Source organism: Limanda limanda, chromosome 23 (genome assembly GCF_963576545.1).
Source record: "Limanda limanda chromosome 23, fLimLim1.1, whole genome shotgun sequence".
Classification (NCBI taxonomy): domain Eukaryota; kingdom Metazoa; phylum Chordata; class Actinopteri; order Pleuronectiformes; family Pleuronectidae; genus Limanda; species Limanda limanda.
Window position 1 is genome coordinate 11686438 of NC_083658.1, and position 72089 is coordinate 11758526.

Genomic DNA, 72089 nt, shown 5'->3' on the forward strand with positions numbered 1-72089 from the left:
TTTATTAAGGATATATTCAGACTTGATGTGAAGCAAATTTTCACCTCAACAAGGATGTTTTTTTGAAAAGTCTTTAGTTTGGTTCTTGAAAAGATTCCTACACACTCATTATGTGTTGTCCCTTTGTGTGAAGCTTGTACAGGTCTCTGCTCAGGTTTAAATTTCTTTAACCTGAACAGATGTGGCCACGGTAAGGATTCATAAAATTAAGTCAGCTCTTCCCTAGGAAAAATTGCCTTAACCTTACAATCACATATGTTGCCGTAGTCTATCAAGGATGTGTTTGATTTTGGGCCACATGTACGACTTTTGCGTAACCACAAGCAAGGCTAGAAAGGAACAAAAATGTGAATTTAATCAAATTAAACTCATAGCGTGTGTCTAGAATAGGGTTTGAACAACGGCGACATTTAACTAGCAATGTCACAGATGCTAATGTGGCCTTAGCGATATCTTTTTAACATTTAACAGCCTTTAGCCTGTAGCAGTAGCTAACAGCATCCCTCAAAGCACTGTCTGCTGAATGAGCGGATAATTGAATTGATACCTAAACCAGATCTGGCTGGAAAATAGCCATAATTTAGTGTTTGGTTGAAGCCTGTTGAAAATAATGACTTTGTGCAAGACGTTGCTCAAATGAAGAACCTTTGCTATAAAGGCATTGAGAAATGCAGGGAGGGGGGAGTCAGGAAATAATCAGGTCAACTTAAAAGCCACAAGTATTCACCCCCGCTATCAGCCAGTATTGTTCTGTATCCACATTAAGTCAGGCCAGCACGATCCACTCTGCACTAACAACGTTAACTCCTGCAATTCCAGTAAGAGACCTCTGCAGTGTTTGGGTGGACGCCAGCCATCAAACTGGCTTTTTATATGATTGAGTTTTAGTAGTTAAACACAGGTCATATAAAAGCAATGAAGTTGGCGTCTGTTGAGAGACGCTTTTCTCTGAACAAGTAAGTGGAGGCACCGTTGCGTTTGGTTATATCACTCCACACAGGGGACGTCAAAAAGATTCCCCCTCTCAAAGATTTGTGTGGAATCAGCTTTTAGATTTCTCAGGTTCTACTCCATCAAGAGAGAAGAAAGCAGGAATCGGATGCACAGGGCCCGGAGAGAAAGGCCACTCTAGAGTTACCCTGGAGGAACTGGAAAAAAAAATAACCAGGATGTTTCTGAAAGTCCGTCCAGACTCTCAGACAAAAGTCCAATGCTCTGAGGAGACGCTGTGAGGGAAAAGTTAAGAGTGGAAGAACATTGAGAGATAGATGCAACCATGTGAGAGGAGTTAAGATTAAAGTAGTTCTTGTTGTAGCAGTCCCTGTGAATGTCCGTGTTGAATTTGAATCAATTCATCCACTTTCAAAGTATTCCTTTGGATCTGTCACGGATGTTTCATAGCACTGAAATTTCATTTATAATGGTTTAAAAAGTTTTAAATTCAAGTTGTCGCAAACGGCAGAAACTACATATTATGTTGCTTCAAATATGGAGAAAGTATTTGTTAAAGACCAGAAAATAAGATATATTTTTATTGTTTTTTTAATAAAAAAGAAACACCCTAGCATGGCTCTAGTTTAAAACAATAAAGTTTGAAAAAAAGATTATTATTATTTTTGGTTATAACGAAATACACAAATCACATAAAAACACATGTGCTCCCTGGGAAATGCCCATTTCTGTATGTTACTCTGACTCAATAGTGGACAGTTGGAAATAAAAAAGACTAATCTACTCAAAGTAACGAATTGAAGCCAGCTTTGTAATGATCCTTTTGATCATTTTAATTTTGTATCCCATCAAATAACAAATTGACGATGTTCGAATAACTTCATCCCAATGAAGCCCTTTGGCTTTGACAGAGTAAAATCTGATTTCATGCAGGAGTCAAGCTCATTCCTGAAATCTGAAAAATGTAAAATTATTCACCAGGAGAAAGCTGCTGTCACCAACAGCTTTTAAAAATCTGTTTACATCACTGTCAGAGAAAGATGTCTGAAACTGCTCAACAGTAAGCCAGCATGCAAACTCTGTCAGTCTGCTAAATACTGCATGTACCATCTTCTTATGATTTTATTTTATTCATACCATTTCCCTTCTTTATGAATTGTGCTAGATTTCACTGTTTACCCTGCAACGGGCAATATTTGCAAATAAAATGTCGGTTCCTGCCTAAAAACGTAAATAAAGCATAATCACACACAATACCTTATTCATTGCAGATTCAGACTAAATTGTTCATTGTATTTTATCCCCTTCATGCTTATTCTCACAACTAACACAATACGTCAGGAGTAAACAAGAAGAAGCAGGAGAAAAAAGCTGTGAGAAACCAAAAAAAACTCAAATAGCAGAATCAAATCTGCGATATAAAGAAGTTATTCCAATGTCGGAAATGTTGAAACATGAGGACTCAAACCTACCGAGGCGGCACGACTGCAGAACACGCGATTAGAGACGGGTCGGAGGTCAGCACATTTCTCAACTCTACCAGCGCTGAATGTGAATTGAAAGTTCAATACAAATACTCCAACAATGGCAGAGCCTTTTAGTTTCAGTAATTCTCCTTTTCAGGATTAAGAGTTCTGTAAGAGCCTTTTTTTTGGGAGCTAAATCCATTTTTTTCTCTCGCATAATTGAATTGGAAGGGGAAATGTAAGGTCCTGTAATAAGCGGTCCTCACAGCAAAGTCTGTCATTCTTGGCGAGAGCGTTCTTCAATCCCTTCGACTTCACAGTTCGAGCATCAAGGCGTTTGTATGACGCAACCGAATACCTTAAATAGGTAAATTCATCGTAAGCTCCTTAATGTTGATACAGGTGACATCACTGCAGACTTTTTGTTTTTGTTTTTAGTCTTGCAGTCTTGGAGTTTTGAACAATCGCAAGTCACCAAACTTGTTTTTAATGAGGGCTCGCTTGACTCAATATGTAGCCACGCAATTAGAGCCCCGGCAGCCGAGAACCGAGGGCTCTAATTGGCTGCTGCGCGATCTGTGGTGTTGTTTCTTGTGGCATCGCAGATCACACAAACTCCCTAAAGAAACAGGGATCAAAAACACAATCCGGCTCTGTCGTGCCGTAGCTTTCATGAGGACCAGAAAGTTCTCCTTGTACTGCGGCTGTAAAAATAGTCATGGAAAAAAAAGGGCAACGTTCTGACGACGTTGTTTGTGGTGCATTTTCCACTTTGACAATAAATGCTGTGCGGAAGCTAGTTAAGGAAATAAACAAGAGAGATACTAGGGGTGCTCATTGGTCCATTCCAAGCCTCAGCAGTGTGCTGTGCCTCTGGTCAGAGCTATTGTGATTCCACTGCTATCTGGAGCAGCAGACACATTATCAAGAGACTGCAATATTAATTAACTTATCACAACGCATCACTGTCATCATCCTGAAATGCCGAGGCCACTCAGAGGGCGGCTGGCGTTCTGCTTTTCACTTGAATTCTACCGACGTAAAACATGTAAATAAGTCAAATTGGGAGAAAGCACAGTGATTAAGCATTAAAAGGAAAGGTCAGCACTGCAGCCTGCGCAAACTTGTTGTCCTCTCGTATGAATCCATAACCAGAAAAGCATGTGTCCTAATAGAAATAAAACAAACAGAAGTTTAACGCTCAATATGAGCAATTATTTCGAGACGGCTCTTGGAATAAAAAGAGCCATAATGTTTTGTTGGGGTTTATGCTTATTTTAAAATCTGCCTGTAACTGTTGATTTAGAATATCTGATATCAGCATTTTCTCTTCCCAAACACTCCATTAAAAACAAATGCAGGGAGCAATCTGTTTTCCAGCAAACACATTTTATGAATGATTTCATTTGGAGTCATCTCTCGCTTTTTGTTTTTCGAAGCAGCTCTCGCGCGTACGCCGTGTCCCTTCCACATTGTGTGAGCCGAATGAAACGTTGCTATTATCCCTGGCGGACAAGAGTTTATCGTGCGCCGCGCAATCCGACGGAATGAGCCGCCCAAGGTTGTCAAGTCACCTCCAACAAGTTCAACATTTTAAAAAGGCACCACACACTCGCTGGGGTTTAGGTCTGCTGACGGTGGGAGGAAATCCTTGCAAGTCAGCTCCTTCGGAAGACTTCAAATGGGCCCAGGACGTCTTTGATGCATGTTTAGGCTCACGGCGAAAACCACGGCAGAGCAGAGTTAAACTTCTCTATTGGTCACTGGGAAGGTTGATCCACGAGATGCGTTTCAATGCATAGGTCGGGGCTCAATATTTTCCCCTTTACATTTTTCCACCATGGCATTAACCTCCAATGAACCCTTCCTCATTTGCTTTTTGTTCAGGGTATGATCTCTTCTTAATTATCTCTCAAAGATTAAAAAAAAAAGAAGCTGAGTTGACGAAAGGGTAATTGTAGGGTCTCTCCTCTTGTTTCAGTCGTATCTAGATGCTACATTTGTTCTAGAAACTTTCTTTGGCATTTTCTAGAACATTGTTTCTAGAATTCACTCCATGGCCAGAATTTTACTCAAAGAAAAATATGATTTCTGTGAACTACGGTCTGAGTAATAGTGTTCGATACTAATATTGGGCAGTTAAAAAAAATACACACACAATGTGTCAGCTGATAATACAAGAGTACTTTCTTTGCGCTTACAAACTGGTTTATTAAGAAAATAAATTTGGCCTCATGCATAGTTTGTCATTTTATCTTTGCCAATCTTGAGCTGATAACATAATCATTTAATATTAGCACACTCAGCTTCCTTTATTTTCAATAAGATTCAGAAAGCTTGATGAACTTATTCATGACTCAATTCAATAATGAAAACTGAGAAACTTGCATTGGCAGGAAGTTCAAAGGGGTGTAGCACTGTCTGAAAGTCTGGGACCTTTTAACTCTGTGTTTCTAAAAATCAACCTTTCGATTATGTTGCTGTAGCAGGATATTAAATGTGACATTGAACCGAGTTCCCCTGCGATCCGTGCGGTGCCAAGTGTTCTCACAGCCACAGCTGGGAGAAGGGACAAATGCTTCCAGCGTTCAAGAGCCCAAGAAGAGACACTGACAGGAAGGACATTTTTTTTTTTTTTGTTCAATGTGGCTCACTTCCTCAAGAGTTGTTGAGTCCCAGCTCGGGAAAGTGTTTCATATGCAGCAAACGGGTTACCTTGCGTTATCTGGTGCTCGTGTCACCTTAGAGGCATGTCACTCGGCCCGTTGCCTCAGTTGCCTTGGTTACACCGATGATTTCAGGAGGTCACTGCAGGTCGACGTCTCCTCAGCAACGCCATAGGATCAATTCCAATAAAATGACATGGAAATCAACTGTATATTTATAGATTTCTGCATAAAACATTTTATGCAGTTACTTTGTTTCTTTAACATATTAAAGTGTGGACAGGTAATATTCAAAAAGGCCCTCCGGTTATTTTATTAATCAAGCCTGAGTATCATAAAGATTTCTTCACAATTGCTCCTGCCCAGAATAGAAATCGACCCTGATCAATAAATAGATATATGTTCTTTATAATAGAATAATTTAAACCAAGCCGAATAAGAGGAGATGTCAGTCAATGGTGTTAATTGAAGGAACTACAGTTTCTTGCAAGTAGAGATATAGTCTGGTTATAAATTGTTGGCCAGACATGTCACCTGGGATCGGAGGGAAAATTGGATGCAAATGTGTTTCTCAATGGTGATGTCATTGTTCGCAGACCCCTTCATTTTGATGCCAATGCTACGTTTTAAATCCCGATTTAAAGGAGGTGTTAGCCTGAAACTAAATAGGTTGGGTTCTGTTGTGAAATAGATTTGCTGCCACGTTTAGCGAGAAGCCAAGTGTGTTGACGTTATCCCGATGCTCTCCAGCAGGTGATTTCCCCGATTTGCATCAGGAGCTAATCTGGGAAATCTACCGGATGCAGCTTTTCTGCAGGACTGCAAACATGCACGCTCTCTGCATAAGACGGCAATCCATCCAGGATTCTGTAAAAAATAAAACACATCCATCAAAAAAAAAATGTGATTAAACCGAAGACGTGACAGCAAAACCTGTGTGAAATATTGTGTCTCAGTTCGGCTGCAGCACCAAGCAACAGGTTGGAAGCTGATCAATACTGCCTCGATGCCTCACCTAATATCTGGGGCCATATTGCTTGTCAGGGGATAATGTAGTGAGGATGACGTATGTTGCCGTTTCAGATTGGTTTCAAAACGCGCCGCACAATATTCCTTTCAGTCCTCTCCAAAGTGCTGCTGGTTGAGATCAGCCCTTCGACGTTTTCTGCATGGGTCGCCACGGACGTATAAATGAGGCATTTACTTAGAAACCCTCCTGGCTGAAGATAAAGTCGTACACCCGCAGTAATTTGACTTCTCGGGGTCAATGTGGTGTCAGCTTACCTTTAATTATCCAGGATAGCGATGCCTCTCCGCCATCATCCACTGCAGCTCCCTGCGGTCATAACTACCTCTCAACTTCCTTTCTCTTTTTCTAATCTCCTTCCAATTCCTGTGATTCACCTCATTGCCGCTCAATATTTCTCTCGCTTCATTACTTCCTCACCTGTCCACTAGCTGTCACTGCAGAGTTAACATTGTTAAACGTCGGCCTCACCCCGGACCTGTGCTCATAGCTGAGCCTTGATATTGAGTGGGCTTAAAATCTAGGTTTCTCGTTTTATTTGGTTCAACTGAAAGCCATTTTAGCTTTTTCACTCAACCAGCCTTGGTGGATACGCCTCAAAGTCCAAGTGAGCCCATTTGCTCTGTTCGGAGGATGTGTTTGTGCCACCATTTCACATGCACCGATCTCTGTAAAAGAAGACACATTGTCCTTTGCTAGGGATGTCACAATACCAAAAATGTAATAGCTAATAACGGTAGCATCAAATCTCAATGATGACAAATAGAAATGGAATAAAAACAAAGAGAATGCCCCCCACTGTCTTTTTTTACTTTGCATTAAAGCTGAATAACTTTCTCCTTTCAGTTGACACAATCTGACAGTTATTTTCCAAATATAAAGAGACATTGAATGTTTAATTTGAAACTGAAAACTTGTGGAACAATTAAAAGTTGGCACTGTCCCCGAGCCGTCGGAAAGAACACTATCTTCCGCCTCGTCCTCAATCAGCCGTCCTCCCTTAATGGCTTCCCGGGCCGCGTTGCTATTCATAGCGTGTGTGTCTTCGAAACTAAGTTCTCTGATCAATTATACTTGCCTCTCAAGATAACTACATTAATTATAATGTTGTTTGCACAATTCTTATTGCATTGCAGTGCACTTGAGACTTCAGGATATATGGGAGGCCAGATGGGAAGATTTTGCAGCATGGCTGAGATTCTGAGATAATCAGTATTCTTCAGATCAGTTAAGATTTGTAAAGTATTTAAAATCTGATCAAATACTTATCTAATGTAATTTTTTACTTCACTAAAGTCTTGATGTTGTCTTTACAGGCAGTGAGAAAGTCTTAAATAAGGGAAAAGTGCTGCAGGTTTTCCTACATGAATCGGAAGGAGAGATTTTGCAAATCCAAAGGAGGGGTCTCTGAACTGTGCACAGACTCAGCTTTGGGAAAAAAGGCCTCGGCCAAAACTGCTGACTCATGCACCAGTTGTACGTCCCTGCAGACACACACACTCAAACACACACACACACACGCACACAAACATTTGAGTCAGCGCTGCCCCGCAGTCGGCATCAGAAAGCCCCTCGAGTGATAAGCTTTGGCGAGAAGAACAAGGATTCCAATGCTAATCTCCTAAACATGATTTTTCATACTGCTTTGCACAACATGCGTCCGGATTAAAGACATCCTATTAAAGAGAAGGGGCTTAACATATAGAATGGGAAGAGAAGCCAGCTTTGCTCGGTCGGGTTGAGCCGTCTGAGCTATAGTTCAGCAAACCCCGTTTTTTTTCATGTGCCGTGGGATGATCCCGCCAAAACATTGCAGGGGAAAATATTTTTTTGAAGTTGACGTCAGTATTTACAAGGGTATCTAGGTGTCATCAAAAACTAGAGCATTTTAGCCAAAGTCTTTTTTTATGAAGAGGTTTAAATCTCTTAAAAAAAAGGTGATCTTAGCGACTCTTCTTCCCCTGTTTTGTCTTTTTTTTTAGACCTTGGAGTGGTGGTGCTATTTCTGAAAAATGGGACAGCCTAATTGCTCATCCTGAGAGTGTATCCTTGGCAGGAGTTTATATCCAGTAAATAAGGGATCAAGGAAAGCTTTGTGGTTATTATCTTCCCCTCGCAGGTCGGCACAAGTTGATTTGTTTCCCTCTGATGCAACCAGATGTTAAACGGGCTGCGGTCAATATCCTCCATTAGACTTCATCTGAGAGGTTCCTCTGTGCAGCATATGGCATCCAGATGATATTAATCTCTGTTTATAGGCCTTTCTGATGTGAACCTTTCTACCTATGCTGTAATATCAGTGCAAGGATTTGCATTAGCAACTGTTAGAAGACATGCAAATATATAATTTATAAAATGCCATACTTAACCTGCCCTTTAATTGAAAAACATGTTTAACCACTTTGGTTTTAGCTTACCGACTAAATTTCCCCAGGTAATTCCAAGGAGAGAAAATTGCGTGTTTGCTGATTTATTTAAAAATGAATGAAATAATAGACAAAACTTTATAATCTAGATGTAAGGAAGAGAATGCATACGGGAAAATGTCATTATCGGTGATCCCTAATAGTGTTTTGTAAGATCTAACTAAACTGAAAGAAAGAGAAATGAGGCAGAGTATAAGATGTAACATGTTGCACTCCGAGTAAAGACATTGCACAAGCTTGAATGTTCTTTACCGACAATAATGCGGCGTTGAGATAGGAGCTTGAAGGAGTATCCCATTACACCCACCTTTATACCTGCAGGCGAGGTATATATGTGACAGCATGCGATAAATGCGCTGCCCGTTCTCTTACAGTTTATAAACTACTACAACTGCTGCTACCCAGTAAATGCATACGTTTCTCCGAGGCAGCCTTTCACAGGAGGCGGTAATAATCTCCTGGCTGTTAAACCTCAAGGGGTAAAGCCACAAACGCACAGCTGGTCAATGTGTAAGATGGTTAACTGGGAATCTGAGCAGCCAGTGAGGGATAACAAAAGCCAATTTACACTGCTCATTTATTCATATTGTGGCAAGGGGAGAATGAGTTGAACCAGATTGTACTGTCTAGTGTACTCAGCCAGCAGAACTACGTAGAACCAAAGGGCTCTGTGTGTACCGGCACCTAACTTCCACCTTTGCCCCCGTCATAATCACTATCCCCACAAGATGTCTCCTAGGAAAAACCTGAATAGGCTTTGAGCTCATTTATTTTGTTGTTGTTTTAAAACTTTCACTTTAGACAGCCGCGACAGCAAATAGGGAACACCAGCCTCATTCAGTTTGCAGGAGGAGGAATAAATGCATACTCTTGTGTCCACTCTGCTGGGAAGAGTCGGTTTTCACTGTCAACCTTTCTAATTTTTGATAATTTCATACTTATCGTTGTATCTGCATCTATCTCTGTCTGCTTTCCTGCCTGAATGTCACGTTATATAGCAACATGCGCATTTAATTAAAAACTCCTTTGACTGACTAGTTTTTTGCTTCGCAGTCCAGATCGAAACCTCTCACAGTCTGGACTTGGATCTTTGCCAGCCGGGGACCCCTGATCTGCAGGCTAGTTTTTTGTGCATTGAGTATATAACATGTTCTATTAAATACGTGTTTAATGACATTGAAAGGCATTCACTGTATCTCTAATTTGCTGCTTCCAGATACTGATGTCCATTATCTTCATTGTCCACCCGAGTTAGAAATTTGTCTTGGTCGCTTTATCCATGCCTATAAACAGACATTTGAAAAAAAAAAGGATATATACCACTGCAGGAAAGTCTGAGCTTCTCATGATGTCAACATGGAATCGAATAATTATAAAAGCTGAAATTAGAATTTTCCGTACATTTTTGTAGTCACTACATTTTAATGTTCCCAATAAAGCTTGCTGGCCATGAGATTAAAATTGTCCAGAATCAAGACAACATTTTAGTGAGTTTTGACACTATATATCACCGCAGTATATGCAAGTATAGAACCGTGGCTCACACCTCAAAGTGGGAAAAGCATAAGGGATAAAGGTCTTAACTTAGTGACATTGACATCAATATTCTCTCTTGTAATAAAAGATAAAACCCTCTATTGTATTCTACTGTATTCCCCTAAATTCCAAAGTAGTTATTTATCAACGTGGAACTGGCTTGAAATATGACGGGGACATGGAGTAGATTCATATTCACAGAGCGAGCAGGTGGGGTGAAATATTAAAAAGCAGGGAATATCAAGTCGGTGCTGTCTCGGAGAGAATGATCCGTGCAAAGGATAACTTGCCTTAGTCATACTCAATGATCAGTTGCGACTCACAATGTGAACAGTGTGCCTGCCGGTGGTGCTTCTCCGGCTTCCGAGTGATGAGTCACCCTGCATGGAACTTTCTAAACTGCCCTACTTTATTTTACGACAAACAAAACATAAGAAGAGACAATGCAGAGAGAAAGAAAATAGATGCTCCAATATAATTTCCACTTCCAGAGACCTATACCTGGACTTTGCATATTGCCCAATGAGATACCAGCACATATACAAAAAAGCAAATAACGTTACATAGTTTAACAGCTGAATGCTACTCCTTGTAAAGAAGTCTGTATGGCTGTATGGAATCTTATTAATATGTGAAATGATGATTAATGACACTACAGTACCGGATATTCTTCACCGCTCTGAAAATATCCCTTGTTAGTGGCAGTACAGCGCAAATTTGTTGTTTTTAAGTGATTTATATGGCAGGTATCTGGATGAAAGTAAAATACTTTGCAGACATTTTATCAGATCAGTACATAGATCAGCGTAATCACCTATGAAGGAAGATCAGAGGCATGTCCGATGCTGGCCTCTGTATCGTAACATCTCTACCACAAAGCTTTACTTCAGGATTTAATTCAACAACGTAGCACATACGGTGCATATATTCACATTGTATGTAGTGTAAATATTTTGCCCAGGAGTCTCAGCAAAGACAGGCATGTTATCGCAGGGAGATGAATAAAGTGAGAAGCGTGTTCGAGTCACCGTTTAAGCAGCCTACAAGTATTTACTGACTATTAAGTAATGTGGCCCTTCAGAAATCCCTTTTTAGTGCGTTTGATTGACAGCAGCCCCGGCCCATTTCCCCTCCCACGACCACGACAAATAGCGCAGAAGCTTAAACTGTAATTGGCATCGCAAAAAAAGAGAAAGGGAGAGAGGGAGAGAGAGAGCATAATTTCCATGACAGATTAAGCAGGTTGCCTCTTACCTATATGACAAGCAATTACGGGATACAGTGCAGCGGCTATGAATTGCTTTTTCCCTAAACTTTCATAATTGGATTCTTATGCCTGTTTTATTTTAATTGGGACGTTGCTCCCCGTTCAAAGAGCGGAGTAATTATTTTCGCTTCCTGCCTATTTACGCCAAGTCATAGATTCCACTAAAAGTTGAAATTGCCTCTATTAACCTTATCAGACGTATATTTCCAATCCTTGTTACTGAAATGAGCTCATCAACTCAGTTTTTTGATCGCAGCTGTTCATTACTGACCATTTCGGCTTTTTTAGTGTATTATCCTCGTAACCTTGGAGGCTTTGGTAAAAACAACCCGACAGCCCCAGACCTCTTTCGCAATCGTAATGTTGTTTGAGACGTAACACAACATCGGAAGCAAATGAGCATAAAGTGTCTGCCTTTCAATACCAATGCCATTCGTGCGCTGGTACATCTTTACAAATGTGCAGCCACGAGCCAAGAACAGTTTTTTTTATTCCAAAGAAGCACTAAACAATCAATCAACACGAATCAATAACTTTGTCAGCATATAGGACAAATCAGTGGTAATACGGAAACCTGCATAAACTTGAGCCATAATGACTCACAGGTGATACATGCTTGTATTTAATTACCATTCTGACGCCTGGGTTATCTTTTCTATTAATTCAGTTTCTGGTTTCATTAAGTGGGAGACCTATGCAAAACTGGGAAAAAGAACATCCCGTAATAGATTGTAATAATATAGACCTGCAGTTCTTTTTAATTAATTTAAATAGGATTGATCTGGTACGTAATAAAAATGGGCTTACCGTGCGATAACCAAAGTTTGAAATAAATGTAGATGCTGCAAATTACGCCCTTTCTGAGTTTTTCTGTCACGTATGAGCTACGCAGCAGATGATTGTCAAGGTCGGATGTGGGAAAACGTCAGAGGAAAGGACACGACGTATACATTCGTCAAGGGCATCGGTCGTTATTGCCAAAAGGTCGGGAATCTTGTTGCCGTTTTAAGTGGAAGTCTTTGTCAAGGGCTTCTCAAGTGTGGCACCTCTCTTTCATCCAGAGGTATTGATACTCTGCTGCCAATTTTTCTGACATTTTAGGCCAGAGAAGTTGTAAAGTATGATATGTGAGAGAAAGAGAGAGAGAGCTGCCGGTAACTCTCACTCACAGGCTCCCACGGTGAGATGGATTTCTCTCCTCCCGTTTGGAAGATCACAGATGGATGTCTTAATCAGAAGTTGTGTGAGTTGGCGGGATAAAATATGCAAGATAACTTTTTTCTGCAACAGTAATAAAGGGGGAAATTGATTTCTCCAATACTTGAGAGCCGAACCAATAATGTTGGAGCAGGCTTAAATAATTAATAGGGACCAGCTTGATATTGGGCCATAACTAACAGTAAGGCCATCTTGACAGCGTCGTGCCAGTCAACATGACAACATTTGGCCTGTAGTTAATCGGGATATGACTATATAAGTATTAAGCTACTTGATAAAGTGTTGAACATAGCGGATTCAACATTTGTCCCAATGCATCTGAACAATATATATTATATTTATTCATATAAAGTTAATAATAACCAAGTCTGTGAAGATTATGCAGTTAAAGTATATAGATTTTCTGGGGAAATACTATCATTTTCTTCAGATTGAGTTTTAGTCACTCATCACTTGAGCAGGCCCAGAAACAAAGTGGATGACGAGTATCTCATTGAGTGGAATTGAGTGGAAGCTGTATTATGTCGGGAAACAAATAAACTATAATTATTTAAAGTGTTACAAGCAGGAATATAATTAATAAGGATGATAAATGTTAATAGGCAATTTTCTTCATAGATTATGAATAAGAAGATCCATGGCCCCTATGGAACCAGGACCTGTTAAGTAGGGCAAATGAATGTTTTAAGATTAGAATAAATTCCTGCCAATATGTGCATGAATTAACATAAATAAAAATAGCTTAATATGCAGCGTTTCTCTGATTCTCACGCAGCCAAATGAAATTCCTAGAAAGAGTTCCAAGTAGGGTACCAAGGGAGGCAAAAAAACCCTCCATCTCTATAATTTTCTCACCTTGAAATTGCATATCACACATTTAGATTTTCAAAATAAAACACTCAAGGCATTGGGAAACAATTCTGTGCACTTTTTCCTTAACTGGAGCAAAAACAATAATTACAGTATTTTTTTGAATCATCTTTAGGGTCTTCTTTACCATATTTCCATGCTGTGGGATAATCTGAGAGAGCACGGCGATGCTATGTCCCACCATATGTGTTTGTTTCTCTTTTTTTCCCCTCTCATTAAATCTTGGGTTGGGAGTAGAAGCCTGCAGTGTCTCATGTTTTATTGATGGCGAAAGATGTGTCGGCGCTGCTCGTCTTCAGCTCAGGCGTTTTGATCTTCTTTCATTAGAGGATGTTCAATATTTATCAGTGCGCTTTTCCCATTATTCTTCCCGTGGATAAGTCCAACTCTTTTACCACTTCAGAGTTGCGCAACCATCATTGCTCTCTGACAGAAAACGATACAGTTATCCTTCTGAAACAGTCACTGCGGTTACATGTGTCCGATTGAAACCCGATTTCTGGCGTTGTCCGGTTTCAATCGAAGATCCATTTCATGTAACTCCACAAATCTAGATTTCTTGTGTCCGACTGAAGTCGGATAACCACCCCCAGATAAGTAGATCGGATTTCTCTGTATATCGGACAACGCGCGCATGTAACTCTGGAAGCTAGACAACAAATGGAGAAGACGTCTTTGCGCATGCTTGAGATCCTGCCCCCCCTCCTCCCTCCCTCCCTCCCTCCCTGGCCGTGACCCGGAAGTCGACACGTAGATAAAATGTCGCTGCCCGGTGCCGGCCGGCACTCGCCATTACCATTCTAATCAAATGCGCCGTTCGCATTCGCAATACTCCTAGAGTAAACATGCACAACATCATGTAGAGGGATGTAGCTTCACCTTGCTCTCCGTTCGTCATCTTTCTCGCATGCTGAGTTGAAGGCTGTTGTTGTTTTTGTGTTGCTAGTGGTGACGAGGTCAAGCGGAAATGGCAGTATCACCACTAGCTGTAATGAAAACAGCGCCACCTATCGTAGCGGGGTATGAAATGCTTTCGGACAAGAGTCGGATTTCTCAGTGCCATGTACCCTGAGATAGAGCAGTTAACCCCCCATGGATAGAGAAACCCGATTTCGGCCGAAATCGGGTTTCTGCCATCATGTAAACGTAGTGACTCTCTCTGTTCGAAGAGAGGGGTTTTTAGTGATTGCAGGAGCATTTGACCGGATGGATGGAGTATCATTTGATATTCATTTCCATCTCTTTGGACTCTCTACACTCTGCGCCGCACAGAAACCTGCAAACTGCTGAGAGAATATCAAACGCCGGGCTCAATTTGACCAGCTCTAGATCTGTGAAAAGCGAAATCACATTATTTGAACTAGTTCTCAAGTGTCCAGTGTCCCTTTAAATTCTGCACCAAACCTATCATCATATTTTCCCCATAGCTCAAGTAACATTATGTACATATTCATTACATTGTATTAAATCTATTTATCTCTGCGATAACTTGTTTTGGGCAACGTCCCCCGTCTATACTATCTCTATTTCAATTCCTTGTATATACATAAGGCAAATTTATTTTTTGGAATTGGTATTTTTATCCAATTTAACAATTTTTACAACTTCTATTTTACGCTTAACCTTCACTTTACAGTCTCAAATTTTGTTTTCTCAACGATATTGACGATAAATACCATCCGTCCAGGTTTTGCGGAAAAGCAATCAGTAGCCTTTGTGTAATCCTGTTGACAAATACCTAAACCCACCAACCTACAAAATGACAAACAGGGACAGGGGTGAAAACCTTGTTTAACTATCATAGCAATTATCATGTGTCCTTAAAGTGTTTAAATCAGGGGTCTCCAACCTTTTTTCAACTGAGAGCTACTTAGAAAAAAATTAAGTGGCCAAGAGCTACTTGCATCACATCGCACATATTTATTAATCAACTGACTTAAGCTTCTGTTTGTACACGTGTGAAATTGCAATACACAATGCTTATCAAAAATAACTCAACTCTAATACAATAACTTAATAACTCAACATCAAAGGTCCAAGAAAACATTAGTACACTCACTCTTTTTAAAACTTAGTGAGATGACTGGCACTGCATGGAGTCCTTCTGTTTGTACACGTGTGAAATTGCAATACACAATGCTTATCAAAAATAACTCAACTCTAATACAATAACTTAATAACTCAACATCAAAGGTCCAAGAAAACATTAGTACACTCACTCTTTTTAAACTTAGTGAGATGACTGGCACTGCATGGAGTCCACCAAAGAGGTGTATGCTGGAGTGTATGCACTCAGGTTCACTCTAATACAGTCATTTAAATGTTCATCGGTCAGTCTTGTTCTGAATTTAGATTTGATGACATTCATGTCAGAAAAAGCAGCTTCACAAAGGTATGTCGAACCAAATAAAGCAGAAATTTTAAGTGCTGCTTGGTGAATGTTCTTGTAGTTTTCTGGGTCTACAAGGCTCCAGAAATGTTGTGAGTGTTGCTGAGACTTAAGCTGAACATGATTCTGGAGATTTATAACCTCCATCTCCATCTCCACAGGATTGACAGTGAACAGTTCAGCCATCTTTTCTGAAATCTCTGTGATGTCTACCTCCATGAATGGGTTGGCAATGAATGCCACACATGGCTCCAGCTTATCAAAATCATTGAACCTATCCTCAAACTCCTGGCCTAGCTTTGACATGAGGTCACAATATTTATTGACATCCAAAACAAAGTCAGCCCCTGCATGGCTATCTAACATCTTAACTACTGTTGGGAAGTGTTGCAGTCTTTTGTTTTTCAGTTGCTGGAGGTAGAATGACAGTTTTGCTTTAAAAGCCTTAACAGCACTGATCATGTCAGAAATTGTTCTGTCTTTACCTTGTAACTATGTGTTGAGCTGATTGAGTTTCTCTGTCATGTCTGTCAGGAACGCAAGATCAAGCAGCCACTCAGCATCAGACAAAAGTGTAGTGTCCTCCTCTCTTGACTCCATGAAAGCCTTGATTTCGTTCAGCAATGAGCAGAAGCGATGCAGTATTTTTCCTCGGCTCAGCCACCTCACCTCAGTGTGGAGAAGGAGATCACTGTGTTCAGCAGACAGTTCCTGGAGGAGCCGTTTGAAGCTTCTGTGCTGCTTGGCCTTTGCGCGAATGGAGTTGATGATCTTAATGACAGGTGTCATCACATGATCAAATCTCATGACTTTGGCGCATATAGCCTGCTGGTGAATGATGCAGTGATAGTTCACAATTTTAGGAAAGTCCGGGTCGGCCTTAGCCTGACGTTGTCAGACTCATTATTCTAGTCAGAATATGAGTCTGAGACCGCTCCATTGGGCTGTGATTATGGGGCGTGTTTCAACCGAACCAGGAAATCAAATGCCTCTTCGCTCAATTGGATAGACCTACAACCAATCAGAGCAACGTAGTATGTGACGTATGTCAAGCGACGCATAGTTGTTGTCAGTTGTCTGTTTCAGAAGTTTATTCACTCTAAATAAATCCATGGAAATGCTGCAAATGCCGCTCGTATCTCCACCGGAGGCAAAGCCCCCAGGAAGCAGCTGGAGACCAGGGCTGCTCGTGAGAGCCCCGGCCGCCCGCGACGGATCTCTCTCAGAGCCTCGCGACCGGCCCGGTACCGTTACCGGCCCGGGACCGAGGCTCTGAGAGAGATCTGTCGCTACCAGGAATCCACGGAGCTGCTTATCCGCTGCGCTGCAGAGCTCAGCTGTCATGGCTCTGCATCAGCGAGGAGGAGAAACGGCAGCTAATCGTTTTTTTCAAGCATTCACTTCCTTGTTGCTCCAACATTAACAGCGTCCCAACATGTGTCTTTTGTCTCATATGTGCTGAGGAGCGTAGCGCCCCCCCCCACTCTCTTTTTATTTATATGACTGCTTGTGTGGCTGCAGCATCGGGGCCAGCTGATACATTAAACTTTTTATGAATCCCGTAGGAGGACGGCAAAAACATCTTTTCGATCTACAAATGCCTTGATCGTGTTCCTCTTTCAAAATGAATGCGCTGTCGATGTCTCTGAAACAGACTCGATGGCAGCATCGACACATCTCAGCTCATAGATATATGTTTATATCTCAGCTCTCCAGCGGCAGGCAGCGCTCTTTGCTGACGTGGTTGATTACGTCACTGTAGATCATCTGTCAATCATCGTATAAAGCCCGCCCTGACGATTTGATTGGATCGAACCGCTTCGGTTTGGAGCATAGTTTCTCCCCAACGGAGCGACTCCAGACCGAACTTCCCGAACAACAAATGTTGTGGGCGGGGCTAAGTTCGTCTGGCACCCAGGCTAGGTCGGCCTTGCACAGTGCAATAAATCCTGAGTGGCGTCCTGTCATAGCTGGTGCGCCGTCTGTTGTAATAGACACCAGCTTTTCAATAGGCATGTTATTTTCAACGAAGTACTTTTTCACAACGTTGTAAATATCGACTCCTCTGGTTGTGGTTTTTAGTGGAAGCAACGTCAAAAACTCCTCTCTGGCGCATCCACCGACTCGTCACATTGAATTGAAAACCATTTGCATTTAATCATGTCCCGCTCCAACTGACCCACTGCATCGGCAGAGAGCGCAGACACTCGCCGTGCCACTGTGTTTGCGCCAAGCTGTACATCAGCGATAGCGGACATGATTTCAGTCTTACTTTTATGGTCCTTGAATAATGTGTCGGCCACCGCTGTCATTGCTTCCTTCACCATCCCGCCATCGGTGTATGGCATCTTGTGCTTTGTCAAAATGTGCGCCACTTTAAATGATGCCTTCGTGGCCGCGTTGGCTTTCTTCGTCGGTCCGATGAATAAACATTGCTGTTTTTTAAGGTTTGCTTTCAGCTGGTTCATTTTCTCAGTCCGTAGAGTGCTGCCTGCTGGAAAATCCCGTGCAAAGTTACCGTGGACTCTCGTGTGGTGGCGCTCCACGTTACCTCTTTTGCCGACCGAAACACTGCTCCCGCATATGAGGCACACACACTTGTCCTTCACGCTAGTAAAGAAGAACTCGCATTCCCACTCCAAATGGAAATTGTATGTTTTCTGCTTTTTCTTGACTTGGCCACCTTGGTTTTCCATCTTTGTTGTTTGTGTAAAGTTCTGCTAATACCACCAAACTCCTCACTTTAGCTTAGCGAGCGTACAACGTCACTCAACGTCACAACGTAACTTTGGCTACATTTACACCGGACACCAATGTGACATATATGTGAACGTAAGTGAGATGAGGTGCATTTACTGTCGTCGGAATATTTTTTTTATTTTTTTTTTTTATTATTATTATTTTTTTTTTTTTATTTTTTTTTTCGGGTCAACCTATCAGGCGAGCTACTGAAAACCTGCACGCGAGCTACCGGTAGCTCGCGATCGACGTGTTGGAGACCCCTGGCCTAGACCTTATGTGTGCCGTGCCGCTCTGCTTCGTACTTGTTTCGTCTTGGTTATCAGAGACAGCCAGCATCTGTGATTTCGTGCAAATAAACTCTTTTTGTTCTAAATTTACAGTCAGCGTCTGCTTTGGGGTCCAATCGAACAACAAATCCTAACTGGTCCACTGGACCCAAGGGTAAGAAAAGTGTGGACATTGTACATTTTAAGCACTTCTGCTCCCTCATTCCTGCACATTTTACCCTCTGTCTTGCGGAAAACATTCTAAATTATTTTCTCACACTATCCCAGCTGCAAATTGGGGGCTGGATACAAAAAATACATGGCTTTGAACGTGTGGCTCCTTATCACAATCAATGAACATGGTTAAAAGATTCTCTGCTCAGAGGGTCTTAGAAATTATTTTTGAAGAGAGAGAAGCTTTGGAAGACAATGAAGAGGAAGTGTTTTGAGAATATGAAGATCAAATTTCTGTCAATTCAGTCTGAAAGTGAGTTTGAAAAAAGAGGCTGAGAATGACAATGTGGAGAAATATGGACGTCAAAAGAAGTTGAATGATCTTTTGCCCAAAGAAATGAGCCACCCCGCATGGCTACCGATGTAATAAGGATGCAACCACTGCCAAGACTGATAACGGTCACTCATGTACAGGACATCTTTTTTTCAAGTCTTCTTTTGAACTTTTCATCGCAGATTCCATCCAGAAAGTCATTCTGGATGCACTAATTTGGAGGGACAGCATGTTTTTAGAGAGAGGTGGAATGAGATGGACCAAACCAATTTATTTTCATACTTTGGGGTTCTAATTCTTGCTGGAGTTTTCAAATCCACAGGGGAATCCACAGAATCCCCTGTGAGATGCATAAACTGGCAGAGAAATTTTCCGAAGAACAATGTCTCTGGAAATCTTCCACATTATTTCCAAGATTATCTGAAATTGATAAGAGAGACGACAGACCAGCTCGGCGGCAGAAAGACAAGCTAGCTGCCATCAGGACAGTATGGGACAAGGGGGTGCCCCGCCTCACCCTATTTTACAACCCTGGGCCTGATGTCACTGTTGATGAGCAGCTGATGGCATTAAGGTTCTGCTGCCCCTTCAGGCAGTACATATTCTAAACTCGCAAAATACGGAATCAGGCTCTGGACGGCCTGTGGTGCTGCTTCATTATATGCATGGAACCTGCAAGTGTTGCTTGTGTTGTGTTGACTAACAGAGTGTGATCAATTTATAATTGAGTTCCAAGAAATAAACATCAATACTGATATTAGTTTGTTCCACCTATATCTTGATTGTACTTGATTTTTCTTGTTTAATTGCATTTTATCAAAAACAAAACAAAAAGCCCTTTTATTGATATGTGTGATTTAACAGGGGTAAATTACAAATATTAACCATATATGCTGTCTATATTGCTTGTTATTAGGATAAAGAAAACATCTGTTAAGTATTTTTACATAAATTGTTATAGGTGTATTGATTTTAAGACCCAATAATGCAGTGGGTCCACCAGACCTGCAAACATTGGCTGTGCGACAAAAACATGAACACCACACAAGGGTTAAACCAGTGAAGTTAAAACAATGAAGTTAAAACTGTGAACTTAAAATAGTTAAATCAAAACTGTGAAGTTAAAACAATGAAGTTACAAGGGTGAAGTTGAAAACTGTTAAGTTAAAGGTTCACCGAAGAATGTTTGAGTCCACAAAACCCTAATGGAGTCTCAAGGGACTGTCAACTACTTTTTTTCCTCATGACATCTCTGTTAAAGTTTCGTCTCTATGATTTCTGACTGCATGACAGTATTCACGCATGCTGACACATTTAGAACAAACCCTGTACGTTCCTTAAAATCCATACCTCCGTTGACATTACACAACCACTAAGCCTCACATCTACACAGAGTGCTACAAAGTTGTCCAGCACGCACAAGTCCTTTATAGACGCTGGCTGACCAGCTGCACACTGCAATACAGGCGCTGCTCTGTACTTTATAGCCATAAGCACTATTTTTACAGCATGCAAGCATTTTTTTCTTTTCTGTGTGAAATCATCCCCTCCAGATTGCTTCTAATTTAAAGCCACTATCTGCCTACATAAATTCAGACTGTACTCGCTTAGATTCTTTGAGAGGCGAGGCGGACTCGTGAGTGTAAGCACTTTTTTTCCCTTTTATAGTCAAAGCCGCAATTCAAACACTTCAATCAGAGCAATCAATAGGGTTCCAAGTGAAAGTCCTGCTCGGAAATATTGACTTCAGTGAGTATACTTTGTATTAAATATATATTCTAGCATTGCAGAAGCATCCTGTCAAAGGGATTCATAATATCCATTGATTCATATTTTTTACTATTGATGCATTTTCATGTCGACAGCATTTTAGGGTTGTAGCTGGTGGAGGTTATTGTGACCACATGTGATACATGCTGGGAGAGTTAAACCATGAAAAAGCTTTAGATTGTAACTAAGAAAAAACTAAGTAAAAAGCGTATTTCCTACTTAAATGTAGAAAGAGTACATGTTAAGTATTTTAAATAATGGAAAATTAGTTTGAGCAAAAATAGCCGGTGTGGAAGGTGCCAGGGAGAACAGTGAAGTGGTTGAAGTCTTCCCCTGAAATTGCCGTTAGGGTTTTGTAACACCATAATACAAAATGAACCAGCTCATTTATTTACTGCATTTGAGCGTAAAGACTACAACCTGATCATCTACAAACCAAGCAATGACAAGTTAAGGTTGATGATGATAACAGAACGTACTTTTAAATATATATATATCAAACAAAATACTTTGTTGCCCTGTCTAAATTGCAAACTAACAGTATCACATGTAGGTAACAAATATATGAATCTTGTTTCAGACCTTGGTAAAAACACCCACTGCTTTATCTTGAAGTACCTTAAAACTGTTCTAAATAGACTGTCCACCATAGGGTTAAACCCCCTTTTAGACAACAGTGAATTTAGAAAAGATGTAATGACAAATTACTGCATGTTAACTTTCACTTTACTTTTTCTTGACCAATATTGACTTTCAAAAACAGTGCTCTTCAATCATGAATGGATTTTGACTTGGCTAAGTAGGAACTGTGGTCTAATGAGCTGCGTTACCATTCCCCACTGTTACAATGCGACTTCATTGTTTGTGTCAAACACAATCAATTAATAAGGTCAGAGTCGTTTTCAGTCACATCAAACTCGTATCATCGTGAGCTGGATCCTGTGCTAACTAAATTATTCGCTGCGCCTAAGTGTGCACAGAGGTAGAATTAAGTACAAGGGTTATAATTAAAACCACAATGTGTGAAGCCTGGATCTAATATAGAAGGTGAGAGGAAGATGAGTTTTTGTAATGATGCTTTGACTTGTAATCCTGGAACAGGACAGGCAATAACTAGCAGGTTATTTAACTGAGCTGAGCAGTACGGGAGAAGACTGTGGATCTAACCTTGTTTCAATTATACACGCTAATTTAATTCTCAAGGCATAATTATAGCTATTTTACACTTCACCTGCGATCCTCCGTTCACCTTTCAGCGCTCTCTCGCTCCTTGCTGGATTTCTCCCTGCGAAGCAGTTAAAGTGTTTTTTACTCAGCGCACGAAAACACACACAAACAGCCCTGTGATTTATTAACTGTCAATACGGGCAGGCCTTGCATCAAATCGATATGTGACACATTGAAGGAAAACAGTTTTCTCTAATGGAGAAATCATCAAATGGTCATAACCACGTCGCAGGCAACCTCTGAGAATTAAATCATCACCATTAACAGGGTAGAGGAGCTGTTATTAACACAGCACCAGCACAGTGACAAGTTGCCAAGTCTTCTGTTTCTTCGGTGTCACGCAAAGCTGCAAATCAGAGTTTTCCACTGACCGAGCTTGGTATTTCCAATAAGTTCACACCTCGAGCTGATGGTGGTGGCAATCAGCGTCCCATTAACAGCAATACAATTAAGTGGCTTAATCCCGTGAACACTGATGACAGAGCAGCAGGTGTCATGAAGAAAATTGCGCCGGTCAAATTAGGCCTCAGATAAATAAATGAGGCTGTGAAGAAAGGGCCCGCACGCACCGGTTTCAAAGCAGACGCTCGGCTCCAAAAAAAGTCGGCCGAGCTGAGTAGCTGCACGGTCACGATAAAAAAATGTGTCATATCCGTTTTTGGCTGCCGAGAATCTCACTGAAGACCAATGGACGTGACTGTTTGGTTTTTACCGTCCATTGTTTTTTGAAAGATTATGACGACTGTCTAAATAATTACAAAACTCTTATTCTATAACCGGAGCTTCAGAGGGAACCCTCTTCCTGCTGTGCAGCTGTAAACCTCCACGTCAGACCACTTCACCAAAGAAACTTTTAACTCGCATTCATGCTGTGTGCATGCTGAAGTGTCCTTGGGCAAGATGCTGAACCTCAATTTTCCCCTCATAGAACATCAAAGTGCTGCTAATAGATGCACTGAGTGAATGTGTGTGTGAATGGGTGAATGTAAAACTGTACTGTAAAGAGCTTTGAGTGGTCATCAAGACTTGAAAAGCTCTACATAAATACAAAACCATTTACCATTTTCTCTCTGGAGTGGTTGGGGGCGTGTCAGTATGTGCAGTCCGACTCAAAATGCAGCAGGAAGCGAGGTAACTGAACCTTTCCTCAGATCTGCTTCCTTATTGTCTCCTGATTTGGTCCATTAGAGATTAAAAAAAAAAAAGGACATGCAGGGGTCACTCTTCGCAGGACTCGTAAGCCTCAATGACTGAATCACAGAACAGTTTAAAGAGTGGCTGCTGATGCTGTGATCGCTTTTATCAAGTGGCCGAGTGAAGCTAATCACTCCAAGGTTATAAAGGAGAAGTTGAGTCGTTAAACTGACCCTAAATCGTTACTTCTTACAGGTTTAGAAGCAAACAATCGCTAGGTGCATAGTCATTTTGTAGTAATGTATTTTAATAGTAGTGTGCACAGCTTCCCTAACCCTGCGCAGTTAGAAACTGCACGTATCCTTGTTGGAGGATGCCTTTCTACACACAATCTAGAAATGAAGCCAAAACGTCCTTGATACAAAAGCGGACATCTTGCTTGTTGATGTGCCCTTTTACTTTTGTAATTTGGACCATGTCCCACCTGCTGAGCCAGCCACCAGGAGGGTGACTGAGAAGCCACGGCTTTACATTCGGGGAGCAGTCATGTCCTCCATCTTTATATACAGTTAACAGTAAAAACAGGTTCAACTTGATTTCGCTTTAGGGACCAATTAGCCTCTACGTCACCAAGACAACCCATTTGGCGAGACGATTGGATTCCGCTGTGTCACCACCTGTTGTGAGCACACACTTCCTGAAGACGCATCTATTACCTTAGCTCTAGTAGCTTCGTTTAGCATCTATCCAAAACCGCAACATCGGTAAAGTTATCTAATGATTTCACAAAATAGCGGATTGTTTGCTCTGCTGTATGTGAGATGCAAATGGTCGACCATCAATCAACCAGTGGGCTGCAGTACATTCATGAAGTGCCCTATCGACAGGGAGGAAGCCGACCGGCCCTCTGTCTTCACTGAAGCCCAAAAGAAGTTGCTCGCAGAAGCTTCCATTAAATGATCTTAGGAGGAAACTGTTTTCGAACCTTTAGTGCCATTTAGAGGATCTTCTGAGATAAGATACTTTTTGATTATGGCCCCTGTTCTCTTGTTAAGTGGACTATTACAGAGCCCTTAAAAAATAAATACAACTTATAGCTAAGGCTGCTGAAAGAATGAGCGGCAAAGACCGACCAAACTTCAGCTACCTATATAAAAAAAACTAAAAGGAAAAAATGTTTTCTTTTCATGATCATCTCTGGTGGAGGAACATTTTATGGCTCAAATACTTCAAATCAAAATCCACTCTTTATCTAAAGTGCCCACTTAATCACCGTCTCATGTCCCAACTTTTTTTTTTCTTTCAGCGAGACTATGGCAGTAACGCCCTCAGGCTATTCACGGAGGCCTTCTCATCATAGGTGATTACAGTCCTGGGGGCCTTTTGTCATCATCCCGGCACTTTTGTAATCAGTGGCCAAGGTCTGAACGCGTCATTCAATCAAATGACGACTGATGTTCCATTCATTTATCAGATGCAAGTGACCGGTTTAATGTCCCTGATGCTGGGGGATATTTCTGACCTATCGTGGAGTTAAGGCCGACTAATGCAAGTCCTTGGTGAAAGAATGGATCTGAGTTATTCAAAATAAGAGAGGAAAGATGATGAGGGCATTCATTTCCGTTCACTTTGAATTGAACATAGACTGTATATGAAGATGGACGACAAGTATCCACTTCCTCCTGCTGTCCAAAAAATTATGGCTGGTTAAAAAAGAACAAAGCACCGAAGATCTTAAAGACTAAAGACTTATGTTCAATTGTTCAATAAATGTTTCTCTGAAGATTTGGCACAACTTTTGTATTATTCTTACAGTGAGCATCAAAATCATCCCAAAGTCCAAATACATTTTTATGCTGATATCAGACATATCGCAAATAATAAACGGGTGGCCAACACAAAAACACAATGCCTCAAAGAAATAAATAAGTGGCCCTAACAATGGAGAAGGATGCGACATAATTGAGGAAATTGCTTTCTTAATGAAAAAAATATATTTTGAAAGTTATGTTTTTCTAAATGTTCATTAACATTTAATGCCACCATTTAGTAATTCCCCCAGTAATGTTAAGATTATTTATGACATGTATAAAGGGAATAAACATATTTACCCAGAAAGTAATAATAATAGGTGTAAGCACAAAATACCATACTAAAGATGGATGAATGTGCGCAGTTATCTTTTTGCTTTTTAGGACCTCTCGACGTCGTTGTTTACCTTTGAGCTGCAGAGAATCCAAATCCAAAACGACTGGGACTTAATGCACTGTTTGCTTGGCTACATTACAACAGGAGCATTAGTACTTTATCGGTGCTGGGGTGGAAGGTTGGAGTAAAAAGAAAAAATCCACCAGTCAACACATTATGTGCTGCGCTTGCACTGTGTTGTGGCATAACGAAGAGGGAATCGCTGAATAAAATATGCAATTAAACAGTCTGGAATAAAGACGGCCCTTGAGGGAGGATGCAAAAGTGGCGTGGATACTCTGCGGAGTTTGAACTGCAGAAGCCGGAGATATTTGAAATATATTGATCAGGTTGAAAGACAATAAATGGTCGTGCGGTAACATTATTGAAAAATACATGTTCAATAATCATCCTTAATATACAGTAGATGGGGGAAATGTGGGATGGATTTTATATGTATTGACACATTATCAATGCAATTTTAGCAAAGCACCGGGCCAAACATGGTTTATAACGATTTACATTTGTACATTGTGTCATAAAATCATTTTCACTGTTGAAGGAAAACAGCTATCTCATGGAGAAATCATCTGATTTCCCTAATTACCTAATTAACAAAGTAGCTGCTACCTCTGAGAATACAATTATCAACATTAAACACCATCATTACCACGTTTCCAATACAATGAGGGGTTGTGTTGTGTTTTTTCCGGCATTAAATCAGAGTTTCCCACTGACCCGGCTCAGTATTTCCAGTCAGTTTACACCTCCAGCCGACGGTGCCAGTTAACCGCACGACCATTAAATCATCTTAATCCCGTGAGCCCTGATGAGAGAACAGCAGGTACCATTATGAGAATGTCACGCTGGTCGAAAGGATCACACACACACAGGGTTTTCAGACACATATCATTGTCTGGTTGAGTGCTCCTGTTCGTTTTTTAAGGGACGTTGCCAAACGACAACTGACAGCCGAGCCGAAAAAAAGATGCAAAGGAACAATTAAAACAAATTGTCACATCCATTTTTGCAGCACACTGAAAGATTTGAACGATTATGACAACTTTTAATTTGCGTGTCATAGCAGGGAGGACAAATGTGGTTTTAATTCCAAAAATAATTCCAGGACGAGTATTCTAAACAGAGCTGCGACACTTAATAACAGACATGCTGTTCCAAATGCAACGGTTAACCTTCCCGTCACATAAACGGCAGACCACCCAGCTTTCAGATTGGACAACTTCACCTCACAGACCTTTAACGTGATGCCACTGGATATGATGCGGATAACTACCTAAAAACATCTCCTTATCCATAGACCCTCCATCGGTAAATTACCTCACAAAGCATTGATATCTGGGATGCTGCTGATTTTATATCCAAAGAGGACTCAATGTCATCTGCTGAGCACTTAACCTGAGAATGGGTTGAAATGCATTGATAGTGTGTGAAAACACGACTGGAACTGTATAGAGAAAAAGCAGGTTCACTGCTGTTTGTTCAAAATGAAGAGGGGGAAATGCGGGATAGATGTTACGTATATTGACAAATTTGAAATGTAATTGCAGCAAAGTACCGCGGACAAACACGGTTACAGAGGTCAGAAGAACTGAGCAAGGGAAAAGCCATTCATTCACTTCCCCTCCGCCTGCACTACACAGTCTGGATCGATACGAGGGAGAGCCGCATCAGGCAAAACTAATTGCGGGGGCGGAGGTCGGGCGATTCACAGACTCTTTATAGTGCTTTGAAATGTTCGACAAGAGTTTGGTGCGAATGGGGGGGAACCCCGTTCTCAGCTGACACTTCACTTATGTAGCCACTAGAGTGCGTCGCCACAAATTTCAGTCCTAACCTGCCCAAACAAAGAAAATTAACCCAGCCTGACCCGAACCTGACAAACATTCTGTATTTTGTACCTGAACCTGACCTGACAGGATTGTTTTCCTGATAACAGGCATGTGCACTGGAATAAATTGAGTATATAGCCTCGCAAATGGGAACGAACTCAACCAAAATAAAAAACACAATTTCTGTTTGAGCCTGAACAGATCCAGGCGGGCCCAGCTCGGGTATCCAGACTCAAGCGCCCACCGAGGCAGGCGAAGCTTTCCATTCGAGAACAGTGCATGAATTGGCAATGACTCTTAAAATGTCGTTACCGAAACGTTAAAAAAAAAATGCACAGCTTTTCTGCACTGTTTATGTTTTTCATATCAGCGCGTACCAGCAAAAAAATACAAATAAAATAGAGATATGTCTGTGAAAGAGCCATTTTAATCAGCCAAACTGATAAATCGGAGGGCTTCTATAGTTCTGAGTCCCTTGGATCAACAGGGGAACTTGCACTTTACAGAGATGGAAGTCTTAACCCATCTTAACCGTTTGTGAAAAAACGTGGGAAAAGAGCTCACAAAAAACATGCCTTCAGTCTGCAAATGGACATCATCCATCATGAGCGGCGGCGGTGTAATACGGCAGAAAAGAAACAATAAGGTGGCATCTCCCGTGCGATGGGAGAGCCCACATCACGTACTGGATATGATGTGGTGTTACTATGACAGGCTCATGCTGCATCACCACCCACAGACACCCGGAGTTTCAGAAGAACGCGACTTTTGCTGAAGAACGAGCCAAAATAAAACGATAAATATAAGCTTGCATATTTATAATAAAGTATTTTCTTATATTCTTTAATTACAAGGATTAGCAATACATCATAGAACCAGTTTAACTTTCAGGGCAATTTCCCAATTCATAATAATATAGAACTATCATGCTTGCACACACAAACACTAATACAAATATTTTTCAAATGATTAATTCGGAAAGCAATAAATTCAGTCTAATGGCCCTCTCAATTTGGAGTGTCTTTTACCGCGTGCATATCTGAGCTTCCTTAAATCTAATCACATCAACTGGGTCTCATGGGCGACCAAGGGAAATGGCATAATCATCTGTAGACATTCTGCTATCGCAGCCTCCGTATGGTTAAATTGAATTTTTGGTGTCAAGACTCAATTTGTCATGTGAAATTGCTGCCTCATTAGATTCTAACTGACCCCTCTTTGCCTTGCTGAGTGGACAAGAGGCAATTCTGAAAACAATACAGATCCCAGTGAGTGTGTGTGTGTGTGTGTGTGTGTGTGTGTGTGTGTGTGTGTGTGTGTGTGTGTGTGTGTGTGTGTGTGTGTGTGTGTGTGTGTGTGTGTGCATGAACGTGGAGAAGGGGCCTTGTCTGTTCTGATTAAGTCAATGAAATCCTATTTGAAACTATATTGTGTATCAAATGAGAGCTTTTAATTGATGACAAGCTGTTCCTCTAAAGCAGAAGTTCAATCACAGAGGCTGTAAAACTCTCAGGCAGAGCACTAAATTAAATTTACCGCCTCATCAACTCTTGGCGGCGGGGGAAAATAAAAAAATAAAATAAAAAAATTGACAAACAAAGTGTCTTCTCCTCAGCATTTAGCTTATCCATCAGTTGTCTTAAATGAAAACAAGGACTCATTACTCTACGATAGTCCTTCTGTTTTTATAGTCGTGCAGCCCTCGAGCAAACACAACCATGACAATATTAATATGATTTAAAACATTCCCTTTAACTTGAAATTAATTTAAGGTCAAACTGATATATTTTTGCAAATAAACTTGTAAAGTACCGGTGTATAAAGTGTGTACGTATTTATTAAAAATTGGAATTTTTAAATAAAAAAAGATGGAAGCTCAGTTATTCTGCATACAGGTGCTGTCATCTTTCTCTGGTCGCATGACATATTCGGTCATTTGCGAGTCAGTCTTAGCTGTCAATCACGATGCATTTTTCAAGGTATGACAGTTTGCCATCACTACAACTGGACCCACTGATGTATATATGTATAAACAGGAAAAGGGAACTATATGTCACTATTTCAAAGTCATTAGCATTTGAACTGCCGTTGGCCTGTCTGCTGTAATCCAAACAGGCTCCGCTTTGCAATTCACGATAACTGGCATCCACTTTTCCAGAACAAACCAGCGGCGCACAGAGCAGATGTGATTCCCACGGCATGAAAAGTATCTGACGTTTGATGTGATGGGAGAAAATTTCTCCCGCAGTTGTGTCCCGGCGGGTAATCCACAAATCTGTTTAGCCGCAAAAGAAAAAAGGAGCGACTCAAGAACGCCCCAAAAGTCTTTCGAGAGATCCAAGAGGTATTTCTAAGGGTGTGATCCGTTTGTTCCTGTCTAGCCTCCCTTTGTGCCGCCACCAGTGCTTTTCAATATTTGAAAGGGGCGACGATGAGTGAGGCAGAGATTTAAAGGCTGAAGGCGCGACTTTTTGTTTCGGGAAAAAGCCTTTTCAATTTGCCTGCTAATCTCCTGATTACCTGGCATAGTAGCAAGAGTGCGAAACTGTATAGAGACCCTTCTATGTGATCGCAAATTCTATTGATAATAATTCACACACAAACGCTTCAGGCAACTCCAACCGTTGTTCAAAATGTTTAAAATCTGCCCTAAATAGAAGACAAGGAACCTACAATGTATCACAGCCCTGTGGTTGTAGCACCCTACACACAGTCAAATTGTTATTGTCCGCCCTTTAGAATGTGTGAGAGCGCATCTTGGATGATTCAAGATTATGTAAAATTCTAATTTATGTTATCCACTTTGCAAGCAAGACCGCAGACCTCTTGTCTGGCTGTGGGTGAAAGCTATTTATTTTTTAGGGTTGTGATAAAAAAGTCAACCTAAACATAGCTTAAAGTGTAGTTCATTGATTACATGAACAATTGATCAGTTGTTGTGTCGGAGCAAAGCAAAAACGCTGCTTTGTTTGGCCATAGAATTTGGCTGACCTGGATCTGAACTGATTGCACTGATTGTACATGCAGTCTACTAGAAGATGGTAGAATGAGTGAATGGAGACACTAATAGTATGAAGTGCAATTTTTGCAGTATCAGAGGCATTATTGTTAATGGTGGACCTCTCATTGAAATCAGATATATGGGTCGTTCCATATTGTGCAGAATTTACAAAACCCCACCTGCGTAATTGTGAAGGATCTGAATCGACCCCCTCTTGAAAACCCACATTTAACCCACATAAAAAAGTCCCAAAACTGTATTATCTTACTTCCATTTACGCACAATTTGTAATTTCACGCCTTTTGCGCCTTTACAAACAACTGAGCAGAACCGGGCCCTTTTGTTGGGCTTGTTGTAATGGCCTCTCTTCCTGTCACACGTAGAAAATACATTGAAAATAGCAACTTGTTTGTCTCTCTTCATGCCGTCGCAATTCTAGATGGCCTGTAGCGACAGGCTTAGGGTCTTGACCTCAGCTGGGGGGGCAGACAGCCGTGGCCCCACTGGGCGAGCTGGGTCTGATTACTAACATGGCAGCCCGACTAGCAGCGGATCGTACCGATGGGAGGTGACCTTACGGCATCGCAACAAACAAGAGAGGGGCGACGACTTCCCCAGCAGAAGCAGGGGTTCGGTGTGCGGAGGTTAGAGAAGATGAGTTGGCCTTGTGTCCCCGACAGCAGGCTATTATTCTCGTAAATGTCTGGTCCTTCAAGTGGAATAGCAACTTCCCTTTAAGCTTAGTTTGTGTTAGAACTCTCAGGGCTAAAACCTCACGTCACCTGAACAGTGGGGCCCACAAACAAGTCCCCTGCATCACACTGACTCTGACTCTATCCCCCCCTCGCACATAATTGATCTCAATTCTTACTGTATATATTGTTGTTCTTACTGTATATATTGTTTTGTTTTTATGTACAGTGGCAATTTCCAATATATGCAACTGTTCAGTTTACTAAGAGGTTAACTTTAACTTCAACTTTATACCTCAGTTGACAAGTCACCAGAGTTACAACATCTTATACACACAATGACACACACACACACACACAGCTGTTTTCCTTGTTATTGAATATTTGTGTGGACTCTACAGGTTGAACTCCCCGGTCACCACCTACTCCAGAAAATCTCTGCACCTTAGCACTGTACGTGCCCATAACTCTCTTATTGTATATATTGTTTTGTTTTATATTGTTTTATATTGTTGTTTAATCTCTGATTGTTATTTATGTACAGTGCACCAACCACACCAAGGCAATTTCCTGTATGTGCAAATATACTTGGCAAATAAAAATATTCTGATTCTGAAAAAAAAGAATGGGATTGGACAAACAGCTCAAAAAACTGCAAAGGTCTCGTTTAAAAAGTTTTAAAATATTATTTTCGGAGCATTTAAACCAGGGGTCTCCAACACGTCGATCGCGAGCTACCGGTAGCTCGCGGGCAGGTTTTCAGTAGCTCGCCTGATAGGTTGACCGAAAAAAAATAAAAAAATAATAATAATAATAATAATAAAAAAATAAAAAATAAAAATATTCCGACGACAGTAAATGCACCTCATCTCACTTACGTTCACATATATGTCACATTGGTGTCCGGTGTAAATGTAGCCAAAGTTACGTTGTGACGTTGAGTGACGTTGTACGCTCGCTAAGCTAAAGTGAGGAGTTTGGTGGTATTAGCAGAACTTTACACAAACAACAAAGATGGAAAACCAAGGTGGCCAAGTCAAGAAAAAGCAGAAAACATACAATTTCCATTTGGAGTGGGAATGCGAGTTCTTCTTTGCTAGCGTGAAGGACAAGTGTGTGTGCCTCATATGCGGGAGCAGTGTTTCGGTCGGCAAAAGAGGTAACGTGGAGCGCCACCACACGAGAGTCCACGGTAACTTTGCACGGGATTTTCCAGCAGGCAGCACTCTACGGACTGAGAAAGTGAACCAGCTGAAAGCAAACCTTAAAAAACAGCAATGTTTATTCATCGGACCGACGAAGAAAGCCAACGCGGCCACGAAGGCATCATTTAAAGTGGCGCACATTTTGACAAAGCACAAGAAGCCATACACCGATGGCGGGATGGTGAAGGAAGCAATGACAGCGGTGGCCGAAACATTATTCAAGGACCATAAAAGTAAGACTGAAATCATGTCCGCTATCGCTGATGTACAGCTTGGCGCAAACACAGTGGCACGGCGAGTGTCTGCGCTCTCTGCCGATGCAGTGGGTCAGTTGGAGCGGGACATGATTAAATGCAAATGGTTTTCAATTCAATGTGACGAGTCGGTGGATGTGGCTGATACCGCTCAGATGGCTGTGTTTGTCCGGATGGTTTTCGAAGACGCTTCCACCAGAGAGGAGTTTTTGACGTTGCTTCCACTAAAGACCACAACCAGAGGAGTCGATATTTACAACGTTGTGAAAAAGTACTTCGTTGAAAATAACCTGCCTATTGAAAAGCTGGTGTCTATTACAACAGACGGCGCACCAGCTATGACAGGACGCCACTCAGGATTTATTGCACTGTGCAAGGCCGACCCGGACTTTCCTAAAATTGTGAACTATCACTGCATCATTCACCAGCAGGCTATATGCGCCAAAGTCATGACATGTGATGACACCTGTCATTAAGATCATCAACTCCATTCGCGCAAAGTCCAAGCAGCACAGAAGCTTCAAACGGCTCCTCCAGGAACTGTCTGCTGAACACAGTGATCTCCTTCTCCACACTGAGGTGAGGTGGCTGAGCCGAGGAAAAATACTTCATCGCTTCTGCTCATTGCTGAACGAAATCAAGGCTTTCATGGAGTCAAGAGAGGAGGACACTACACTTTTGTCTGATGCTGAGTGGCTGCTTGATCTTGCGTTCCTGACAGACATGACAGAGAAACTCAATCAGCTCAACACCCAGTTACAAGGTAAAGACAGAACAATTTCTGACATGATCAGTGCTGTTAAGGCTTTTAAAGCAAAACTGTCATTCTACCTCCAGCAACTGAAAAACAAAAGACTGCAACACTTCCCAACAGTAGTTAAGATGTTAGATAGCCATGCAGGGGCTGACTTTGTTTTGGATGTCAATAAATATTGTGACCTCATGTCAAAGCTAGGCCAGGAGTTTGAGGATAGGTTCAATGATTTTGAAAGCTGGAGCCATGTGTGGCATTCATTGCCAACCCATTCATGGAGGTAGACATCACAGAGATTTCAGAAAAGATGGCTGAACTGTTCACTGTCAATCCTGTGGAGATGGAGATGGAGGTTATAAATCTCCAGAATCATGTTCAGCTTAAGTCTCAGCAACACTCACAACATTTCTGGAGCCTTGTAGACCCAGAAAACTACAAGAACATTCACCAAGCAGCACTTAAAATTTCTGCTTTATTTGGTTCGACATACCTTTGTGAAGCTGCTTTTTCTGACATGAATGTCATCAAATCTAAATTCAGAACAAGACTGACCGATGAACATTTAAATGACTGTATTAGAGTGAACCTGAGTGCATACACTCCAGCATACACCTCTTTGGTGGACTCCATGCAGTGCCAGTCATCTCACTAAGTTTAAAAAGAGTGAGTGTACTAATGTTTTCTTGGACCTTTGATGTTGAGTTATTAAGTTATTGTATTAGAGTTGAGTTATTTTTGATAAGCATTGTGTATTGCAATTTCACACGTGTACAAACAGAAGGACTCCATGCAGTGCCAGTCATCTCACTAAGTTTTAAAAAGAGTGAGTGTACTAATGTTTTCTTGGACCTTTGATGTTGAGTTATTAAGTTATTGTATTAGAGTTGAGTTATTTTTGATAAGCATTGTGTATTGCAATTTCACACGTGTACAAACAGAAGCTTAAGTCAGTTGATTAATAAATATGTGCGATGTGATGCAAGTAGCCCTTGGCCACTTAATTTTTTTCTAAGTAGCTCTCAGTTGAAAAAAGGTTGGAGACCCCTGGTCTAGGCATATGGAGGAGAATTTATTTCTCTCTCTCTTTTTTTTTCTTTTTTCGAAACGCATACATTTTTTAAACTTGCCTTAAGCCAGGAGAATGCTGAACGAATTACAAGTGTGCTTTTTGCTGATGTGACGTATTTTTCAATTAATACAGAAATTCAGAGAAGACATTTAACCTGTATAACGTGCACATTTCTTGGTTAAAAGATTCATCATTTATTTAAATGGTTGCGGAGTTACTTTCAAGCTCGGATACGGAGACAGTTAATCAGTGTCACTAACTGGAACCGCTGCCAACAACATGAGCTCCACATCCAGGTTATAATAAGTGACACGTGCACTGATTGTTGGAAATGTGCATGTATCACACTCTGCTGTAACAGGAGCATTCTTTGTGTTGCTTCAGTTTTTTTCAGATGGAGCTGAAATTGCCGTTACTCAAAGTTGGTGTCGACATTAGCTGAGAACATATTCATCTAGAATAAGTCGATTTTTTGTATTTTTTCAACCCTTTGGCAGTAATTGATTGTAAGTATGATTCCCCTCGGCAATTTATGAGAGCAGTATACCAACGCATCTTATCTTGCAAAACTATGAAGGGCCCTTCAAAGTGGAACCTTGCTCTGCTTTTCAAAAGTGTTGTTCAGCGCTGCAGTGCAAATACATGCTAACTATCCTTCCAGGTACATTAATTTGTTGCTAATGATGCATTTCTGATGTTTACCTTGCAACAACAACAGACTGTAAATAAAGATTGACAAAAGCAAAGCTAACTGCCATCTTGCATATTTGACGTCAGCGGAGTAGATATCATAAATTGGATGCGTGCTATCAAGGAGTCAATTTCAGTTGTCAATCATGACAGCTAACCCCAACTAACTAGAATTATTTACCAGGAGAAATTAGCAATTGGAAATATACCAGTGTGATAAGGAATATCTATAATGACAGAAACCACATTTGACAAAACTTGAATTCTTGGCCCATGTCCCATCAACTATAATGGAGGAGGGTTTTATGACCTTCACCGCAGTTAGCCACTAGGTGACACTGCATGAAAAGAAGCGTTTGTGTCAATCTGTGTCGCAGAGAAGTGTTGGCACATCCTTCGGTTAACGACTTTCACACGTATCTGCAGGCAGCAAAGGAAACGCTCAGGGTTCCTGCAGTTGTCAAGCCTGTGAGCTGTTGAGATTTGACCCCCCTGCTCCAACTCCTAGAGGACGCTTTCACATGCAAATGACAATGCTCTGAGCTTCACAAATGCAAATCAGTTTCCCTGAGAGCAGATAACACCAATGTGTAAGAGGCACCAACAAACTATCTGGCTGAGTAAACCAGGCTTAAAATAAATATTAAACCTGAAATTTTAAATTGTTCTTAAGTAAGTAAGTGTGCTATAAGGAATTATATTGTATACCACGAACAAAGGTCAATGCAGTCAAAAGAAATGAAACAATGCACTTTATTTCAAATTTTTATTGTCATCCAAAACAATCCTAAATCTAAACAACTGTACAGAGTGGCATGATTACAGTCACTTTTTCAATTGTGCTGGTTAAATGCACAGAGGATTTGTTAACCACACCTCTACCAGCAAAGAAATGGTGCTGGGTATGATCATCTGTGTCCTGTAAGCTCCAAACTTCTACTGGCTTTCCATAAAAATATCTGTCCTCCCAAAATACTGGCATTAAATTCACATGTCAATGGCAAACTAAGCTGTTCCATGAATTATAAATGGTACCTTTTCACCACTACTTTCAAAATTGCTATGAAACATTCATTGATTTAATGATTTATTTTTTCAGTGTAATATTTAATCCCCCATGGACTGCACAGTGACAAAACACAGCAGCCGGCTGTTTGGCTACAACATACATCTCCACTCAGTTTGATTATTATTTTAAATATAAAGAAGACACAATATAGAGCTTAAATTCCTTCATAATTTGAACTTCAATTGTCTAATTTGTGAGGATTGTGGGTTGTGAGTTGTTGTTGTTTTGTTTCTCTTCCTTCTCTGTTGTGTTCCTCCTGTGTGTTGTGTGTGTCAGGGGGCGTGGTGTGGCTCCTGGCGACGGCAGATGAGGCACACCGGAGTCCAATCATCATTATCTCCTCCATATATGCCTGGCTCGCTCTCCACTCCGGCGCCGGATTATACTATGTTGTCGACCGTCGTGTGCCTCGCCGCTTCTCGCTTCCACTCGGGATCTACAAGCCAGATTACTGCCACTACAACCTGTTTCCATGTTACCTGGAAATAAACTTTATTTACTTAACCTCTACTTCTCGTTCCGTGTCTGCTGTGGGGTCCTAGATCTAACAACCCTTAACAGAATAATCCGGCCACGACATGGACTCCACAGACACGGAGAAATTCAGACTGGCGTTGTCGTCTCAGGAGAACCGGGTTGGACAACACGAGAAGGCGCTACTTGAAGCAATGGAAGCAATCACCACACTTACCTCCAAGGTGTGCCTGATCGGCAGTCGGGTGGAGCAGATAGCGTCGCACCTCTCCTCGCAGCCGTCTCCGCCAGCTCCGACTCCGGTTCCAGCTCCAGCACCATCAGGCTCTGCTTCGGGCTCTCTTCCCTCTCAGCCTCGGGAGCCCTTCATACCTACACCCGCTAGGTTTACTGGCCAGGCAGGTTCCGGTAGGGAGTTTATTTTTCAGTGCAAACTCGTTTTTGATCAACAGCCCTTAACGTATTCCACAGAGAAGTCACGGATTGCTTTTGTGATGAGCCTGCTTTCTGATAAAGCCGCGGCTTGGGCTGTAGCCCTCGCTCAGTCAGTCCCCAGTTTGTTTTTCGTTTACCTCGTTCTCAGAGGAGTTTCTCAAAGTTTTTGACCACCCGCTGCGCTGCAAGGAGGCCAATAGCCGGCTCCTGTCGCTACGCCAGGGAGCTAACTCCGTAGCTAAACACTCGGTGGACTTCCGCATTTTAGCCATCGAGAGCGGGTGGGACGAGGCAGCGTTACAGGGGGTGTTTCTCCGGGGATTAAGAGACGAGGTGAGAGATGAACTAGCTGCTCGTAATGAGACCACCTCACTGGACGAATTAATTTCTTTGTCAATTCGCTTAGACTGTCGCCTCCACGAGAGACGCAGGGAGAGATCCGGGGGGGGTTGCCGTGCACCTCCCGTGACTCAGACACTGGGTCCTTTTCAGCGTGGATTTACACCTTCCACACCACCACCATTCGGTCCGGACCGGATTCCTCAGCGGACCGCCTCTGCTTCATCTTCTTCCGGCGCCGAGGAACCCATGCAGCTGGGGAGGGCGAGACTACCTCCACGGGAGCGTCAACGTCGTCAGCTACAGGGCCTCTGCATCTATTGCGGGCAGGATGGACATCTCCGAGACAACTGCCCGGTTCTGCCAAAAGGGGGGGCTCACCAACCACTGGAGGGGCGTTGGTGAGTCAGTCTTCTGTGTGCTCGTCTCCTCCACGTCTCCTGATCAAAGGTACTCTTTCCTGGGATCAAGCCTCCCGTTCGCTGCCCATCTTGGTGGATTCGGGGGCGGATGACAATTTTATTGACTCTAGTTTTGTTTCACAGGCTCAGGTTCCCTGTCAGCTTCTTGCTCAACCGAAGAGGGTGTTTGCTTTAGATGGCAGGCTCCTGGCTCAGGTTACTCACCGCACTAGCCCCATCTCCCTGTTGTTATCCGGTAACCATCATGAGGCCATATCTTTTTTTGTTATTCCGTCTCCTACTTCCCCTGTGGTGTTGGGTCTACCCTGGTTAAAGCTACATAACCCCCACATTGACTGGTCCTCTGTTTCCGTGCTTAATTGGAGTTTATTTTGCCATGCCCATTGTCTACGTTCCGCCGTTCCCTCCACTCCCCCTATGCCGCTGTCTCCTCCTAAGCCAGTGGATCTTAGCTCCGTACCTTCCGTGTATCACCACCTCCAGGAGGTGTTCAGTAAGGCCCATGCTCTATCCCTTCCCCCTCACAGACCTTATGACTGCAGCATTGAGCTTCTCCCGAATGTTCCATACCCCTCCAGCAAGCTTTATAATTTATCCAGGCCTGAACGTATCGCCATGGAGACATACATCACCGAATCGGTGGCCTCGGGTCTCATTCGGCCATCGTCATCTCCGTTGGGGGCGGGGTTTTTCTTTGTTGAAAAGAAGGACAAGTCTTTGCGACCCTGTATCGATTTTCGGGGCCTCAACAACATTACTATTAAGAACAAGTATCCCCTCCCTCTCATTGACTCTGCTTTCGGACCCCTTCATGAGGCCACTGTGTTTACTAAATTGGACCTTAGGAACGCCTACCACCTAGTGAGGATTAGGGAGGGGGATGAGTGGAAGACGGGGTTCAACACCCCCCTGGGTCATTTTGAATATTTGGTTATGCCCTTTGGCCTCACCAATGCTCCTGCTGTGTTTCAATGCCTTATGAACGACGTGTTAAGGGACATGCTTAACTGTTTTGTGTTTGTGTACTTAGATGATATTTTGATTTTCTCCCGTAACAACCAGGAGCACGTGCAACATGTCCAGCTTGTGCTCAAAAGACTCCTGGAGAACAGGTTATATGTGAAGGCGGAGAAGTGTGATTTTCATGTATGTTCTGTTAGTTTTTTGGGTTTCATTGTGGAGAAGGGGCAAATCAAGACCGACCCTGCCAAGGTTAAGGCAGTGGCCGAATGGCCCACTCCTACATCAAGGAAGCAATTGCAGAGGTTTCTCGGGTTTGCTAATTTCTACCGCAGATTTATCCGAGACTATAGTATTGTTGCTACACCTCTGACGCAGCTGACTTCGATCAAGATTCCTTTTAAGTGGTCTCCTACAGCTGAGGGGGCGTTTGCTAAACTTAAGTGTTTGTTTTCATCGGCACCTGTTCTTGTTCACCCTGACCCTGCGTTACAGTTTGTGGTGGAGGTGGATGCCTCTGACTCCGGGGTGGGAGCCGTGCTGTCGCAGCGTACCACCACCGACCAGAAGGAGCACCCGTGTGCCTTCTTCTCCCGCCAGCTCTCACCTGCGGAGAGAAACTATGACGTTGGTAACCGGGAGTTGCTGGCGGTTGTCCTGGCTCTGCAGGAGTGGAGGCACTGGCTTGAGGGATCTACGCTACCTTTCATTGTGTGGACCGATCATAAAAACCTGTCTTATCTCCGTTCTGCTCGTAGGCTCAACTCTCGCCAGGCCCGGTGGGCACTTTTCCTGGGACGTTTTCAATTTACACTCACCTACCGGCCTGGATCCAAGAACATCAAGCCGGACGCGCTGTCACGTCAGTTTGCTCTTCCTATGGATGACACGTCCGGAGACACCATCCTGCCTTCTGCCTGCGTGGTGGGAGCAGCCGGGTGGGAGATCGAGGGTGTGGTCCAGGGGGCCCAGAGGGACCAGCCGGTTCCGCAAGGCTGTCCACCGAACAGGTTGTTCGTTCCTGAGGTCGTCAGGTCTCCAGTTCTGCAGTGGGGACACTCCTCGCGGATTGCCTGTCATCCTGGTGCCCGTCGGACCCTGGCTCTGCTGCAACAGCGTTTCTGGTGGCCCTCCATGGCGGCGGATACCAGAGAATTCGTCGCTGCCTGTTCTGTCTGCGCCCGAAGCATGAAGCAGGAAGCTGACGTGGCAGTGCCATCCGTGGAGGAGCATCTGCAGCGTGCTCGTCGGGTCTGGCGCGAGGCCCGGGCAGCCCTCGTCCGTACGGCAGCCCGCAATCAGCGAGTGGCTGACCATCACCGCATCCCTGCTCCGGACTACCAACCTGGACAGATGGTTTGGTTATCTTCCCGGGATCTGCCTCTCCAGACCGAATCCCGTAAACTGACTCCGAGATATATTGGTCCATTCGAGGTGGATCGCATCATAAATCCTTGTGCGGTGAGACTTAAACTCCCCTTGTCTTTGAAGGTTCATCCCACATTCCACGTCTCTCTCCTCAAGCCAGTGTCCACCAGTCCTCTAAGCCCTCCTGCTGAGCTTCCTCCACCCACCCTTATCATAGACGGCCACCCGGCTTATACTGTTAATAAGATCTTGGACGTACGCCGGCGTGGTCGTGGTTATCAATACCTCGTGGACTGGGAGGGATATGGCCCAGAGGAGAGACAATGGGTGTCACGTTCCCTTATTTTGGACGCTGACATCCTTAATGACTTTTATGCTCGTTACCCGGACAGGCCGGGCCGGCCGCCAGGCGGCGTCCATTGAGGGGGGGGTACTGTGAGGATTGTGGGTTGTGAGTTGTTGTTGTTTTGTTTCTCTTCCTTCTCTGTTGTGTTCCTCCTGTGTGTTGTGTGTGTCAGGGGGCGTGGTGTGGCTCCTGGCGACGGCAGATGAGGCACACCGGAGTCCAATCATCATTATCTCCTCCATATATGCCTGGCTCGCTCTCCACTCCGGCGCCGGATTATACTATGTTGTCGACCGTCGTGTGCCTCGCCGCTTCTCGCTTCCACTCGGGATCTACAAGCCAGATTACTGCCACTACAACCTGTTTCCATGTTACCTGGAAATAAACTTTATTTACTTAACCTCTACTTCTCGTTCCGTGTCTGCTGTGGGGTCCTAGATCTAACAAACCTTAACATAATTGTTGTTATTAAACTTTCTCAGTATTCCATTAAAACAGTCAACACTTTTATCCAAAGCGACTTACAATAAGTGCATTCAACTATAAGGTTACGAACACAGAACAGCGTGAATCATGTGTGTAAATGTACTAAACACCACAAAAAATAAACCTGGCCTCAGTCACATGCTCATCCCATATGAAGTAACCGCTGCTCACGTCACCCGCTCGCGTCATCAGCTGATGGACTCGTCCAATCACAGCCTCGTAAACACAGTGCAGCAGCGTCGAGTGTCCCGCAGACAGGAAGTGGGTCGTGTTTAGCTTGTCCCGTACGAGTGACTCTGTCTTCGGGGTAAATAACTTGCTGAAGTCGACACGACGCTTTTCCCTGGAGGAGAAGATGAGTGCGTGGGAAGCAGAGCCGCGGGGCCAGTGTGGACGAGTCGAGCCGGAGAAGACGGGCGCACAGTCCCTGAGTTACGGTGAGAGCTAAGCTAGAGACGCCATGCTAACCACTAAGCTAACCCTACATCTGAAAGCATGTCCGCCACTCTTTGGGATAGCGAGAAAGTTGCTAAAATACGAATACAGCATCGAGTGCTGGAGCAGATCTAGTGCATGTGTAAATATGTATGAATTACTTAGATGTAACAGTTTGTTCTCGTTAAGTTTTTTCATCAACGTGACTTTTTTCTGTATGTTTTCACAGCCTCAGCCCCCCCGCCCACACACACACAAACAAAGAGGCGTTAGGCTGAGACGCTGAAAGTCCGGATTTAAAGTGCAGAAAATTAAGCCCTTGAATGTAAGTAACTGTTTATGAATTGTTTTGGTGTTTTTTTGCTGTGGATCTTCCAACGGTGATGCAGCGCGGCTATTTCCGTTTATTAATAATAAAGTCATGTTACATGTGTTGTTTTCCAGCTGCCTGTCCATGACGTACAAAGACACACTATGAGCCAGTATGATCCGACCAGACCTTACATCAGCATTGAGGAGTTGTCGGAGAAGAAAGAGGGTAAGGTTATATTCATTAAATAATTTTCCAGTTACATGTAAAGGTGTATGTTGTCATTGAACTGTGCTAATTTTACTGAATGTGTTTACAGCTGATTGAAGCGGGACAGATGACATGGATCCATCCTTCCACAGCCAGGAGCGCACCGACCTGTGTCCCACACTTCATATAAGACTGGAAGCTACACTGATCTCACAGCTACACACCACAGACGTCTACACACTGGAGAAGATTCAGACAGAGTCCCACAAAGAAGTCATGACCCAGAGGCTGCAGAGAAACATTTCAAGCCTCATCTGAGTTTTTGTACAATATTTTTGCTGTATGTAAATAAAGCTTTCACTCCACATATACCTTGTTCACATTTGTTCCCTGTACAATATGTTCACCTATAGCATCACATGAATGTTTAGTTTTAATTAACTGCAGTGCTTTTGGTAAAGGCTTACTTATAAATAATAATAAATATTAATATATACATTTTTATTATAAATATTGTGTGGGAGGGGCTTACCCCACGTGTGCACTGCAATGACCCATAAGGTGACCAATAGCAACACTTCTACCAGCCAATCACGAGTGACATTAGTTTCAAGGGTCTGTGGTATCCTCCAATGGTGAGTAGAGAGAGGTTCTAGCCAGCGGCTGGACTCCGATTCATATGCTAATTAGATCACACGTCGCGATCGGTCCGCGAGGCTCAGCGAGCCCCCCTGCGGCTCTCTCCTTTGTTCTCCAAATCCCCCTTAAGGTCCGCAAACGCCGATAGACCCACCTTGTCTTCACTGGCGAACGCCGAGGTAACATCATGGAAACAGTTGGTTACAGCAGGGGATTAGGCCTGTCCGTAGAGGTTCACTGTGACAATAATACTGCTTTTCGTCTAGTGTGACGATCCCAATGTTTGTCTTCAATTTTGGGGGGCGAAGTATATCGAATAAATATAAATATAATTTGTCAGATAAAGATTTCCACTAAAATATCTCTGTTCTGTACAAACTGTTTGACTACCCAATGAATTAAATGGCCTTGGTTTTTGTTGTATCCCTGCATTCAAGCCACTTTCTGTTTGACACACACAAATACACAGTAACCCTTGGTTACACTAGAATGACTGTTAATGTGGACCAGGATAGGAGATTCTAGGTAAGTAGGAGCCCTGGACTTGAGAATCAATAATGAGAATAACACAACACAATTTCTTTAAATGAACTTATATTTAAACACAACTGCAGTTCAACTTTGTTTTACAATAGAATACAGCAAAAATTCCCCTCAAAATAATAAACAGAAATAAATAAAATAACAGTGTGCGCATAAAAGTCAATTCAAAGTCTGTAAGTCCAGTCTTAAATGTCAAGTTTGTAGATTGTTGTTGGGCCCATCAGTCTTTGTACAGGGTCTGTCCTACCACACTGTGGAGTGAAGAACGTGCAAGTCCAATTTCGTCTGATAGATCATAGCTTGCCATCCAGTTAACTGGAATCTTGGTTCCTCGATGTCCTCTCTGACACCGGAGAATTCTTTTCTTCAGCAAAATCAAAAACCTGACCGTTGAATCGTAAGAATCCCTGCACCTTTCAACAGGTCAGCAGGGTTACTTCACACATCTACATGGAATTCGGATTCAATCTGAGCAAAGCAGAGATTATGCTTCTAGCTTGAGCCACAAAATGGTGGACATGACGTAGAGAGGTATAAAACTCGACACAGAGTAGGTGAGTTAGATGGCTGGTACCTCCCCTACTGGCTAGAAAATGTCAAAGTGTACATTCTCCCTTTCTCGCAATATATGCTCACTGGTTTTCTAATGTGTGCTACATCACACATGCCAAATAAAGGCTTCACACTAACCTTTTGAATTGATTCTGGTTTGAGTTAATTCAAACTGGATACAAAATCTATATTTGCAATTCTATAGATTGAATTCATTTGTCTATTTTTTTTTTCCTTCTAAAGGCTCTTATATACTACTACGTGTCCGTTTCTCTGAGAGGTCTCAGCGGGAGACAAAGAGTCTTTTTGATTTTTACTTCTCCGTCAGTCTACGTCCGGAAAAAATTCACCGCCAAACCCATAGGTGGCGCAACGGAAGACGAGCTCAGAGAAGCCTACCCCATTTGGGAAGAAGAAGTCCACGTGTCTCTGTTTACATGTTAGCTTGCGTCCCACACACTGAACCATGGCAACTAACAGAACTAAATAAAGTGACACCCAGCGGGTCAAAATGCTGATGTAATCGTTTCTTAGCGCAGCGGTTCCCCGGTCTTGTTTCCGAACTGTGTTGCTGATTCCACAGCTAGAATCTGCTTGAGGCTACATGTAGCTAGAAGCTACACGGACCTAGCTCCCCCCAGCTTCCACACACAGTCAGCAGGGACTCCCGACACTAACTACTACTATCCAGTGTTTGCTTCTAACCTGACGGTATTATAGAAACAGTGTCATGATAGAAGTGGAATTAAAGTCGTGACGTCGGGTTCTTGCACTGTTACCACCGCAGTTAGCATGGTGGCTAGCCTAGCCCGCTAGCCTAGCCTGCTAGCGCCGTTTTGAAAGCTCGTTATAACCGTATGTGACCGTGCACACATGCCCTCAGTGCTCTAACGAGCCACCGTCAGCCGGACAACTCCGCTGGCTTAACACACACGTCACATTAATCGTAGAATCATAGTTGTGTTCATGTTTGTTGCTACATGTAAACAGGAAGTTTGAGGTCCGGAAATACGGAAATGACGTCATACGGAAATGATGTCGTTCGCGGACCAATCACAGCCAAGAGCGGTCCGTCGGGTCTCCAACATGAAGACGGATAGTGAGAAAAATCAGACGTGTACGAAAAGCTGTCCGAAGCCCTCGGAGAGGACGTTTCACGACGGATAGGGCGGTCTTATCTGTCCGTAATAGAAAAAACGGAGAGGCATAAATTGGCCTTAACCGTCCCTCCAGATGGGAAAAAAGGCTTCAATCAAGCGCTGCCTCCGCTGACACGTGGATTGACAAGCCCCGATGTCGATCATGCCTGCAGGTAACGCAGTTTGCGCGGAAATAACGATAACAAATTAGCATCTGTCAGAGGTTGTCAGACAGAGCGCCACAACAGTGGGTCAGCAGCTGCCGGGATGTGATTAAAGTGGCTGCCAAGTTAGTGCAAAAAAAGAAAAGGAGAAAAAAGCCTCGGAAAAATAGACTGGGACTTAATTAGAAATGCATTACCAGCAAATCACTCCTCTCCTTGGTGACAAAACCGTTTTGTGGACAATTGACAGAATTATTCCTCATTCCTTTGGCGCTGCAGAATTTATTACAATTTTGCAGATTCTTAATAACAAAAGTAGTGCTCCTCTGGCTTTGAAAGTGCACTTAATTACCAGTCTTGCTTTGGGAAACTGTGAAAAATCTTTAGCTGAATTCAGAAAGTGGTTGACACCGCGAGCAGAACCTCATTTTCTGGGATGAATCCTAACTAGCGCTGATAGCAGAGAGCCGCTGAGGTCCTTTCACTTCACCAAGCAGCGGCTGTTTCCACTTTAACAAACCTCCTCGCGTGCAAGACTACGTCCTGGTGCACTTTCCATCAAAACTGGGAATTGGCATCCTGATGGAGCGCAGGGCCCCCCTTCTGAGGCCGAGGATTAATGGTGACTGATGTCGGGGTCCCACGCCTCACTGGTCCCCCTGAGAGCCCTTTGTCTCCCAGTCGCAGCGTCTCCGCTCAGTGTCCCCCTCTCTCCGCTCTCTCTCGGTTTCTGTCAGCGTGCAATTTCACACAGACAATTTAGTTGTTGTTGACAGACAAGCCGACGGAGGGTGCAATCCATCTATGATCCGTAGTCAGTGATCAATCAAACTGCTCTGAGATGTAAGCATGTAAGTGCAGTTTTCATGGATTGCTTTTCTACTCAATTCCTATGCCTCCAAGTATTTTGGATTGTCCATTGGTCTGGAGAACACAATATCTCAAGTACGCCTTTAGAGAGCTTCTTCAAATTTGCAACCGATTAGCTTTAGGTGGTCAAAAGTCACATATTTTGGCCTCTTGAGAGTGATATCTCAAGTCTGCCCTTCAGACACTGTTTTCAAATTCATGTCAGTACTCAAAGATATACGACTTAGATGTCAGAGGTCAAACGTCACGATGAGCTTACATGAGTCTGGAGAATAAAAAATGTATGCCGACTGGTTGTTGGAGGCCTATGTCCACAAGGGGATTTGTGAGTGTGTTTGCAGTTCTGAAAGTTCAGCCTGCTTCTCACATGATCCCCTCTGATGTAAAGTCGGTTTCTGGCTGTAACAAACGTGTGATCGATAGCACAAGCAGCCGCATTTTAACCATCTGCCTTTCGGAGCTGTGCAGCCATCGATTTGTTTGTGGCGTCGACACATTGAGCTGCTTGTCCACGGTAAAAAAACTTCATGGTCAAATGTTATTTACTCTTGGAATCGACTTCAAAGTGACTCCCTGGACATCTCGCTGTCTGTTGCCCCGAAGCTGTTGGGGATTTGGTTTAATGTCTTGCTTTATTTCAATTTCTTTTCCTATTTATTTAATCCCAAACGCCAGCCGGACTCCTACAGAAAGAGAAAATACATGTATACGTTTTTTGGGTTGAAATGTGACTTGTAGGAAAGTTTTTTTACCTTTGGTTAATGTGATCCATAATTGCTCAACAGGTGATGTCAGCTTTTGTCACTATGATGTCTTGTTTATTGGCATCTTTGGTGTTAGTCAGTGTTAAGGGAACCGATGTCTTGAATAGAATCATACGCTACTGAGATATGACCTTTCTGGTTTGTTACAGGACCATTAGTGAAAGTTCACCACGCTTGTAAGGAGAGAAGAGAGAAAATATTTGTTTTAACGATCAATGTCGATCAGGTATTTTTTCATTTTACTGTGTTTTGAAATATACTGAAATTATTTCTGAACCATAATTTGAAGTATTTGGGTCAATTAGGCAGAGAAAAAAAGCGGATGCGATTAAGACAAAGCTTTGTGCTTATTAACAGTCAAATTACAGTGTTCTGAACTATATAGTGTCCATGAAGGATAAGACAGAAGCTTCCCCATCCTGAAATGTAGCGGCCATGCCTACACTACGACCCTAACTGATGGCCATGAGCTTTGGATAATAACCTAAAGGACGAGATTGTGGATTGAAGCAGCGGAAATGAGATTTTCTCAGTAGGATGGCTGGGCTCAGCCTGAGAGATAGGGTAAGGAGTTCGGACATCCGGAGGGAGCTCGGACTCAATCTGCTGCTCCTGTGCGTCGATAGGCGCCACTTGATTAGGATGCCTCCTGGGCACCTCATATTGGAAGTTTTTCTGGGCCTGGCCAACTGAGAGGAGACCCCTGGGTTGACCCAGAAATTACTGGAGAGATAATACACAGCATCTGGTCAGGGGACGCCTCGTGATGCCCCCCCAGGAGGAGGAGGTGGAAAAAACGTGACTGGCAGGAGGAATGTCTCTTACACTCTGCTTAGCTTGCTGTCGTCGTGACCCAACCTCGAAAAAAGCAGAGTAAAACGGATAGATAACAGATCTAGGAAAGTGTCCAAACTGATCGTTCAGGATAAACTGACCCATATTCAGCAGCTGCATCAGATCCATATCGGTTTGTAACACAATAAAGACATCACACCAAACTTGACCTTCTCCCTCTCCACCTCCACTTTTGGTCTCATCCCAAGAAAAATCCAGTGAGAAAAAAATACACTAAGACTGTTGATTCCTGTGCCGTGATTCATGGGAGCGGAGCGTTTTTAATATTTTGCAGGGAATTAAAACAAAAAAAAAGTGCATTAGCAGGCATTCATTATGCAAGGCAATGACTCAGAAGTAATGTGCAAAACTAAGACTTTGCAATCCATTATTATGACTGATTGTCACACTTGGTGGGTAGAATGGAGCAGAATTCAGAATAAGATGGTCTGTATCACACATACACCTTTCTGTGATCTTTCTATGAATGTGTTTTTAGCAAACACGGCGTGTCACATCATACCACCACGCTGCGAAAGATTCCATTTGAGCTGATGTGCGTTGTGTGTGTGTGTGTGTGTGTGTGTGTGTGTGTGTGTGTGTGTGTGTGTGTGTGTGTGTGTGTGTGTGTGCGTGCGCGCGCGCCCATTGTGTGTGAGCTCGGCATGCGATTGATTTGGTTTTCACATCGTTTCACCGTCATGTACGAGCTGAGCACAGACTGCAGCTTCAACCTGCTGCAGGCAAAGGGAGCTATTTAAAGAAATGAGAGCCACACCAAGTCTCTAAATGAAGACGTGGGCGAACGAGGACGATCCGAGGCACAGAGGGGGGGGCAAAGTGACAAGGTGGCAGCAGGAAGGGGAGGCCTGCTAACACAAGAAGGGTGCGTGGGGTCACCGAGGGAGGGAGATGGACATTTGGAAAAATGGGTGGCAGAGGAAGAGAGCGAGCGAACATGATGTGAGGGTGGAAGAGGGGGGCGGGGGGGGTAAACAAGCCTCACTTTATACTGAGGGGAAGGGAGAAGTGAGGAGGAAGGAAGTGGAGGAAGGAAATGTAATCCAGAGAAGAAAAGCATAATGGGGAAGGGGGAGCTCCTTAAGGGACATATATAATGTAAAAAAAAAGTGTTTCATTTAAGCCTTATCCTTATGTAAATTGCAGGTTTGTGTACATACACTAAATTGTGACCTTTTTAAAAATATACTACAGTACATCCGGTAACTAGTCGCAGCAACCTTAATTCACAGTGAATTAGATAAGTCACTGTTCTTTCATTTAAATTGCATCACGCAATGCAAGCAATACAGTTGTTGCCCAGATATTGTGTTGATGCCACAACACGTAGCATACATTAACTAATAAGGGATATGACCACCAGGGTTCCTGGTTAAATTTTTTACCGGCCAAAATAGTTGATTACCTTTTTGAGGTATTAAAATGTTCAATACAAAAGAAGACGGATAAGCAGTTTTCTAGCGTTAATTACAACTCAAGAATTCCTAAACTCAAAATTCTCTTGAGACAAGAGGAGAAAAAAAAACACTTCACCATCGTCCTCCAGTTTTATATTTTTCTATTCGCCAGGGCAAATTAGTTGTTTTTATCATAATAGCATTATCGTGTAACCAGCCCGTAAAACTAATTATGTCCTCAATTTCTCGCAAAACTTTCTTTTTTACATCTTCTTTTTCTCCGTTCATTTCAATGTTTCTTCACTCACCATTATACTCATTTATTTATTTTTATGAAAAAAAACACAGCCACATAACAGAGCATCAACACAACAGTGTTAATTAGAAATATTTAAGGTTTATTACAATCATGTTATGATGGCCTTCATTATGCTTTTAATTATGCCAAAGGGCCTTGGCAGGTAAAACAACTTGAGCAGTTAAGAGGTGATATTATTATTATTTTATGTGTTTTTCCTAATCAAAAAATGTATCTTATTTATTTATCTTATTAAATCTACACGGCTGCAGAGGGGAAATGCTTATATAAGCTAAGACAGTGTAAGAAGCCTTCAACAAACTATATCTCTTTCAGTAAAACAGAATTAATGTAAAATAAATCCATTCAACAATATGTCTGATAAGCTGTAGGTAAAATAAAAAAGTCGTGTTTCATTAATATACAGACGAAGAGAGAAAGAAAAAATCCAATTTGTATTCCCTCTATGTGTATTTTCCTTTTGTCGAAAAATGAACTGTAACAAATTCAACTACCACTTTCCTTTGTTTGCCATTTTCAAAACGCGGCTTCAAGACGACCTCACCTTTTGTCGGCGACAAAGAACACCTTGAGCCAGAGATGAAATCGAGCGGTTTTTTTTTTTTTTATTCATTAATTTTCCTCTCTCTTTGGAGCCATAGCTGCAATTTAGCCACTTATGCCCGTTTTGAAAAGCGGATTTAAATGATGATGACCTCACTGCTTTAGGTAACTATTGAGTTCTGTGAATCATCCTGACTCACAGGATTGGATTGAATAGAAGCCATTGATACCATTTTTTTTGTTTAATTTCTCACATCTTTCAATAATTTGTGCTTTTTGTTTGTATTTTGCAAAGTTTGTACTCGTATAAGTGCCAGAACGGTTTATTTTGGAGAGTTATTGATCAACTTCACCACTTTCCAAACGTCTTGGTTTGGCAGAGGAGAGTAAAATAAAAACACACTTTCAACCCCCTGATCACATGACCGACAAAGCCTGGGAGTTTTCCCTGTGTTTGTATCTGTGCTTTTAAACTCTGCCTCAGTCTATAGGAGCGTTGTTAGCACAATCTACAGCACAGACTAATTAAGCAGTCATTAAGATAACAAGCCGTTGCAGTGAGATTAATGAGAAAACTGGTTCAACACTCGGCTGTCGAGTGGCCAGGGAAGTAAACTTAAGGAAACTTTAATGCATGAAAATGTAAAACCACCTTCACATTCCCTACATGCTTTGAAATGTTCAGCTGAAATGTATTTATAGAACATTTAACCCTAACCCTAAGGCCTGTTATATAAAACATGATTTCAAAACATGATTTACCGTTGCCATGACCCATGGCAACGGTTTAAAGAGAGTTAACTGTAAACACATTTTTTTTTGTGTAAAGGTGAGATGATGTGGAAAATATTAATTTATGTGCCTCAACTAGACAGCCAGTGACGTCGTTGTCTGGACGTTGGCACATCTGTCCGTCCGTCATCTGAATGCCTTTCGGGAATTACCTCAAATTTGGTACAATTATTTAGGCGGATATAATATACAGAATATATATGGACTCAAGGGGTTTGTTGGACAAAGGCAAAGGTCACGTTGTCCTTGTGAACGCAATATCCTCAACAGCTTCTCGACAGAATCCTTTGAAAAGTTGTGATCCTTTGAAAAATGTTCACTTAGACTCACAGATAACCTGATAAGATTTGGTTAGACAAAGGTCAAAGGTTAAGGTCATGTTGGCCTCACATAACGTGTGCGTAGCATCTTGAACATGATATTTCAAATCAAGCCTTTAAGGGAATTTATTTTGCACTTGCATATTATATAAGTGCAGACTGAAACTGCAATGGTTGGCGGAGGCAAACAACCGCAGGTGGTGACAAGTGAAAATCTGAATTACTGACCAATAGATTTGATCTCTTAAACCATTGTCAGATGAAGTTTAATAAAGAGGATTTGTCAGTGAAATTCCTTTAAAATTGTTTATATACATTTAATATTCATCCGTAGGAGCCTCGATACAAACTCTGCCCATTTCCTAAATCTATGATCCGTATTATACCAGTGGTAGTTACTACAGGCTGTAGCAGATTAAAATAAACGCAATGATAAGGAACTGTAATTAACTCTGTGTTCTATTAGATTACACGCAATACAACGGAATAGAATTATGCCACATTCAATAATGGTCCGGGGTAAGATAGAGGGAGGGGGGGGGGGAAGAGAAAAAGAGGCCAAGTAGGATAAGAGAAACCAAGGCAGGGAGAGTAAAAACAGCCAAGACTCTAGTCCACGAGAAAATCTATATTCTCCAGCAGGGTCAGGAGATTAGCAAAGGGCCACTGACACAGTCCTGGGAGGGAACCTTTAAATGATTAAGAAAATGAGTGAAGTTGCAGAAGTGAACATGAAACACAGGGAGATAGCGGTCTGCCGGGTGGATGGGTTCAAGGGCATCCATTACAACCGACCCTGCGTTTTTTTTGTTGATAATGTCAGGCGTGTTTGTTTATCCTTTAAGAGATGATGAGCCGAACTCGGTTTGTTCAATCAAGAATTTATTTAGGAAGCAATGAACAGGTTATGAATCAGCAAAACAATGGGCTTTCAACACACTAGTCGTATCAGAGCGCCTCCAACATCCGGAGCCTGTCAATTTTATAACAGTAGATCTTCGTTCCTCCTCCTCGGAAGTGCGCATGCGTAGGGCATCCTCCTGGCATTTAGAATACGGAAGTAACAAGGAGCCACTCCCAAGGCCTTGACACAGCTGATATGAGGGCCAAACTGTTGTCCATTTGAGCAAAGAATATTATGTCTCTGCTTCATCAAAACAATCCTGACTCTGTAAACATTCGGATCCTCGAAACCAAACAATGTCAAAAAATTAAGTCAACAAAGTCACTCTGTCCGACGTCCAGACCTTATCAGACAGCTGCTCGAAATCTATATGATGTTGAATAAATCTAAGGGAATTACGCTTTAATACATAAGTTAGAAATGAGAACAATTACAAGATTCATTATTAACACTAAGCAGCAACAGTTATTAAAATCATTTGTATGAAGGCATAATATCTAGCCAAAACTACTCCTATCTTTATTGTTAAGAGTACAAATATAATTTGAAATGCTTATATCTTTATTTGTTTAGAATTCTGTCAGACACAACCTATAGTTAAAATATTGAAAGCCTCACAATAATCACATTCAACTTTGTTGTAGGCACCGTCCCACAAGTGTCTCAATCTCTGGTGATACAGCCAAGTGGAGGATTTAGAACCCAAATGTAATGCAGCGTTCTCCGAAATGTAAATGAATCCTGACCTCACGCGCCCCCCCCCCCTCTCCCGGCGCGCAGCAGTGTCGTGACTTCCAATAAAAAAAAAAAAAACAGGCCCTCTTTTATCGGGTGCAAATTGCGAGACGGAGACGTTCCTCTCGCTGCACTTGACGACGTACGGAGCCTTGTTCGAAACATAATTAATACACATCGGAGGGGCGTCGTTAAGAGTCTAATTTAATCCGTCTGTCTGCCGGTGATTGCATTGAGCCGGCTGTGGAGCAATGAGCACTTTGTTTGATTTAGATACACAGCACTTTGATAATAGTGTCCCGCTGTATTCTGTGTACTATTAGCATATCTTAAATTGACACAAAAAAAACTGTTTCCCGGGACGCCACTGCAATGGAGTTTGCGAGTAATCTTCAAAACGGTGTCAGGACCATAAGGGTCGGACACAGAGGACACACGCAAACATGCACACAAACAACCTTAAATAAACCCCCCCCCCCCCAAAACAAGCAGCCGTAATAGGACAGGATAGGAGGATTAGAGGGACAATCTTGAGAAGGCTTTTTTAAATGGCGTCCGGGAAGGGGGGGATTATGGGAGTCTGCTGGATTTGTCCGTGCCGTATGACTTACGCGGCGGGGGTTACAACGCCAGCTCTGTTGATTTGTTCTGCCGGTTTTTCCAAATCTAAATGTCAAATGGTTTTGTAAAAAACAAAAAAGTGCTGATATCAACAACATAATAGCAGCAAGTTCTCCTCCGCTCTGCATTATTCTTCCATGGTGTTCCCACAGCCCTTAGACTACGCCCCCCAGTCATTGGCTCAAATCGTGCTTCAACCCCTGCTGTTGCTCCTCTCTTGCACCTGGCATCACAAGGTGGTTTGTATACATGCTGCCTCGCTGTTACATCTGCCTGCCTGCTAAACGCGTCTTCATGCATAGCTATGCTGAAATCCAATTTATCCATCTCCCGCCAGGCCCGCCATTTATCCTCACACCTTTCGCATTTGATGGAATTCCTCGGTTGAAGCCTCATTCATCGCACCTCCGTTCCTTTGTCTCCTCCGTCAAAGTAATTCACCGATTTCTATACACGTGGAATATGTTTAAAATTGCTCTCACTCCTCTGGAAGAAATGGATACGTAGAGCTTTCAGGCTTTGTCGGTTTTTCCCGATTGAATGACGGATTTGAATAAGTGCCGCGTTTTTTTGGCACACAGGCGTTACACAGATGAGTGATAGGGAGCTCAGGCACTGGGACAGATCGCTGTCAGTGTTCGTCTGGAACGAAACATCTACTCTGCCAGCTGAAATCAGGTAGAGCAAAACTGATACAGAGCCACAGGGACCCATGCTGATGCCAATATTAGCGAGTGCAACATTTCTGATGCACATATGTTGGCAATGAAAATGTCATTCAGATCAAATGGCCAACAGACTTTACTAATACTGAAGGGAATTATTGTGACAGGACAGTAGAATAAGACAATAGAGTATTGACTGTAATAAAATGAGAGTGAAAATGAAAATGAGAATAAAGTGTAAGAACCAGTGCCCTAATAGAAATGAAAATATAATAAGTTACGTGAGACTGGTAGTTAGAAGTAATGATAATATGAGTTAGTATTATGGACAATATAACAAAATATGATGGGAAAACTGTAATATTACACATAAATAATAATAATTGTACTACTAATACTTTAACAGTTTAACCATTAACTTTATGAGAGTGAAAGAAAAACAAATGTATTAAACTTAAATAAGAACCTGTGTTTCTGTAAGGCTTGGTTTAAGCAGCCTCTCATTAAGTATTAGGATTTTACATATTCAACCTCTTTTTAATACAAATATTATTTTTTTCCTACCCACAGTATTAAATTAAAAACTTAACAAGCACCAAGGGGCTCGTTCGATGTTTATTCATCCCCAAGGACGACGCCAACTTGATGATGTTACCCATAAAGCACTTGGCGGTCTTTGTCTGATCTGTGTCATATTGAACAAATTGCCTGTAACCGTGTGCGCGTCGTCTCGTACTGCGTGTGTGTGTGTATGTGTGTGTGGTTGCGCACACAAAGACACGCAAACTTGAGTAATCCCACGAGGGAAATTAGCGATGGAGTACATGTTGAAACATAAGGGCAAGTGTGCCAAGGACAACGTTTAGCGCTGTTGCTTCACGTGATGTGAAGCTTATTTAATTGACGACGGCGAAACACACTGTTCTCGTAGTTTTAAATAATGTATCTGCAAGTCAAATACATATCGCGAAATGAGTAGCTTCCTCCATTACTGAATTATGTTCTCCCTGTGTCTGTGATGCCCTTTTCATCCCATTAATTTCCCCTGTGAAAGATCTTGTTGAAGATCCAAAAGAATCATTCCCTTGGGTTATATTACTACGGATATTAGCATTGATATCACCACATCCTCCAATATAACAACAATAATGATATTCTTTATTATACAGCTTCCTTGACACTGCAGCCTCATTGGTACATTGCAAATCCTCCTTATTATTAAGTAATGTGTTCCTCTTAACAGCCCCAGGTATGAGTGATGAATAATTCATTAGCTGACAACAATCCAGATCTACCTATCACAACATGTGACCACCTGCAATTAAAACGGTGCCCCCGCAATGACAGGGATTTCCTCGTTTCCGGAGTCATGCTTGGGACGCCGCTGACGCTAATTACAAAAGAGCTAAGCCGGGGCCTAATTAGAGCGGCGCACTCTGAGTGTGGCGGCGGTAACTAAAGCCCTTTGGCCCCCTCTGAAATCACAACCCCCATTCCCAACCACATGTTTGCACCGGCGCTTCAAACGGGAGCAGATTCCCCAGCATCTTCAGCAGGGGCGTGTCAGTTATGAAGACCCTGCAGCTGTGCATATATATTTACCATGAGCCTTCTTCACTGTCATCCAATGGAAAGCACTCCTACAGAGACATTAGTCGACAAATATGAAGGATAATGTGGATTTTGCCGCTTTTCATTTTCTGCCTGAGCTGCGATATTTATGCCCTTTTTTTCCCCGCTGCAACTCCCCTCCTTGTTTACTTCAGTTTAGTCTAAAATATGAAAATCATCCTCGTCGTTATGCATCTGACCATTATCTAAAGAGTCTAAATACGATTTATAATTAGAGTACAACTTGCAAAACTGTGACATTTGAATTAATAATCTTGCCGGCATATTACACAATCCCGTCTCGCTGCAAAACAAGTAAACGCACTTCAGAGAAATTAGTTTTGGACAGTACACAGCACATAAATAGAAACAGCAAATGTGAATGCCTAAACAATTTTTCCTGAATGATATTCCCTCCCTGCATTTGCATGCTGAGCAAATGTTTAACCATGCTTTGCAAACACAAGCGGAGCTCGTTTCTACTAATGAAACATTGTTATGAAAGATTGTAAAGCCCGGCCGACAGCGGCTAACGGAGGCTGCTTCCATACAAATAAGAAGGATTCAGGCCTGGGCGAGGAGCTGTGTGATGCATAATTCACAGCAGCTTCTTGAATAAGTCTTCTGGGGCAGCCGGGGTAGGTGGGATCTTTTCTCTCTAACAAGGAAGGAATGAGTTGTCCTAATTGGAGACATTTCTTTATACATATCAAAACGAAGCACGAGTATTTCCAATCGGTGACCTCGTATTTGGATGTTTGTACCTCAGATTGAACCACAAGATAATTCACATTTCTACACGTCAAGTATTCAGGTGTTTTATTGTATCACTTTTCTCCCTGAACTAATTGACCCATAACTCTTTTGTAGAGTTATGGGTTCACTGCAGTGCTGCAAAACACGGGCACTGATCATGCAGTTCATACACGCACTGCAAAGAAGGGTGTAACCTTATATAGATCCAGGATTTGATGCATTTCGTTCCCATACATGACATATTTGGGTTTGGGGTACACACATCCTTGAACTTTTGTTGCACACCTATTTCCTTCTACCCCTTAAGGTGCTTTTTTAAAATCAATGAGCACATTTATTTTCCTTTTCATCTGCTTTGTTATAATTGTGCGTTGTTGTTGCGAGAAAAAAATACTGATATGAGCCCTTCGGGCATATCTGTATCAGCCAATAAGTGGCGATTTGAAAAAAAAATTATATTTGTTGTTTTTTTACAGTTTTTTATAGTAAGAATAAAATATTAATCTCGAAATGTTCAAGCCTCAATTATCTTTGTCACAAAGGTTTGAAAACAGCAACAGGATTCATTGCCACCTTTTATAGTTTTAGGCTCTAGGCCTTTGCTCTTTGTGTCATAATGTGTTCACCAATCCACAGATTTGATACCTAACGCAATAAAAGGTCTAACAGCTTTTATTTGCAGCTGTGTTAATGCAATGCTGGTGCCTGGCAATAGAGAATATTGAGAAATAAAACAGATCGTGATATTCAACATGAGAAACCGTTTCAATAATCCTCACAGTGAACTTGAGGTCGCGCAGCCTGCAGCGCTCTCGACCTCCGCTTGATCACATCGAATAATGTGACTGGGGCGGCGTCATGCATGCTCATGCTGGGTTATCTCGCGTTATTAGAGACGGTGACCCTGCTGACGTTTTTCAATAAGTCTAAAAATGGTGAATTCTTGCAGGGATAGCCAAAAAACAACACAGCTGTGCCATCAATCAATTGCAATCTAAGAAAGACCCAGCCAGCAACGCAAAGCTGTGTTGTTCTGCTCTAAATGTAGGGTATGTACAGTCTAATCCATGTGCTGGACCTTTGCCACCAGCTGGAGTACGTAGGTCCTCACCTGTGAAATGCCAAATGCATCACGTCCCTTATAGCGTTTTTACCTTTCATATTTATAGTCGGCCTCGGTTCAGCGCGATGACACGACCCGAGGGAGCAGTCAAATCTATAAAAATACCATTTGGATTACTGACAGGTAAGCCTTCGCCATTGTTGTGTGCGGTATAGTTGCATCACGGAAGCTCGATGCATCTTTACATTCCCCATCTGATAAGTGGTGATGCAAAGAAGTCGTCGAAAGCCAACTGCAGGGCGGGAGAAGGCGACTAAAAAGGTTTAAAGCCGTCCGCCGCTGCAACTACAATGTTCAGGTTCTATTAGACCAAGGGGAGTAGTATTTATTTTTCTCCCTTTTATCCTTTGTCGCCGCTAATAGTCCTTGCTATTGCATTCCAGAATAAATCATATCTCCGCGATGCTGGTCGGAAGCACATTCAATTCGGGACTGCGTCAGTTACTCTCAGCCGGTGATCACATATTGTGCATCTGTAATTTTGTCACACTCGAAGAGCGGTGAGTCATCTGCTTCTAATATTAGAAACCTTTTTCTTAAACAAAAAAATCAGGGCTTTGGTAAAAGATTCAATTTTTTCCTCCAAGTCCAACAAGTCTATAATATTTCCCTCATAATCATATGTTATTTTGTTGTAATTGGTTATGGAGGTTGCAGTATAACAGCCATCATTGAAGGTTCATTAGAGTTCAATGCGATATTATCTATAAATGTTTACGACTTGCAATGATGATTTACTTGAGGTTATTTGAGGAGAGCTCGTATGTTTGCCTGTATGGGTGAGGATGCCATACTACTTCATACACTTACAGTACATATTGATCTGACCATGACTTATCGATAATGAATTTTCGATTTACTGCTAAGCCCTAAACACAACTTCTAGTTTGTACAATCCCGTTTGAGCAGGCTTTTCGTCGCCCACAGTTAAACCGTCTGTGTGGAGAGCATTCGTATGAAGATAGCTCTTAATAGAGATTAGCCAACATGTTGTCTGGACCTGAAACACCTTCAAAGAATGTCGCTGTTTGTGTTTTTGTGCGGAGAAACGTTCATGTCGTGTGAGAAGAGAAAATAGTTGGACTGTGAACAGTGTACGGCAAAAAAAAAGAATGATGTATATACGCTGATTGGTCCATATTATAATGCTGAGGGACATAGTGATGATGGACATGAGTCAAGACCTTTAGGTTTTCAGAATAAAGTTTAAAAATTGATGGCCAGTTGCTCTTACGTCTTGTCTGAAGTCAAGTCAGCTGTAAATATTGTGGGTCAGTTGCAGGTGTAAAGTCAAAATGTAGAGTGTCAGGGAAATATTGAGTGGAATATTGATTATTCAGCTATTACTATTGTTAAGAATTATCTTATATTTAAGTCCAATTCTAAGTCTGTTCTGACTGATTTTAACCAAAACAGACCTTAGTAATGACGAGTTGGTGTCAGGGCCACAAATCCTGAAGCCTTGTTTGGTGAGAGTGGCGGTAAAAAGGTAAAAATCCACTAAACTCCCCCATTTCAGAAGCCAAAATCCTTAAATAGTCTCCACTTCTGTGTTGTTAGGCTGTTGCTGCAGCTCCTCATTCAACAGGGGGTTTCACCGAATTTGAATGATGCACAATATTGGTTTGGGATTATCTGAAAGTGCCAAACAAACTGCCTATGCCTCACTACAGTAACATTGGGTTTTTGTCTCTGACTATCTCCTGAGACAGTTGTTGTTCCCCTCGAATCCTAATTTAAATGGAGTTGCTTCTGCTATCGTTCTTGCTCTGAGAGGACGTGTTTACCTGGACAGGCAGCGGGTGGATTAATGAGATTCGATCAAGAGGGGTAGTTAATTTACTGATCCTTCATCTCACACGGCTTTTTTCCCCGCGCCGACGACAAACACAATTGCTGTTTCGTTCTTTGTCAAGTCAAGATAAATATTCCCCCGTTTTCTTGCTCGAGCTGACTCTGTCCTCAGAATTTCACCACTGCAAAGGAATGAGATAATTAGAAACCTTGGGTCTCTATAGAGGTCTTCTCCTCTTTTTTTCATTTTTTTTCTCCCATAACCTTTTGTGACAGAACAATTTGGACTGAAGCACTGAACACAGCCGAGACCAAATTATAGCAACAGCACTAAAAGCCAATAAGCAATTTTCAACTTGTAACACAGTAGCTTTGTCAAATGGTAATGAAGGTTTTTTTCTCGGGGGTTCACGGTTAAGGTTTGAACTGACTAGACAGCAGAGCACATAAAGTGCAAAAGAAAACGTATGTCCAAACAGGAAAGCAGCTTTTTAAGGAGAACTTTTTTATTCAAAGCCTTTTTTGTTCAACGCCAGCACCACAGTTTTTTTTTATTTCATTCCTAACCTTGCCTTGTGAAAGTCAAAGCCCTCACTCAGCTGTAGAATTAAGTTTCCCAAGTTCACATCACTCCACCTTTAGAAGTAGCTAAAGCAGAGGGACAAGATGTGAGCCAGTGACAGACGCTGCCGGATGCTCGCTGGGAGCTTCAATCTCCACGTATCAGGCTGTGGCAGCGGGCGAGACTTGATAAATGGAAAAAAGAAGTAGAACAAAAGTGTGCGAAAAGCACTTCGGAGAGTGGCTCCTCCCCGGAGTCCTCTCGACATGTCAACAGCTGATATGGACACTCGGGCGGTAATGGGTGTTTGACATCGGGCTGATGTGCACCCGGCCTAGTGTGACTGAGGTGCTGTCCCGTGTTTTCACATGATGTCGTTGGACAGAACAAGAAATCGTATTATTATTTTTAACATATGTATGTACGACGTTTTATTGAGCTATCGATTAGGCAGGTAAGTGATGATCAGGCTCATCAATGATGGAATTAATCGAGCGCTTTGGGGTTTTATTTTCCTTTCGGAAGTTTGCATCCTTCACCAATTGAGAGGATTTGTAAATCGGAAAAGTAGGCAGATGAATGCATACCGAGCTCCTGATGCTTGACCCTCTTCATGGGCAAATCTCTGGTGCTATTGGTTACCATTATTTATTTAAGTCTGTGCTGCTTAACTCTGACCCTGGTATGGAACTTTTTATATATCCTTGTGCAACAAAAAATGTATAAATGGAAATAAATTACTCTAGTTGTTGACCGGCTCTAGCCGAATAATGTATTATATTAACTAGAGATGAGCCGGATACTCGGCTGAAACGAGTATCCGGTATGGATAAAGCACTTTTCCCGAGTACGATTATTATACGAGTAATCGGAGTCATTATCTGTGCTCGGACTGAATGAAAATCCTCACACAGCGTCACAGCGCTCCTCCCGTCACACACGGCTCTGCTCACTCACTCACAGAACAGCTCTCTGTCTCTCAGTCACTCAGGTTCACTGTGCATCGGGACTGTGTGTGTGTGGGTGTGTGTGTGTGTGTGTGTGAGTGAGATGCGAGGGACGTTCACTGTCTCCCGGAGAAATGAACACTGTGTTTTTAGTATAGAAACACGTGAATTATATTTGTTCACAAGTCATAATAACTGGTTTTGTTATTTTCACTTTACATTTACACTTACTTTACAGTAAAGTAAACCTCTATTAAATACAGTACAACATGACAGTTTGTATGGTTTGAAATTGTCATTTATTATCACACTGGCATTTAATTATCACGGCAAACATTTACACTGCACTAAACTTTAAGTGTTAATGTAAAGTGAAAATAACAAAACCAGTCTGTATGACTTGTGAACGAATATAATTCACGTCTTTATATACTAACAACACAGAGTGTTCATTTCTCCGGGAGACAGCGAACGTCCCTCGCATCTCACTCACACACACACTCACACACACACACACAAACACACACACACACACCTGGTGTGGAAATAAAAAAATAAAAATAAAAAAATCATAAAAAAATGTCAAAGTTAAAAAAGAAAGTTATGTTGAACCAGCCCACTGCCGGGTTAAACCACACCCACTTCCGGGTTAGGCCCCGCCCACTCCGAGTACGGATACGGATAATTCATATGGTTAACAGATACAGATACAGATACAGATAATGCTGTACTCGCTCATCCCTAATATTAACAAACAAGGATAAAGTAAGTGCATATAACAGAATGCAGACTTTCAATCAGATTCAGCAGTTTTTGCAACAAACGACCACACTGGCCTTGGTGTGTAACAACCACGTCTTTATGTGGATAAAAGGAAACCATGCATCGTTTAAAATCAAAACACAGCCAATCATTCTCCCTGATGTGTGAAGATATGGTATCTTAATTTGGACTTAACCCACATGACCACCACCGACTTATGTTTGTAAAGAATAATCTCATAAATACTTCCTGTTTGGAGGGAAAACCACGTAACTACCAGAATCCATGGTGGAAGGATCATTCGAGCGCATTTGTTGTACCGGTCGTTTAATAACATCAAAGTGGTCCGACCTTATCCTGCGAAAATCTGTCTGATCCTCTTGGATCAGCAAAATGATGAAAAGACTAGAAACTGAGAAAGGCTGCATGTTGGTGTGACACACTTTTTTTGTGTGTCTTTAAGAGCCTTTTTGCACAGTGGATTTTACAGCGTCTGCCCTGCTGCTTCAAAACTCAACCAACCATTGTATCTACAGTTTAACTAGCTGCACATCCAACTTTGCTTTCAACTTGCTTCTTTGCCCCTGGGCACATCATCTTTGTCCTAATGTCTGAAACTTTGAACTCTCTCTGGGATCATTCCTTTCATCTCCCTGCCGCCGGCTTCTTCTTTTTTCTTTTTCTTTTTTTTGTCCAATGCGGTGAGGCACAATTAGGCAGACAAGAACTAATTTATACTCAGTGGTGACAAATGGTCAGTGAATTGTAAAACGATATAATTACCTTTCAAAAAATATGGCGGCCCTCATTTAACTGACGTTAATTAGTGAAACGGTTTGAAAGCACAGTTGAAATCCTGCCAACTGTGAATGGTCATACGAGTCTTACTTATAATTAGGTTGTCTACTTTTGCAGATATTATCTTTTGGTGAAATATGGTGAGGGGGGATTTATCTGGGGACCCGTTCCCACTTTTCCCAGTGCACGGATCAAACTAAACATTTTAAAGTAAAATTCATCGTATTTTTGCTGCACTGCTGAGCAGACTGGTCAAGACAGACCAGTGAGCTCATCATTGTCGAAAGGAACAAGGTCAGAAAAGCCATTTTTGTCTACTTGTAAATGAGAATGAGAACATATTTAGAAAAATAATCATCACATCCTTTCCAGAGTGTGACCCATGAGTTATGAAGATGAATAAAACGTCTCCACTTCCTCCTGGTATGCAGAAATAAAGCCAAAATATCCTGGATGTAAAGGCCTTTCACATTTGGAGCCATATCTGCGGCATCGAGGTCCTGCAGATATGAGCGCCTGGCCAATCGCGGCCCGGTCTCAGCTGTCAATCACGACCCTTGCTCTGTTTTTATCGTATCCCATATAATATAATATATAATAAAATAAGAGGTGAACATGCATGAGTGTGATGAGAACCACCTCAAATGACAGTAAAACATCTTGGAGAAAAGTTCATTTGACTTTCAAGTTTGCTCTGCGCCCTGTCTACTAACATGGAGGAAGCAGGGTTCATGTAATGCAAATCTAGTATAGCCATTTCACCTTAATTAGTTCAGATTCATCATCACAAGCATTAAAGCTGCACTGCAAACCCCATTAGGTGATTTCACATTGTGCCACTTGATAATCCGTCAAAGGCTTAGTATTTGATGCTCTTACACTCAGACTATTAGCAAGAGGCCATCCTAATTGGCCGTGCAATGTATTTCCTATATTGCACGGAGCATCTTCCTTTCGCATCGAAGCATCAACTTCCTCCCTCAGAATGTTAAAGCAGGAGGGATTCTTGACCTATACAGCACTTTTCATATTTCACAGTCTCCCAGCACTAGTGGGACTAATTTCTGTGTCTGCTGTGATTAGCCCCCAGTTGGCATCCATTACGGGTGCACGACTTTCATCCTGAGCCAAGTCATCCCCCCCCCCGCCTTCCCCCTCAAATTCGAAGGGGGCCACTAAAATCCATTCCCTGCTCACAGTTAAATCACATGCCGCAGGTTTTTCAAATGCGCTGCGCCCTCACGGAGGCAAACCACCATCCATCAGCTACATCCGCAGCAATAAAACGCTGATAATGTTTTTCTTCCACCCCGAATTTTGCTTGCTCTGTACACAAATGATGTGTGTAGATATGGCAGAGGAGAGTTCATGAATTGATGGTCCGGGATGTACAAATGAATGCGTCCCCTTGGTAGAAACACTCTTAATGCAGAGGTCGTTAAACCGTTCAACCGGCCCCTCCTTCTATTCATCAGGGTTGGATTCAGTCAAATTAAAGCACTGGGCCGGGACTAAAAACCCTTTGAAGGAGTTTTGGAATTTTGCGAAGAGAAAAACGACAACTGCAGAGGAATCGACTCAGGGCGACAGGGGCAATGCACTTGAGCAAGTTGGCGAAAGCTCCTAAAAGCTCCGGTGAATCACAGAATTGCCAAAGTGAGTCTGGAAAGGGGGAGTTCAATTTTTTGTTGACACTCAGTGGTGTGAGACATTGTGTTTCCGAGATGTTCGTCCCGATGTTGTGTCGTACAAACATTCAGTTTGATTCAAGGACGTACGGCTTTGATTTTGGTGGTAAAATGTCGAGGTCACTGTTAAATTTTGGTGAGCAAAAATCATTTTGAAGATAATGGCATCTTGAACTTTAAATCTCAAGTTTACCTTTCTTAGAATTTCTACTTGATTCGATATTTGTGGCAGTAGGTAAAGGTCACAGTGACATCATACTATTGTGAATGTAACCTCGCTTGTTCGACTTTGTCAGTTGTTTATCAGCATTGTGGAAGTGAAACGGTCCAAATTTTCTCTGATTAATGACCCGTCTCAGAAATGTCTCACTGGGGCCAGGTCTCTGAGAATAACCCAGCTTTCTGCTTTATATACGTAAATGTGTGCCTTTAAGCAATTTAGAGACTTTTAGATTGCTTTGTTCACTTCGCGGTCTTGGTTTTCTGTGTTTGTTTGTCCAAACGAGAGATGGAAAATAAATGTCCCACACGTTGGAAATCTGCATTAAATTGGCTTTTTTTTGATCAGGTGTTGCTTCAGGTAACTGGCTCCTCAAGATTGGAAAAATTAAGAAAGTAATGAGGAGACATGAGGTGAATTTCTGATTGCAGCTTGCGTACCTTTTTCCCGACATGTGCGTCCTTTTGTCCGCACAGCATTACCTGGTATTTATTAACTCAATTCACGTACATAAGAATTCAACATACTGAAACCTAAAAAGTTCATCAGATTTAAATAGAGGCTCTACATCGCACTGTCCAACACACCTCTGTTATAGTATCAAATGTGTCTTTCAGCTCCGCCTTGTCCACGGAACATGCTGCAGGCCTCTGAGGGCATCGTCCAATCAATGAGGACGCCGGTGGCATCAAAGCAGAAAGGAAATATTGCAACTGCAGAGCGGGGGCGACACAGCTGAGAATCAAAACACAATGTGCTCCTCGCCTTGTTTATCACTCGGAGATAATTGTATTCTCCAGAGCACGGCTGTACAGGTTTCAAAACAGATTCATGACATAATTACACAATACAGAACACAAGCAAGCTCTCTATCTTGGACACACACACACACACACACACACACACACACACACTTTGCTTTCTAATGGTCCCCATAGTGGTTTGCAAAATAAAGATATAAAGGAAATCATCAAGCGTGTCCATGGTAACAGAGCATGTTGAGACTAAACTACAGCAGTTTTCCTTTTCTCAAAGCAGTCCCTCAGAACCCTGTCTAAATTGGCCTGGTGTTTTGAATTTTCACCTAGACGGAATGTAGATATCCAAAAAATGGATATGTTTATTTTCCTCTAGTGAAATGTTCTGATTGAAGGGGACACAGACAGATCCAGACAGATGGGATGGACACTCGAATCGGCCGCGCCCAGCACGCACGTTCCTCAACCAGCACTTCTGCCACTCTTGGTCGCCGTGATTGAGGATGTTTTCGGATTGTTCAGCCGGCCGTGAAGAGGATTAAAGTACTGTAGAGAGGGAAATAAGAAGGATGGGAGAGAAATATTTTCCACTTTCCCTTCCGTCCTTTCCTGTCTGCGGGTTTTTTAAGCTGCTGATTCGATACTCCCCAACCGCCACACATCAAAAATGAGTATACATGCACGTTTGCGGACAAGCGTCCCATTGATATGCTTCTAAAAATATGAAAATACCTTTTTCTGACCTTTTGCTTTTTATTTGATGCCAACCATGTGGAAAGGCCTCGCCGCGTCTTCAGGTCACGCACCGTGAGCTTGGCATTAAAGGGTCAATTGTCACAGGGATTGTCATGCTTCCTATAGCTGGATGGAGTTGACACAGGCTTTGATGTTTACTTCCTTTGTAGAGCGCCTGATGTGTGTGTTCACAATGTGACCCATCGTGGACTTGAATACCAACAACCCAATATTTAAAAAAGCTCCAACGCACAGTCACATCTCCAGGAGTTATTTCTTTGTTGGTATTTTATAGACTAATGAGAGCAGTTCTGAAAATACTGAGCATTAGTATTCCACCATATTGAGGTAATAAAGATAATAGAGTGCAAAATACATTATAACTGAACATTTAAAGTAGAATAGGACTTGGTCGAGTTCCTACCTCTGCCAAGGGACTGTCCCCTTATGAACACACCCAACCCCAAAATAGATAGATCCAGATTTTCATTTGGTCCAGCAACAATTTGCACACACATCAGCCCCCTTAAAATTACATTTTTTCATCGGGATCCATGAATTATTCCTCAGGAAATGTTAAAGAAAGTGATAAAAAGAATATATATATATATATAGGTAACAATGCTCTTATATCAACTGAAGTGACACACATGTTTTGTTTTCTTATCCTTGAGATTTATTCTGAAAAGCATGCTTACAAAATGTTGTAATATTAATAATTGGAGCTGAGAAATGATGCATATCATCTTATGTAATTCACTGACACAGAAACCTGATAATAATTTGACATAGACGTACTGAAAACTTTGGAAAGGGAGGGACAATGGATAGATGTACTGTACCTACCTACCACTATTACAATCTCATCTACAGAAGTAACACATTCATTGTGAATTGAATCTGAGTATTTTACAGTGTAGTATTTCTACTTTTAAGCATAGTGTAAATTAATTATCTGACAAATTCATTCACCGCTGAATCGGCGTGTCGCTTCGGGCATTGGTTAGAAGATAAAACAAAACCCAGGGAAGATGAAAAAAGGTGCAAAAACCACTGTACAGTGTTTTCCTTCTTCTTTCATCTTCTGTCTATATAATTCCTTGTTGTAAGGCCTGAACACAGCCTTTGCTGGTGCAGAGCTGCCAATGGGTGTCATTGTTGTCCTTATACTTGGCAGGGCCTGGAAGGAATAACAAACAAAAGAAAAAAATATATATTTAATTCATTCAAATCGCTGGTTTGCACAAGCAAGTGCCCCACCGTTGCATACATCTTAGGTACAGATCATTCAATTTATTCTTGGCAGAAGCACCTTCCCTCTCTGCAGATGGCACGCAAACCTGCAGTGCAGAACAGTTTAAAATAAGCAAAAATGATAACAGGAGTCATAAATATACGCCTAATGGAAGTGCACACCTTCACACAGCCCCGGGGCTTGTTTAGCTCAAGTGTTCACTGGGCTGGCTTTTGTGTCAACAAGTGGAATTCCATCGAAGGATTGTGTAGCGGTTCGGTTCTTTTCAGGGCGAGGAAGTTGACTAATATTTCCAAAGCACTTCATTTCCTGTCTGTCCGCTGCTGCGGCAAAGGCCTGGATGCTCGCAATGATTAAATTTAATCTAATAAAAGGTCGGTGGACTGACACTGCAAGCTCTGCAGTCTGAATTGATCCGGGGCTTTGATTCATTCACAGCCTGACCTCTGCGATGTCACACACACATGCAGTGTAGGATAAGAAACCAGCATGTTCTTTGCCCCCCCCCCTTCCCCTGGCAAATTTCAATTGCCAGGTGCCCAGATGGCGCGTGCCGCTCTCTCAATTTCACAAGAAAGCGAATCCCGACCGGAACCTCGATCACCCCTTCTTTTGTAAAAAAAACGGGAACGGATGAGCCACTCTCACAAGGAACAGGTTAGGGAAACACACAGTATTTCCTTTGCTTTTACTTTGAAGACCAGTTCCTCCTGTGCATTTTAAAGTGAAAAAACAAATAGATCTCACGCAGTTAAGGAGCAAGATGATGATCCGCCCCTCATTTCAAATATCTAAACTCAGTTAGTTATTATTAATTGCGAATTTTTACTGACTCATCATGCCTCCATTATCCTCATTACACTTCTCCCCTTCTAAATATAAAGTAAACTAATTAGAACTTAACATCCATTTACTTAAACATGCTGTCAGTGATATATATATATATACAGAGTCTGTGTGTGTGTGTGTGTGTGCATCAACATGAATCCTCTTGATTTCATTGGCTCCATTAGAGGAATAAGGCCGTGGGCGAGCGAGACAGCCCTCAATAGGGAGACAGAGAGAGAAAGGGAGGAAGAGGGGAGGGGAGGGTAAGGTGGCTCTTGTGGCATGGCAGAGGGCCAGGGTCGGTGATGGCTGACTAATGACTTTCACTGAGGGTGTCAGCCCCGGATTTATGTCCCCCTCCCTCACCCCCGAAATTCACTCTTGGTATCTTAAAGCAAGAGCTATTCATGAACCATAGGGGGCACGTACGCCGGTGGAAAAAAACACACGCACGCTCGGAGATTTAGAGCCGGAGCTGTTCGCCAAAGTGACTGTGCCCACGAGGGCTGATGAAGCAGTAAATAAAATCCCGGGCAAACTACAAGCGCCAGACGGTGATCATCATAAGGCAACAGGTCCACAAATATAAATAAATGTCAGTTAGAGAAGCGGCGCGGTAATAATTCGACCCGCCCCCCCGATGGAAGAGGAACACAGGGAGTATTGTTGAGATCGCCCTCTTGATGCTGACCTTTAAACGATGAGAACATAGACACAGTATCCCCCCGGGGCTACTTTATGTGGCCTGCTCGCAAAAGGACACTGTCTTTCCCTAAAAGAGCACTAAAACCTCGATGGTGGTTTGATGTGAGCCGCTGAATTTAATATCCTAAAGTTATCATTTCAGTGTACATGCGCATATTATTGTTTAGAGCCTATGCCAACTCATAAATGCAGGCCCAGTGGTGATAGAGAGAGTCAAAGTGTCCTTGAGCAAAGAAACTGAACTCCAGACTTGTACGCAATGACGATATATGCATGATAGAAAAAGTGCTGCGTATAGAGGAACTGTATATGAACGTGTGTCAGTGGATGAATGCAACTTATAATTATACGATAGAGTGTTCGATTTAACGGTTCTAATAAATAACCATTAATCAGAGGCTGGCTGTAATCTCTCATCTCGTAAATACAGCAATGCAGTGTTACCTCAATATACCTTTTATTCTTTTCAGACCCGGTGGTACTCAAAAATAATTAAAAATCGCAAAGAGCATTAGGGGCCAAGAGATGCCAAAGCAGTGAGCAAAAAAACAACAACAATACTCTAATTAAAAACAATAACCTGAATAATTCATCACATTACAAAAAGCTGTGTCACTGAAGACCTTTGCAAAAATGGTGCATCATGAACACTGTGCTTTCTTTTCCTTGACTTTGGACTTTGGACGTTTTCGCATGGTGGGCGTTGTTGTCAGTCTGGCGCCCTGAAACCCTGCAATGGCTGAGGCTCGTTGGGCACATGTATGACTGTCGTAATCTTAATGCAGGTGGATACAACTGCTTAGCTAAGTCAAAGGTCAAGGTGATTCTGTCCTCTCAAAATACACAAATGGACATGTAAATGGTAAATGGATTTGTATTTATATAGCGCTTTTCTAGTCTGATGAAGACCACTCAAAGCACTTTACAATACAGTTTCACATTCACCCATTCACACACACATTCATACAGTGCATCTACTTGCAGCACTTTGTTATTCTATGGGGGGCTATTGAGGGTTCAGCATCTTGCCCAAGGACACTTCGGCATGCAGATGGTTCAGACTGGGGATCGAACCGCCGACCTTCAGGTTGGAGGACGACTACTCTAGCCCTCAGCCACAGCTGCCCCATGTGCGTATTGGTGGTTCAGTGGTAGAATTCTCGCCTTCCACGCGGGAGGTTGGGTTCGATTCCCGGCCAATGCAACTATTTTTTGCACTTTATACACTGTAGGCCTGTAGACGTTGCAGTGAATCCTGGAATCTATGTTGATACTCCACAGCCTATATATATATATATATATATAAGTAAAATACAGTCACAAACATGGAAAGGAGTACAGCACACATTCCTCACAACAGATTAGTCACTTCACATTTCCAATGCCTCTTCAATGTCACCATTCTTAAAAAAGTCCAAAAACATCTCCCAGGTACTGTAAAATTGAGAAGCTTTCTTCCTTACTACATATGTTAACTTCTCAAGAGCCAAACTCGACGTTAAGTTTTTTAACCAGTGGCCTAGAGAGTGGTAACGAACATTCTTCCACGACAGAGCGATTGAGCGCCTGGCCTGTAGAAGACAAAGGTCAACCATTTTTCTTTCTCTATTAGACAGAGAACAATTGTCTGGATACTGGAGAAGAGGTAATTGAGAGATACATTGTAACACTGAACTCCAAAAATTTTGAATCTCCTCACATTCCCACAAACAGTGGTGTAAAGTACCTTGATGAATATTGCACTTATAGCATCGGTCAGGCATATTAGGATCAAACTTGTTTAACTTTACAGGGGTGATGTACGTTCTCATTACCCCCCCCCCCCCCCCCGGAGAGAAACCATGTTCAGAAAACGTACGTCCCTGCAAACACAGGCATGCGTATCGTAGCCGAGTAAAGCAACGATTGATCCGGCTTCAGAAATCTCCTCCCGAGCCACAGAGCACATTGCACAGCTGGTTTCACGGGTCAAGTAGCGCCATTGCGATAAGTAAATTGACCTTTAAATCGAGTGGAGTGCCCACTTAAACAGCAGGTTTTGTTGGTCTCTAGGAACATAACAATTGGCCGCTAAATCCAGATTCAGTCCCCAGCAGTGATTCTTCCTCCTGTTACCGAGTCCGATCCCCCTGCACCGGTTCCCTCTACTGGTTTGCGCAGTAGCAACTAAACAAACAACCCCAGAACCTGACAAATATCCTCAGAGCATCCATTGTAAAGTCAGATTATTAAAACACATTATGAAACGCACAGAAATAAATGTCCCCCCACCCCCCGTGATGGTGATATAATCGCTTCATTTGCATGCAGTGGCTCAGTGGAGCGGCTCACGCTGCTTGCCAGCCACGTGCAGAGGCGCTTTTTCGAGCGGTGAACACAGGGAGCGAGACACAGAACTCTGCGTGCTGTCAACGTCGGACGCTTTTAATCCAAACAGCTTTACTCTGCCCCGAGTGCACGTCGGTGCAGAGAGAGAGAATGGAATTGGGGGGAAGGGGGGAAGGGGGGGATACAGAGGAACTAAGTAAGTGCCGGCTAAGACACGATGAGTCAATTATCAGGACTGTGTGAGAGTGTACGTGTGAGTGTGTGTGTGTGTGCTCCTAGAGGGTGTCTGGTCCAGGGAGCCCCACCCCCGACCCTGGCAAAATGGTAATCAAGGTGGAATCGTCTCATCACCGGCTTAATTCAGACTGGCACCGAGAAGCAGGCAATCTAAATGTTTTCACTTGATGATCATCAGTCGCGCAGGGAGTCGGTCACATATGCACACACACACACACACATACACACGCAGGGGCAGATCTGTGAACATTTCCATCGAGTGATTATCAAACGCATAAGGACATTTGAGAGTTGGGAGCTGGAGAGCACAGCCGGTTAGTTAGAGCTTGGCAGGCAAGGTAGGGGGAACCGTGATTACAGCCTGAGTGCTATTTCTCAAATTGACCCCCAGATGGCTAATTGAGACAGGTTTAACGCCAACATGACTTGCAAGAAAATGGGAGAAATCACCCTGTGGGTATAAAAAAAAATAAACACGGATAGCATGTGCTATTTTTGGGTTCCTTCTCCTGGAATTATTACAGTTTGTTTATAGGTCTCATTACTGAGCTGCCACTGGGGTATTAGATGGTGACTTCGCACAGATGAGCACACCCCCAGTTGTAGAATAAGACCTGTTAACTCTGTGACCAAATCCTTATACTTTCATAGTTTCCATACAGTTATTCTATGGCAGTATTTTCTGATCTAATTTTTTACTGCCTATTTCAACCGTTAACTGTATTAAAGACGGACGACGTGACGGTTTCCCAAAAGTGAAGTCAAATGCCTCTAAATCTGGTCCCTGTCTTCTCCACGTTAGCAGACTGGACATGGGCAAAACTTAAAAGCTAAATTACACGTTGATTGTTTTTCTTGGTAGATAAAAAAACACAGGGGCAAAACAGCATAGTTGACAGCTTATACTTAGTTGCGACTGGTCAACATCGGTTTGGGAGGGAACTGGATACAGCGGCTCCCGTGCTCATAGCCGGAATATTTTGGCTTTATTTCGGGAGAAAGTGGAAAGTCATTGCCCATCTTTATTATAAGTCTTTGATTTCATTTGCCTGATATATGTATCTTATTATACATACTATTTCTGGCTTAGTTGCAGCTAAATATTTGGAATAGTTACTCTGATTATTATTTAATGTCTTTT

General features: G+C 42.3%; 1 long non-coding RNA gene and 1 pseudogene across 1 annotated transcript; both read left to right on the forward strand.

Moving 5' to 3' along the window:
- Positions 1–32207: 32207 nt before the first annotated feature.
- Positions 32208–33690, forward strand: LOC132997031 (general transcription factor II-I repeat domain-containing protein 2-like; annotated as a pseudogene).
- An 8058-nt stretch (positions 33691–41748) lies between these two features.
- On the forward strand, positions 41749–42386 carry LOC132996907 (uncharacterized). The gene is made up of 3 exons (XR_009677148.1): positions 41749–41824; positions 41944–42037; positions 42129–42386. It is a non-coding gene; the product is annotated as an uncharacterized LOC132996907 (long non-coding RNA).
- The last annotated feature ends 29703 nt before the right edge of the window (positions 42387–72089 follow it).